Here is a 65,903-nt window from a genome sequence, read left to right as displayed (position 1 = left end):
CCTCTTTAAGTATGTATTAATGAATGTGGTAGATAAAAAGTGGGCCTCGCTCTTAGAGTGACATATTGATCAAATATGCAAACAAATAACAAAATAAATTAATAAAAAGTGATTAAAAAATAATTTTAGAAAGTAAAAATGTCCCAAACAGTGAAGCATGTGGCTTATGTAAAGTCCTCCAATAAACATTAAAAAACTTAAGGATTCCTCCAATGGAGAACGGAGCAGCAGCCAAAAGTTCAGTGAAAAAGTGAATCCACCACCAGACAGAGTGCACGCATACAAGCTGCACAAGTTTAGACACTTGTGGCTAATACCCAGCCAGGGCCTTTTCCTCCAAAGACTTCAGATGTCTGGTCTGGTCATAAGACGCAGTAAGTTGTTTGGTCGGGAAGGTGGTTGGAGGTACAGCTTGTGGACCCATACACGGTACAAGAGGCGATGAGGCGATGTCAACTCACAAAGAAAGGGCTGGGAAAATCGCTATAGGTAAAACCAGATCTTTGTTTATTCAAATATAAAAGCAGTATCGCTTGCAAAGTGTAAACAAAATTAAATAAAAAATTAGGCCGGCCGACAACAATACAAACGTCCGTCCAAACGGGACATAAACAGCGCAGTGACGTCAGCACGCTATTCACGTCCCGTTTGCACAAGTGTTTGTATTGTTGCCGGCCGGCTTAATTTTTTTATTGAATTTTGTGTGTATTTCACTTTGAGTTGCTGCTATAATTATTAGGTTTGTTTCCAGCGCAGTTTTCTTTTTTGTATTAATGAATGTGGAGCTGCATTTGTTTGTGTCTTTTATATTTGCCTGGAGTTCAGTTTTAATCTACAATTTTTCAAGTTTCAAACAAACTGAGATCATTTTTGCCAAAAAGCACAACGACTCTGTTTTCTCAGACCCATATTTAGCATAATGAGGTTTTGAAATCTGAAATAAAAGGTCATCTACATAAAACAATAATTTAATAGACCTTAATCTCAAAGCTTGAAACATATCCACAAAAACAAATAAGCCATCCCCACCCCCCCCCCATTTATATTTGAATACCTCTCATACATATTGTACCTTTTAATCCTGCAGTTTTCTGGCTGACATCAAGGGTCCTACACATTCTTGTCTGGCGTAGGTGGTAGGTGGTCCTTTCTTCACAGAAGGTAGGTTAACTGACCCCGGCCATATTTTAACCTGGAAAAGCAGTATCATCTAGTTGCAGAGCAGACTGCAAAGGTGAAAACTGCAGTAAAAACTTAAATAAGTTCAGAACAATTGATTTTTTTGAGTTCTTTATTGCCCTTAGAAGTCATTTTATGTTAAACATTAATGGCAAGAGTAGGCATTTTTGCCCTTTACTACATTTCACCTTAATACATTATGTAAGGGAGTTGTTCACTTAAAATACAGTACAATTTTGTTATGATACTGTACGTTTCAGGATACATTAACAAAGCACATTGTGATTTGTAAGGATATTGTTATTTGTTTGCCCCCCATAGACTGATACTATATATATATATATATATATATATATATATATATATATATATATATATATATAGCGCTTTTTTTCAGCAGGAACGCAGGGAAACGCAGTTCTGGCACCTCCAGCAATGAATGTATGTAATGGCAAGGAGTGCTGGGGTGTGCTGGAAGGTCTATTGATGCTTGCTGCTGGGGGATCTATTTTTGCTTGTAGGTCTATTGTTGCTGGGTAGATCTATTGTTGCTAGTGGGGGGGTCTTATGTTTCTGGGGGGATCTACTGTTGAGGAAGAGGTCTATTGTTGCTGCCTCCTGGAGGGTCTATTGATGCAGTCTGCTGGGACATCCTGTTGTTGCTGCCAGGGCTCTATTTTTGCTGAGGTAGGGTCGATTGTTGCTCACTGCAGGGGATCTATTTTACTGTCTTTCTTTGTTATCATTAACAAATTCCGTGCAAATCACTTAGTAGCAAAAATGATACTTCGCTCTGTATTCTCTAAAATGGGCAGCACTGGGAGGTCGGTAGGAGGTGAAACCAAGGAACGGTGCTCAGGGGTGGGTAGGGAGCAGAAACGAAGGGTGAAGTTCAGAGTTCCTGCACCTATTCTCTGAGAAAAAAAGCCCTGTGTATATATATATATATATATATACATATATATATATATATATATACTTGAGGATTGCCCAGAATAAAGCCAGTTTGGTCTTGGGGACCAGATACAGCAACATTTGAATATCCAGGGCTTTTTGCTGCTAAAATACAGTTCTGGCAACTAGCACTAAATGTATGTATTGGCAATGGTTGCTGGAGTGTGCTGGAGGGTTGATTGCTCCTGGGGGATCTATTTTTGCTGGGGGGTCAAATGTTGCTGGTAAGGATCTACTGTTGAGGAGGGGTCTATTGTTGCTGGCTGCTGAGAGAGCTATTGTTGCTGGTGGTTCTATGGTTGCTGAGGGGGTCTTTGTTTCTGGCTACAGGGAATCTATTTTACTGCTGCTGAGAGAGCTATTGTTGCAAGGGGGGGTCTATGGATGCTGGGGGTCTATTGTTGCTGGCTGCAGGGGATCTATTTTACTTATTTTCTTGTTATCATTAATAAATTCCATACAATTTGCTTAGCACCACAAAATGATACTTGGTTCTGCATTCTCTACTGGGAGGTGAGTAGGGGTGGTACCAAGGAGGGTGGTGGTGGGGGAGGGGGTGGAGACAAGGGGTTACTCAGAAGGGGATTGTACCTGCACTTATTCTCCAAGAAAAAAAGGCCTGTGCGAATCTGTGTGATAAAGTTTTGTGGTGGTTTGCGTTTTACAGCATGACACTAATATTCAGTACTGTGAATGAGTCCTTAAAGTTTATCCACAGCAAATGTTAATTTCAGATAGAGCAGGAGAGGTCTAGAACCTCTGCTACTGTTGTCTGTGTCTTTTATGGGGAGATTTACTCTCACTTTTTGCCCTGGTATTGACTGTCATCAACATAGAAAATGATAAAAAAAAATCCCAAATTTTACAGCTGTCAGGAGTAGAATGGGAGGTAAGGGAAACCTTTCATTGAGGTCACCTGTTCTGGTGACAACTGTCTAAGAGGGAATTTATTCTCACTTCCTGTTGTATCTCTGGGACAGGAAGTACAGGGACATCTCAATAAAATATAGACTGTATTCTTTGCCTCTTACCTGTGGTCTGGAATAAAAACAATTTCTGTGTTGTATACAACTGCTTTAGGTTACTATTTTTTCTGTATTATGCTGACATCTAGTGGCAGATTTTGGTCACTAAAACTTGTTTATTTATGTGATTAGGTATCTCCCTCAGTCCCCCCCCCCCGCTTAGTGCTAGTTAGATTAGTACTAGCTAGACCCCCCCCATCTCTTTCATGTTCTCTCAATTAGGGTTAGTACTTTACAGAGACGGGGCTTAGGAAAGCCATTATCTTTTACTTCCAAGACTGGAAAAACATCCTCTGTACTGCAATTAGCTGAAGTAATATTGTGTTGGATTCGACTGCTGTGTCTTACTGAAGAGTTAAGCTACCCGTCGATGTTGCCAAGTCAGCAAATGACCATACTGATTGCACAGACTAAGGTCTAAGGGGGTATGTCAGTGCATAGAGTGGCATTTAAAACAAAATATCATCTTTATCAAACCAGAAGCATAAGATATTTTTATACAGATATAGCTGATACTGAGTTCTTCTAGGGATCCACTGATACTTTCAGCCCAGGCATGGACAAGAAGGATCAATTCACGTTAGTCTAAAGAAATAGTTTTGCTCTTCTATTTACGTCTCTTAAAATTGAGTTACGTGACATCAAATCAGCTATTTTTTTACCCAAGGAAGTACAAAACGCAACAATGCAAATTGTAATGTGAAAACGCAGTAGCCATTGCACCAATCAGATTTTGTATACAATACAGATCAGTGAAGGATGTCTGTTGGTTGGTTATTATAGCATTAGCGTACCTTATATCTTCCTCTTAACCCCATTAAATGATGCCTGTTGTTATTTTGTTTCTTACACTGTATTGATAACATATTTGCAAAGTCATTCCTTAAAGAGGAACCCCACCCAAAAGGGAAGTTCCACTTCAAGGCCTCCTCCCCCGCTTCTCTTTGACATTTGTCATTTTTTTGGGTGGGGAGGAGCAGGTACCTAGTTTTGACAGGTACCCGCTCCCACATCCGCTCGGATTTTCTAGGCGGTCTGGGTAGACGTTCTCCTTCCCCCCTCCCTCCCTGTAGCTTCTGGGACAAGTCACAGGTCCAAGAAGACTGCAGGTCAACTAACAATGTACAGTGGGCACCCCGCTGTGAAGCTGCAAGCTGTCACGTCCCTGTGCCCACAGTTAAGATGCCAGCAACGGAGACAGTCCCCGCATCCGCTTGGGTGAGCCCATCGCTGGATCCTGGTGCAGGTAAGTGTCTGTTTATAAAAAGTCAGCAGCTACAGTTTTTGTAGCTGCTGACTTTTGATTTTCAAAAAAATGACTGGAGCGCCTCTTTAAAGTGTTTGTTACCCCAACATTTCATATTTTGTATATACACCTGTTGTGCCATGTACTTGTTTGAGAAAGTATCCTGTTCTCTTTATATTGCTTTCCTTTAAAATTCCTGGTGTTCCTGCTAGCCCCCTTGCATTCCTGTTAAAAACTGACCACACTAAGCAAGAGAGCACACCATTGTCAGTTCTCTAGCTATGCTGGGAACTCAGTGTACTCTCCTCCAACTATGAGACTTGTCCTGACACCCCCCCGCTGCACAACCATTCACTGGTGAAGCTCAGTGCACTGCTGTTTCCCCTTCCCCCTCAAGCTATTATGCAACTGAGAACAGAGCAAATGTGATCACTTTAAAAAAAAAAGGGAAAAAAGGTATGTTTTTTTATATCTGTACATAAATATTTTGCCTTTTGTTTCAATTTAAACTGAATGGGCTGGTTTACAAGGTGATTGTTTTCTATTTTTGGATAGAGTAAGGGGGGTTTATAACCCCTGTAAGGTTTATTTTTCCCATCTTTTTTCCCATTGGAGAGATTTACCTTCACTTCCTGTCCCATAGCCAAACAGGACGTGAGAGGAAATCCCAGTAAATTAAAGTGGATGTAAACCTGACAGACAGCAATAAAATCTAAAGCCGCGTACACACGAGCGGAATGTCCGACAAAAAAGTCAGACAGAAGCTTTTCATCGTCTAATCCGATTGTGTGTATGCCTCATCGGACTTTTCTTTTCGAAAATTCTGACGGACCTAGAAATGGAACATGTTCTAAATATTTCCAACGGAACCAATTCCTATCGGGAAAACCGCTCGTCTGTATGCTGTTCTGACGGACCAAAAACGACGCATGCTCTGAAGCAAGTACGAGACAGAAGCTATTGGCTACTGTCTATTGAACGTCCTTTTTCTTGTCCTGTCGTACGTGTTGTACGTCACCCCGTTCTGGAAGGTCGGACTTTGGTCGGACTTTGGTTTGACCGTGTGTAGGCAAGACCGCTTGAATGGAATTCTGTCGGAGTTCCGTCTGAGAAACCTTCGGAGTTTATTCCGACAGCAAAACCGGTCGTGTGTACAGGGCATTACAGGTGTTCTAATCCCACTGCACTCTATCCAAAACTTAAAAACTTAAAAAAATGTTTTGCCCTTAGTTATACTTTAAGGCTGAAAGCCAAAAAAACAAATGTGTGGTCACTGCTATGTTATGGAATACCTTTACTTTCACCCCCCATATATACTACAGTCAGCACCAAACGCCTGATGCTGAAATTTGCTGAAATGCAAGGCATTCTGTGATTAGAAGAGGTGCGGATGAACATCATGAGCTACCCTTTTCCAATCAGAGAATGCCTTGCATTCACTAAAGAGCAAGGCGAATGGGGAGTGCAAAGGGTATGCAAGACATTTTTCAGGATGGATGAACTGCAGAGCAAGCAACCTGTTGTGATCTGTGTACTCCAGCCAGAGCTGTAAGCTTCAGCCCTGACTGTATTAAACAGGGGGAATAAAAGTAAGAGTGACACACAGCAACGGATGCATGTTGCACACAACTAATTAGTGTTCATTTATTTTTACAGTGCAAATGGGCAAAAATTGTTTTTGGCCAGGGTTCAGCTCTAAATTTTGGCACATTGAAGACCCACTACATGTGCTGATGGGAAATGTATCATTCCATAAAGTGTTTCACAATCATCATTAAGCTGCCAAATTAACCACACATCACCTTGCCCTTTTTATCACGCTGGGCCTGCTAGGAATGAAACAGGTTTTCCAGACTACTACGTTAATGTGGGTGTGTCCCTCTGCACAATCATATTTTAAACTTACATCTTGCTATGCTTGGTGTTCACATAGCCAGGTGTAAAGAAGCAGCTGACATCTCTGTACAGAGCACATAGCTGTCAGAGGGAAAAATGGCAACCACAGGAATACAGGTGCCAGGCAACTATGATGTTGCGGACATTCCCCATGGATGTGGAGTTTTTAGAACATTTCCATATGCATTCATTCCTTTAGAACTGGTAAGTTAACCACCTTTTGAAGAGGCTTTGTGTGATAGATTGTTAGCACATAAAGTGTGGACTAAGGAATCCCATACATGTCCTAACAGATTAGCAGACTGCAGCTGTCAAATTTAAATGTTCTAAGCGTGCAGCTTGTATAGAGTGTATGTATACTGTGCCCAGAGAATATTCATACCTTTGAAAGTCAGTAGATTTCTATTGGTTTCAAAAAAAGGAAATTTGGTACTTGCTTCATTTTACATAATATGAAGATATGCGATGATTGCACATTTATGCTTTAATAGTTTGTAAGATTTTAATATAGGAATAATCCACATGCTTGCTGTTCAGAGGAGCATTACTATTTTTTGCATGATAGTCGTTAAAAAAAAAGTCAGTTGGAAACAGAGAAGGGGGACTAAGCTGGGAAGAGGATTAGAATATTCCTACTTTTATATCCTCTCACATTAGATGATCTCTTTCTTTTGTTAGGAATCTTCTTTTAAATGTTTTCTTTGAATGCTATTACAGTGCAACTTAAGACATAGAAAATAGGTACCAGTATTCTAAACAGAATTCCCATATTTGTAAAATAATTATAGCAATGGATAAAATAAAACTATATTTATGGCCTCATTCGCACAGGCATACCTATGCATACATATGCGCAAAGGGTCATCTCTTTGCACATTATTTTGGATAATTCTGTTTGATGATTCATTTTTGGGAAAGTTTTCATTGTGAATGATGGTTGGTCTGAGCACATACATGCACATTCATGCATTATAAAATTAAATTTCTTTGGAGGCAGATTAAGGAGTGATATAGACAACTCAGTATTTAACCAGCTTTTGTATTTTACAATTTTAATGCTGTCCTGATGAGGAGGGACTGCTGTAGGGAATAGAATAGAGAATGAAGGCTGCAGGATCATAGCCAATAGATGTTGGAGCCCATGTCCATTTTCTTCTAAACGGTTCTCCTTATGACTACAGGGCGTACTTAGTAGTTTTAGGAATTGTTCTAAAATTTAAAGGAGCAAATGCCTTTCACTAAGATTATAAGGTTGCACATTATTGAGTGATTGAAGTGAACACATCTCACCATTTTTACTTTCCAGAGTGAACAGCCTTAATACCTTTAGTAAAATCCTTTTGTATACAGGTCTAGGGTGATTTTCTCTATATAGTGGCAAGAATAAGTGTGTGAACCTCATGAAATTAACTGGTTTTCTGCAGTAATGTGCCATAAAATGTAATCTGATCCTCATCAAAGTCACAACAATAGTCTTTGAACAGGCTGGGTGTCCATAGCAGAACACCACCCTGCTCTCCAAAAAAACCCATTGTTAAGCACCTATGGCTTGCCGAAGAACACCTTGGCAAACCACAATGCTACTGGGAAAATGTTTTGTCGACTGACGAAGCAAAGGTTGAATTGTTCAGGAAGAATACTCAGTACTATGTATGGCACAAAAATTGCAGAGTTTACCAACATCAAACCATCATCCCAACCGTGAACTATGGTGGAGGGAACATCATGATTTTGGCTCGCTTCGCTGCCTTGGGGCCTGGACTGTTTGCCATCATCGAGGGGAAAATGAATTCCCAAGTTTACCAATATATCCTACAGGATATTGTCAGGGTGGCCGTCCGCTAGCAGAAGCTTAGTAGACATTGGGTGATGCAGCAGGACACTGACCCTAAGCATCAAAGTAGATCCACCACAAACTGGCTTCAGAAAAAGAAAATTCACTTTTTGGAGTGGTATAGTGATGCTGTAGAATGACCTCAAGAGAGCCGTTCACACCAGACATCCTACAAATGTGTGAGCTGAAGCAGTTTTGTGAAAAAGGAACACAGGTCTAATCCAAAGACACCAAACACACTAGCAGGTCTGATCCAGAGACACCAAATGCACTTTCTGGAAGTCATTGCCGCCAAAGAAAGTTCGACCAACTAATAACTCCAAGGGTTCGCTTACTTTTCCCCCAGCACTGTGAATGTTGCATAGTTACATAATAGGCGAAGTTGAAAAAAGACACAAGTCCATCAAGTTCAACCTATATATGTGATTTTATGTCAGTATTACATTTTATATCCCTGTATGTTGTGGTCGTTTAGGTGCCTATCTAATAGTTTTTTTAAATTATCAATGCTCCCTGTGGAAACCACTGCTGTGGAAGAGAATTTCACATTCTAACCGCTCCCACAGTAAAGCCTCTACGCAGTTTAAGGTTCTTCTAATTTCAGTGAATGGTCAAGTGTCTTATTAAATTCTCTTTAGCAGGAAAAATTTTATCCCTATTGTGGGGTCACCAGTATGATATTTGTACAGTGAAATCATATCCCCTCTCAAGCGTCTCTCCTCCAGAGAGAATAAGTTCAGTGCTCGCAACCTTTCCTCATAACTAATATCCTCCTGTCCCTTTTTTTGTTTTGTTGCCCTTCTCTGGACCATGTTTAATGTTTAATGGTTGTGTTCAATAAAGACACAAGAAATCTGAGATTTTTGCTTGCTATCAGCTTAAGCACATTGTGCTTTCTATTGTTGTGACTTAGATGAGAATCAGATCACCTAATATGGAAAATTGATGCAGAAAACCAGTTAATGCCAAGGGGTTCACATACATTTTTTTGCCACTGTAGCTGAGAAATTGGGGCTGAATTATCAAAGGCAGATAGGCTATTCACTGTGCAAGAGAATTTTTACTTAGCTTAGTGAGAGTGGTGAAAATGCAGTTTGCAAAGAATATCCATCCATGTACATGGAAATGAAAAAAAATTAGCATTTTTGCTTGCGCATGATTGGATGATGGAAGCCGGCAGAGCTTCTCCTCCTTTATTAAGGGAAATTTTGCTTACAAAGTGAGTTGCCTTTAGTAATGCAACCCTATAACCTTTGCAAAGAGACAGTGGATATTATATGACCTACACAACTTAGATACATACAAATGTTTCAGGTTAATATGACAATGGAGGTGCTGGATATCTGGCATGGACATACTATATTGTTCCACAACAACATACGCAAAGAGGCTCTGGGAACTTTCAAATGTGCACGTAAATCAATTTCAAACAAGCTCAATAGGTTTGGTGAGGCAATTTCCACACAGCAAGGCTTCCATCAGTTGGCACCCGTCAGTACTTCAAACCATAGAAATACAGAAAGAGCGACACACCAAAACTGGGTGAAAGTGTCCTACATAATATCAATTGTTGTTAAATAAGTCATATAAAAACAGCCAGCATGTTTTGGAAACAACAAGACTTCTCCTTCATCTGGGCTCAAGACAAGATAAAACTTGACTTCACAGACCTATATTAGAACCGATATTGAACTCTCCATATCGAGGAACAACTTGTCAGCATTTTCTGAACAGGAAAACTATATTGACTGTATTGCTCATCTTCACCATCAGTGCAGTAAAAGTAATAATCTTCATTCCTGTTCTTATTTTTTGAACATTTGCACACATGCTAGAGCTGCAGGATTCTGGCCAAAATGAGAATCATAATTTTTTTGCTTAGAATAAAAAGATCACAATTCTCTCACGATTCTCGCGACCTAAAATCTTTTACATTATATAAAATATATTGGGCTAACTTTACTGTTTTTTTTTTTTTTTTTAATTCATTAAAGTAATTTTTTCCAAAAAAATTGCATCTGAAAGACTGCTGCACAAATACAGTGTGACATAAAATATTGCAACAACCACCATTTTATTCTCTAGGGTCTCTACTAAAAAAATATATATAACGTTTGGGGATTCTAAGTAATTTTCTAGCAAAAAAAAAATCATTTTACCTTGAAACCAACAAATGTCAGAAAAAGGTTTAGTGTTTAAGTGGTTAAACTTTCCTCAGTTACACACAAAGTTTATTCCATTGACAAATTGTTACAATGTTTATACTTCGTTCCACTACTAAAGAATGTTGTGATTCTTGGCAGGCTACCTGTTTTTTTTTCTTCCTTTCTTTTGACAGCTGTGGCTTCAGAAGAGCAGAGAGAATTCTTTGCATAGCAAGAATCGTGAAACACTTTTGTCAAGATCGCAATGGGGAAAAAAATTGCGATAACGATTCTTGACGATTAATCGTGCAGCTCTAATACATGCATAATAGTGGCATGCATTTGTATAGGGATTTTGAATGAGAAAACTTCCTGTGGTTGCATTTCTCAATATCTGAAGTCTTTTCTATGCTTACTGTTGGAAGCCCTGCATCTAGTGGCTGTCTGTATAAAGAGTTCTTGGACAGTGGAATGTTAAACAAGCTTTAACGTCATATGGCATTGCTAATATAGGAGACAGGACAACCGAAGGCAATCATGAATTTTGGTTTATAGAAACAAATCTTTAGCTTGTAAATTCCTCTTGGACCTTACCCAGAGTAGGTTCAACTGGTAAAAAACTCATTCACAATTGTTATGTGTTGCCAGTTTGGGCATTTACTTATGTAAGCCTTTTATTGTGTTTTGGCATTGGGTGTGTATAGTGTATGTAGCTTTTCTCATTCTGTCTTGAGTATCTCACTAGATAAATAGACAAGGCTTACTTACATGTTAAGTCAGGCAGCAATACCACAGTTTGTAATTTTCATATTGTTTATTTATAATAAATTCAAGATTAATCACTGCACCAACACTAGTAAAGCAGCTGGCATAAATTGTATGGTGACAATAAAGGCATGAAAAATGAGTGTATGCAATGCTAAAAACGTAAAATTAACAGTCCATAGTGATTAAGACAAGTCTTTGTTCAGGGAAAAAACTGGAACCACCCACGGTGTAGACAGAGACACAATTAGGTGACTATGAAATTATCCTCCACCGAACATCAACACACCCGGCCTCTTACCAAAGAAAATGGACCACTGAATTACAGGTGGTCAAACAAGCATGATATGTCCACAGCGCCACAAAACCACTTCAATTGGATCATAGATGGCTGAGTCTTGTAGTCTCACCAAATGGGAATTCATGGGTACATGCATAGAATACAAGAAAGCAACTCCTCATGGTGTAGTATTTAAAACCAGGATAAATGTATTTATTAAAAAACAACCAGAGTACTCACATTTTGTTAAATAAAAACAGGCATGTCAGAAGCAGAAGTCTGTCATGGATAGTACTTGTTTCCAACCACAAAGATGGCCGTGATCGGCACGTTACAGCGTTGTGACATCAGAGCTCCAGCTTTGGTGGAGCTCTGACGTGCATTGTTATGCATAAAGTTTCTTCAAAGATCATATTTCTCCTGTATAGTAAGGGCTTGTGAACCTCCCCTAACTGCAGCAGTATCTAAACTCTTGTAAAAGCCTATGTGTACATGGGCACATAGGCTTTTATGGTGTTGAGTTTAGGAGCTTTGGCAAAAATAAGCCAAAAGCTCCTAAACTCAAGTTTACCTATTACAGTTTTGCTTATGACTTTGAATTTGTAAAATGCTATACATTTTTGATGCACCCAGCATAAAACAGCCCGTTTACAATGCACTAAACAGCTCCTTGAGAATACACAAAACTTCTGGAATATAGTAATTTGGACTGATCAGACCAAAACTGATTTTTATGGTCACAACCATAAACGCTATGTTTGCCGAGAAGTCAACAAGACCTATGAAGAACAGAACATTATCTCTACAGTGAAGCATGGAGGTGGATTTCTGCTATTTTGGTGGTGTGTGAGCTACAACAAAACAGAAAATATACTAAAAATGTATGAAAAGTTTTGTTTCCATAAAACCAATAAACATTTTGAAAGTAAAAATAGATGGCAAGATGAATGCACCATATTATCAGAAAATATTGGAGGAAAAATTTGTATTCATCAGTCCAGGAGCTGCACATGGGGCACATTTGGACTTTGCACCATGATCCAAAACATAGCACCAAGTGGACTTTCAGTGGCTGCAGCAGAACAATGTTTAGGTTCCAAAGGGGCCATCAAAATCTCTGGACCCTTAATATCACTGACCCACTTTCAGGGGATCTCAAACAGGCAGCTCATGCTGGCTACCAAAGAATTTACAAGACATGGAGGGTTTTTTGTTTTGTTTTTTACCACGAAGATTGGGCAGCTTTATGACAAGAGAACATAAATAGCTTAATTCACAACTATTACAAAACACTACAAGCCTTCATTGCTAAAGGGGCCAATACAAAAATATTAACAACTAGGGGTGTGCAAACTTTTTAACAGGACTATTTATTTTTTTCCTGTATTGCTATGGTTTGTTTAATGGCTGTATTATTCTGTGATACCTAATGGTTTAAATGATTGTGTTTGGTTTGATCACTTATGTTTTCTTAAAAAAAAAGGTCCACATCCTACAATTTCTACCATGGGTATATGAACTTATGAGCACAACTTTAGGATAGATTTAATTAGGTAGATGCATTATAAAATAAAAATGCTGAAGTGCAATGTCTCTTTTGAGACAATACTTTGGACATACTTATATAATGTGTTAGTGCTTTAACAGAGATGACATACCGTATGTCTTCTGCAGCTGTGGCAATATATTTGTGGCCAAGCAGTGATTCATGATAACTTTATCAGTGGTGTGGTTCACAGAAGTATTGTATCAGGTATTATGTACCTACCTAAATATCTGCTGTGTCATACAGTCTTCATAAGCATGAGGCAAGGGCCTGCTTAAATTATACTGTTTAACTAAAACATTTAACATTATTACCTTTAGGAGTAACTAATGAATTAGAAGAGTTAATAATAGTAAATTAGATGTAGCAGTTAATTATACATAATTGTGGACAGAAACTGATAGGTGATTAACATTTCTTATTTTTATTCTTTGATTGTATTACTATATAACTTTGCACATTCACACTATCCACACGTACACTTTAGGGTTTCTATATCAACATTCGCACAATAGTCATGAATAATACCCTTGTCAATATTTTTATTATGTGTGAATTTTATTTTCTGATATATAAGCCCAACTGCACTCAACTAAAAAATGATCCAATGATGTTGGGCTGTGCCCACACTGTGAAGGTTGATTACTTGTATAGGTCTAGGGCAGTGGTCTCCAAACTGCGGCCCGGGGGCCAGATGTGGCCCTTTGCTTGCTTTTATCTGACCCTCGAGGTACCATTTTATCCACAAATACAAATAACACAAATAATATACAAATAATGGAGCATAATTCCCCCGCAGACATCAATGATGGGGCACAATTCCTCCCAATGACACCAACGATGGGGTAAAATTTTTCTTCCAATGACACCAATGATGGGACACAATTCCTCCCAATGACACCAACGATGGGGCACAATTTCTCCCAATGACACCAACGATGGGGCACAATTTCTCCCAATGACACCAACAATAGAGCAAAATTTTTCTTAATGACACCAACAATGGGACACAATTCCTCCCAATTGCACCAATGATAGGGGCAAAATTTCTCCCAATGACACCAACAATGGGACACAATTTCTCCCAATGACACCAGTGATGCAACATAATTTCTCCCAATGACACCATTAATGGGACACAATTTTTTCCAATGGCATTTAACCACTTAAGCCCCGGACCATTTGGCTGGCAAAAGACCAGAGCGATTTTTGCGCTTCGGCACTGCGTCGCTTTAACTGACAATTGTGCGGTTGTGCGACGTGGCTCCCAAACAAAAAGCTTTCTTTTGGTGGTATTTGATCACCTCTGCGTTTTTTGTTTTTTGCGCTATAAACAAAACAATAGCGACAATTTTGATAAAAACGCATTATTTTCTACTTTTTGTTATAATAAATATCCCCAAAAAATATATAAATAACATTTTTTTTCCTCATTTTAGGCCGATATGTATTCTTTTACATATTTTTGGTAAAAAAAATCTCACTAAGCGTTTAGTGATTGGTTTGCGCAAAAGTTATAGCGTCTACAAAATAGGGGATAGTTTTATGGCATTTTTATTAATAATTTTTTTTTTTACTAGTAATGGCGGCGATCAGCGATTTTTATCGTGACTGCAACATTATGGCGGACACATCGGACACTTTTGGTGCTATTTTGGGACCATTCACATTCATACAGCGATCAGTGCGATTAAAAATGCATTGATTACTGTGTAAACGTGACTGGCAGTGGTTAACCACTAGGAGGCACTGTAGGAGTTAAGTGTGTCCTAGGGAGTGATTCTAACTGTGGAGGGGAGGGGCTATGTGTGACACGACACTGATCAACGCTCCCAATTACAGGGAGCTGTAATCAGTGTCCTGTAACTAGGCAGAACGGGAAAATGCTTGTTTACATCAGCATTTCCCCATTCTTCCCCTCCATGAGACGATCACGGGTATCCTGTTCGCGGGACCCGCGATCACACTCATGGAGGTCGTGGCGGGTGCCCGCATACCGCTTCTTAGAGGGCAACGTACAGGTACGTTAAAGCGGAGTTCCACACAAAAATGGAACTTCCGCTTTTCGGAACCCTCCCCCCCTCCGGTGTCACCTTTGGCACCTTTCAGGGGGGAGGGGGGTGCAGATACCTGTCTAAGACAGGTATTTGCACCCACTTCCGGCATAGACTCCATGGGAGTCTATGCCTCTTCCTGTCCCTCCGCGCTGTCTCCTGGGAAACACACAGCTCCCAGGAGATAGCGGGGACCAGTTACGATGCGCAGCGCGACTCGCGTATGCGAAGTAGGGATCCGGGAAGTGAAGCCACAACGCTTCACTTCCTGATAACCTCACCTAGGATGGCGGCGGCAGCTGCCGAGAACGGAGCGGGTTCTCGTCGTCGCCTGCCGACATCGCTGGACCCTGGGACAGGTAAGTGGCCATTTATTAAAAGTCAGCAGCTGCAGTATTTGTAGCTGCTGGCTTTTAATATTTTTTTTCTTTGGCGGTTTAGGTGGACCCCGCTTTAATCTGCCGTATGTGCCCTTCTGCCGACGTATATTGGTGTGATCTGGTCGGCAGGCGGTTAAGAAGGGGTGCAATTCCTCCCACTAACACCAATGATGAGGCATAACTCCTCCACTGAAACCAAGGAAGGGGCATTAATTTTTCCTACAGACACCAGGACCTTTTCTACTTTCAGTGGCCACAGTCCGGCCCTCCTAAAGTCTGAAGGACAGCAAACTGGCCCTTTGTTTAGAAGGTTTGGGGACCCCTGGTCTAGGAAAACAAAAACAAAAAGATTTACTTATCTGGTCCTCTATTTCTCCCCAATGCTAGACCGGTCCCCACAGCCTCCTCTCTCCCATGCTCTAGAGGTCTAGGATACTGATGTCACCAAGACCAAGGCAGGGTCCATAGCCAAAAAAAACAATTAACCCTTGCAGTGTAAGCAGAATTCTCCTGGAGTTGGGCTTCACTTTTACAGGAGGAATGTAACATTTATTTGGCAAATCCTATTTGTTCCATCGTTGTCAAATGGAATGTTATCAGAATGCATTACCTATTATACATCATGTTGTCTAGCTTTCTCTTTTAAATATAAGCAGAACTAGATGTGACATTCATTTAGAAAAAAAAGATACCTTAAGAACAACTGACTTTGCCCCATTCACACAAAAACTTTATATATAGAGGGAGATTTACTAAAATTGGTGTACACAGAATCTGGTACTACTGTGCATAGTAACCTTTCAGCTTCTAACTTCAACTTGTTCAATTAGGCTTTGACCAGATTCTGTGTGTAACAGTTTAAGTAAATCCCCCCCCCCCATTGTGTTAAAAACAAAAAATCCCTAACAAATGAGCGATTGCTGGTTATTTCACAAAATGAATTTACACTGGACAAATACCTAAACAATGTTTGTTCATAAATAGACACCTTTGTGTGTATGTGTGTGTGTTGGTGTATTGCTAATACTCCATATTCCCATCACGCACGTTCCTGGATTAAGCTCTAGAAGATTTGGGTGCTGCAACAACCACCAGATGGAAACTGATTCAAAAAGTCACAATGAGGATATTTGCCACACCATGGATCGCCAAGTAGTGTCCAAACTGATTTTTTAATTGAAACATGATCACATCACAGAGCAGGTAGTGCGATGTTTTGGAGTCACGCAGGACCCCTTCGTGACTTCACATGCCTGACAAAGGGGTCCTGCGTGACCCTGAAATGTTGCACTACCTGCTCTGTGATGTGATCATGCTTCAATAAAAAAATCAGTTTGGACACTACTTGGCGATCCATGGTGTGGCAAATATCCACATTGTGACTTTTTGGACAAATGTGATGGGATCATGCTTCAATAAAAAATCAGTTTGGACTCTACTTGTTGATCCATGGTGTGCTGGCAAATATCCTCATTGGTGTATTGCTTAACCTTTCTTTGTTTTCTAGTGGCAATTATTTGAGTACATAATAAATACAGTTAAACATTGATTATCATTTTAATTACATATAATTCTAATGTAAACTTATATAAATATTTGGATCAGACCTAATCTAATATATAAATGTTGTATTAGCTATTGTTTTACTTCAAGAAACAGAAAAGTTCATAACCTATGTACCTGATTTGTCAGGGTGACTGAAAAAAAATGGGTGTATTACACTGATGGATAGTGAAAAGTGGGAATATAGTTATTTTACAATTTTAATTATGTGTTAGGTGTCACCACTACCATTTTTAATTGTATTACTGCCATTGCTAATAATAGCCATATTACACTTTTTATAGTGAGTTTTACTCACCATACTTTTAAAAGATTGTAGGTATCATATCATGGCCATTTAAATGTAAGTTCTTAGTAGGCGTGGCATGTTTTGGACTCATTTTAATCCTTTGCTCTTTTTTTAAAATAGTTTTTTACAATGACGTCAGTTTGAAAGATGACGCAGATCTCTTTTGTTATATAAGGTTCATATAAGGTTCACTATATTATCAAACCCATTGACATCAGAAAAGTCTTTATTTTTCTTAATTGTTTTATGACCAGTTCCGCTGGCTTTCTACAGCTAGATCTGAATGGATGGGGAGAATCCATTGTGAGCTCATGCAACTTGCCAAGTGCTCCATAATACAAGAGGAAAGAAATGATGTTGAGGTCTTGTGCTTGAAACTTACATGCAAAAGGTTTGGCTTTTCACTGTGAAAAAATAGATAAATACTGCTGCTTCCACTGTCTGTTCACTTTAATAGTTACCACATTTGTTGTATAAACACAATTTATACTGCATATCAAAAAGAAAGTGCAACTGAAATCTCCGAGACCAGCCCAAGTGTGACCAGCCCAACTAAAAGATTAGATATTTGTATTTTTTTTTTAAGGTTCATGGGATATACTTCTATTTATTGCACATATATTTATTAATGTATTCACACAGGTTGTGCTTTTTTTCTGTACAAGCACACCTTACCTGGGATGTTTTGTGACACACCTTGTATCTCACACCCTAGGCTGTACGTAGTTATCCAAAAATAGCCTTTTGTAGATTTATGAAATGCTGCTAAGGAACACATCTTTAATTCAAACAAATAATATTAATATAATGAATGCTGAAAGAAGGACTGCCAGTTTCATTTGGTCCAAAGAAAATAATTAAAAAAGCAGACAGAAAGAAAAGAAAGAGAGATCCTATAATTAAGTCAAACGATTGAACAATCATTAAAAGCGTAATTATTTTTTTTCATTTAAAGATCATTCATTTAGACATTTTGTAGATAAGTGAAAGGAGACTATGCCCCTCAAAGGTCTCCAAAGCAAAAAAAAGCAAAAGGAAGATGGAATATCTCGGTACCCTGGATAGATTACACTTCAAGTAAAAGGTATTCATTTTATTGATACAAAAATTGAATTAAAAACAAAGTATCCAGATATGGATTACAACAAGGGTTTACAAAATTATAGATAAAGCCATATGATATGACAATACACGTGACACTGATGCTGAATATATTCCACAGTGGAGTAATATCCTATTACTTTACTTCTAGATTTTCTTCTAGATTTTACAAAAAAAAAATCTAGTAGTAAAGTAATAGGATATTACTCTTTATAGGATATAGCTCTTTATTTCCCCACCTACCCTTCCTATGTTTGTATTCTGTATTATATTTTTTCTTGCTATTATTCATATCCTATTACTTTGCCTCTAGATTTTATTTAGTACTGTTTCTCCTGAAGAAGTGGTAAAACGTTTGTGCAATGAGGACTGGATGTTTGTGCAATGAGGACTACTATCTCCTATGTACCACCGTGGAGTATATTCAGCATCAGTGTAATGTGTATTGTCAAATCATATGGCTAAAATGCATACCTTTTTACTTGATGTGTAATCTATCCAGGGATAGTCCATCTTCCATTTGCTTTTTTTGCTTTGGAGATCTTTGAGGGAAATAGTGTCCTTGCACTTATCTACTATTCTCTTTCCGATGATGGTACCCCCAACTTTTACTCTCTAGTAAGCTATTTGGAGGCTTTTCCATCATCATTTAGACATTTTATTAACATGGCATATGCAAAGTGCAATGATAGTGTATAAATGGCATTAACCCATAGCAATCATTATGATCTAACTTTTTGGCCGCCACAATTAAAATATTAATTCTGGTGTGTTCCTATCAGTTAGTGCACTTTGTATTTCTTTAATAAACTAGCCAACATATGTCTTATTGTGTGTGAGATTTTGTGTATAGTAAATTTACATTCTTTCTCAAAATGTTTAAATAGTTAAACAGCCCAGCTGTTTGTGGTTAAATTGTAAATTTATCTTGGCATTGACTAGAAGTGGAGCCAACACAAGAAAATAATTCAAAGTTCTTCTCTAAAGACCTAGAAGAATGACTTATTCATGTATATTTAGCCTCGTTGGGTTTGCAGGTAAAGGTTTTTAAGATACAATAAATTAATAACTCTGTAATGAAATACAGATGACTTGATATGGGACGTTCCTACCATTTTTAAAATTCCGAAATCTAAAAACCACCTTTAATTACATGCCATAAATGCATATTTTTTTAAATTGTGGCAATATCTGCAAACAACATTTCTGAAGGCAACTTCACAATAGACATTAGAGTATCTACTAGGCTGTAGAGCTTTCTGTAGAGCATTACGTTTCATTTCTGCGCTAATTTTTCGCAATAAATAAAGCAACTCTGTAGTCAAACTTGAATTCCTCATCCAATCTGTGCCTGAAAGAAAAGTAAATGTCCCTCCTGGCACCTGTGATGCTGAAGCCACTCCATTTGCTAATTTGAAACAAACATACAAGTATCAGATGTCCTAACACTTCACAGACTTAATGCTTGTTCCATGTTGGTGGTTTATTAAACTGTGAAGCAAGAATGCCAATGACAGATCCACAGTGTGCACCTTCAGAAATAAGTCATTTGTGGTATATTCCCATATTTTTATCCTAACAGGCCCTCTTTAGCCACAGTGCTGATTAAGTAAATGAGTGTTGCTTGATTCAGTGGAATGTTGCTGACTCACCGATTGGCTTATGAGTTGTGCTCATTATAGTTTAGAAAAACCAAAAGTTTTAATTTCTTCTAAATATTGGCAAAAATTAGGAAATCCTTGCAAAATTTCCCAATTTTGGTGAAATGCATTAGAGTTAATGGGGAAGATAAAAAAAAGGTGTTTACCTTTATAGACAGTTGAGATGCATAATGTTTTTTGGCACTGCATCTCAACTGTGCACAATAATGCAAAGACAATGCCAATGAGTATAGACAGTATAGAATAAAAAATATATACAGTAAAACCTTGGATTGCCAGCATAATTCGTTCCAGAAACATGTTTGTAATCCAAAGCATTTGTATATCAAAGAAAATGTCCCCATAAGAAATAATGGAAACTCAAATGATTTGTTCCACAACCATTTATTAATAAGTCCTTCAGTTTATAGTCCATATAAAAAGATTATAGCAATGTGATAGGTTGTGTAACCATAAAATGTCTGTCCACAAATGGCAGCCTCCACAAGAGGATTAGAAGCAAAATCTAGCTGGAGCTACAGAGTATAAAAAATGAAGAGAGGCGCCTCTAAGTGCCTCTATGTTGCTAAATGTTGTACCTTCATTAAATGTAAGCATATTGCTACACTTAGAGGCGCCTTTCTTCTCTTTTATACGCAGTTGTGACAAGACGCTACTTGTATATCAAGACATTGCTTGTTTATCAAGTCAAATGTAATAAAATATTTTGCTTGTCTTGTCACATGTGCAATAATATATATATATGTGAGTACACCCCTCACATTTTTGTAAATATTTTATTATACCTTTTCATGTGACAACACTGAAGAAATTACACTTTGCTACAATGTAAAGTAGTGTCCCCTCAAAATAACTCAACACACAGCCATTAATGTCTACACCATTGGCAACAAAAGTGAAAACACCCCTAAGTGAAAATTTCCAAATTGGGCCCAACGTCTCAATATTTTGTGTGGGCACCTTTATTTTCCAGCACTGCCTTAACACTCTTGGGCATGGAGTTCACCAGAGCTTCACAGGTTGCCACTGGAGTCCTCTTCCACTCCTCCATGATGACATCATGGAGCTGGTGGATGTTAGAGACCTTGTGATCCTCCACCTTCCGTTTGAGGATGCCCCACAGATGCTGTAGCTCCCCAGTGCCGGCAGCACTCATGCAGCCCCAGAACCCGGCACTCCCACCACCATGCTTGACTGTAGGCAAGACACACTTGTCTTTGTACTCCTCACCTGGTTGCCACCACACACGCTTGATACCATCTGAACCAAATAAGTTTATCTTGGTCTCATCAGACCACAGGACATGGTTCCAGTAATCCAGGTCCTTAGTCTGCTTGTCTTCAGCAAACTGTTTGCCGCCTTTCTTGTGCATCATCTTTAGAAGAGGCTTCCTTCTGGGATGACAGCCATGCAGACCAATTTGATGCAGTGTGCGGAGTATAGTCTGAAGCACTGACAGGCTGACCCCCAACCCCTTCAACCTCTGCCGCAATGCTGGCAGCACTCATATGTCTATTTCCCAAAGACAACCTCTGGATATAACGCTGAGCATGTGCACTCTACTTCTTAGGTCAACCATGACGAGGCCTGTTCTGAGTGGAACCTGTCCTGTTAAACTGCTATATGGTCTTGGCCGCCATGTTGCAGATCAGTTTCAGGGTCTTGGCAATCTTCTTATAGCCTAGGGCATCTTTATGTAGAGCAACAATTCTTTTTTTCAGATCCTCAGAGAGTTCTTTGCCATGAGGTGCCATGTTGAACTTCCAGTGACCAGTATGAGAGAGTGGGAGCGATAACACCAAATTTAACACACCTGCTCCCCATTCACACCTGAGACCTTGTAACACTGACACATGACATGAATTGGGCCCAATTTGGAAGTTTTCACTTAGGGGTGTACTCACTTTTGTTGTCAGCGGTTTAGACATTAATGGCTGTGTGTTGAGTTATTTTGAGGGGACAGCAAATTGACACTGTTATATAAGCTGTAAACTCACTACTTTACATTGTAGCAAAGTTTCATTTCTTCAGTGTTTTCACATGAAAAGATATAATAGAATATTTACAAAAATGTGAGGGGGTGTACTCACTTTTGTCAGATACTGTATATACATTTATATTTCCTCATTTTATGTGGGGAAAGAGGGGTTCATATATTTACATTTTCCTTCTAGTCCCTCTTATCACAACCTTTTTTATATGCATGAATATTAGTTTTTAAGATTTACATGCTTGTAATACAGCGTTGCTGTGGTAAAAGGGGAACAAAATCTCAATGCAATTCATAGCTTTGCTTCCTCAGGAGAATAGATCTATGGATTCACTAAACATATACTGTATACCACTCATATAAAACAGAAAAATGCTGAAATAATTAATCGTAGCCGTGCAAACAGTATTTTTTCTTACATGACAGTGTTCAACCCAAAAGACAAATCAGAGCAGCGTCCTAAATGTGTTCACAGAAAGAAAAAAAGAAAAAGAAAAAGAAAACCTTTACAGCAACAGTACATAGGTAACAATAAAAAAGTAGAAAAATAATACCAGAACACTAACAATCTAAACCACCCTACATGCACCCAAAAAACACTATATGAAAAAAAATACTGAATATTTTTTTCCAAGCAAAGTTTGACGAAGCATTAAACGAAATTAAGAGCATGCATTTTAGTGAAATTTCCCCAAGAACAAAACAGTTTTTTGCCATAATCCTAATCCGATTTTCTTATCCTGACAGGCTCTCTTTAGCAATGAGGAAGAATGAGTATTGATTTGATTCATTAGACTGAATGAAAGTTGACTGATTAATTTAAGAATGCTGCTCAGTCCATTGGGTAGGTGTGGTTTGTTTTTCCTTTTATCATGAGATTTGATGAAAGTGGCTCTACAGGTTTTTTTTACCTTAATGCATAATTACAGCCAGTGAAAAGGGAATGGGGACAGGGCCAAGCTGTGCTCTGTGTGTCAACGGACACACAGGACCAGCTCAGGAGCAAGCACATACCAGTGCCCCCATAACAGGTGGCTTGCTATGGGGGCACTAGACGGGGGGGAGGAACCAGCAGCGCCGGTGAGGGACTCCAGAAGAATATGATCCGGGCTGCTCTGTGCAAAACCATTGCACAGAACAGGAAAGTATAACATGTTTTTTTTATATATTTAAAAAATGAAATATAATTGTTTACAGTCACAGTCTGTAACCACAGAAGAGCAATTATAATTGTTGCTTGTAATGCTGTCTTGACAGAACAACTGACTGAGAGGTAACTAAGTACCACAGTGTTCCATAATCCTCCTGTATTGTGTATGAGCTTAGTTATAACCTTGGAGACCAAGGCAAACAGTGGATGATGCATGTTGAGAGATCCTGACATGCTAACGTGGAGTTGTAAAAAATCTTAATTTTAAATACATTTTAAACCCTGGGATAAAATAGCAGACACATTAAAGCTAAACAAAACACCCTATAATGCTTTAAAAAGCCTCATATATGCATTATAACAAATCCTGGAATTTGTGCCTCATCAGACACAAATCTTTCGGCATCCTTTAGGCAAACCGTCCTTAAATAACTTAAAAAAAATATAATCCACATATATCCATTTGTTTAATGATTTTAATGAACCCTTTGGAATTACCTGGATTTCTCCAGAGTGGCTGATAACACAAAACAATGCACTCTGTCATTAACAGTATCTCTGTGCTGGGTCTGTAAAACACACAGCACGAAACAGGGAGCAGATTGCTCATAATTGCTATCACCCAAGGGTTACCTTTCAGTTCCTTCTGCATTACAAACTGTACCCTTGCGATGGTCTAATCACTTCAATGGGAAGCCTTAATATCTGCCTGCCAGACTGTATACAGAATTCATTAAAATTTATGGGGACTGTGCAATGCAGTCAAAGGGGGAGATTTATTAAAATTGGTACACACAGAATCTGGTGCGGCTGTGCATAGAACCAATCAGCTTCTAGGTTTTATTGTCAAGGCTTAATTGAACAGAAGTTAGAAGCTGGTTGGTTACTACGCACAGCTGCACTAGATTGTATGTGCACCAATTTTAGAAAATCACCCCCAAAGTGTGTTTTGCTGTCCCCCACCCCATCACTTCCCTTTTTTAATCTGGATATTATATTGGAGATTTTTGACATGGTTGCTGACCTGGAAGTTGTCTCTGACAGAGAACCCTTCCACTTCTGCCTGAAAGTCAAAACATGCACACATAAAATGGTATGCTCCATTGTTGGATTACAGAATAGTACTGAAGTCCAGGCTAACCAATATTCTTACTTGAATATTGGTGTCTATTGTGTATTTGTTTCATATCAGTGCAGTAATTCAGCATTATACTTTGGCTCTGTGCAGGAGCTCCCTGTAATAAAGACCAGCCAGTGCTGTTCTCTAGTTGTGCAGGTTGACTGGTCTTGTATCCGCCCCCTCCTGTAGCTTTGTTTAGATGGGGCCTGCTGAGCTCCTCCCGCAGCTCTGCTCTCTGCACAGGTTATGCAAAGCACAGTGATGATGTGACTGATAATTATACAGTGTAATAACTGGGTTTGAAAAGGCATTTGATGCACACAAGCAGATTTACCATAGCTTCAAACTATTCCTTATTTGGAGGGATAGTCCCTCTTTTGAGACAAAATCTCTCCATCCCTTATGCAGGCTCAGTTGTCCCTATTTTTTGGTCTGATGGGTGTACATGACTTTATAAATATACTATTTTACTACTAAATTGGGATGCTGTACTAAACTTTTTATCCAATCTCTATACTGAGGCATTTGTTATTTTAAAATGCCAATATACGGTATATAAAAAAAGAGGTAAAAAAAAATAAAAAAATAATAATGTGTTGTTTAGTCAATCATTTTCTACATATTAGATAGTGGTCCATATAACCAGGGCCATGGCATGGACGTGTCCTTTGAGTACTGTGTACTGAAAGGTGATCCTTTTTATCATTTCAGAATGTTTGGAGTTATGAATTTATATCCTTTGTGGCCATTGAGGAATATAATTAAATTCCATTTTTTGTGCCTGGAGTTCAGCTTTAAACCTTGCTGCAGCATTTAGCAGTTCAAAGCGTATTTATTACTGTATATACAGCTGCATAATGAATCTATTATTGTAACAAATAAAGAGGGTTCAATTGGGCTCTGAAATAAAAAAAAATAGCAAAGGATATGCCAATATGGTGTGTTCTAGCCTCAATCCAAAACACCTAGTTTGTTTTTTTGTCTGCGCTCTTTTCTCTTAGCTATTTGCCTGAGTCATTTCTGACAGGTTATGCCAACACTATAGAGAATCCCAGGAGATGGCCCCGCCTCCTCCCCTGCACAGAGAAGGTGATTGACAGCCCACTGTATAGAGAGGGTGTGTCTTTTCCCTCCATTCATGTCTCAGATTACACTTGGCTCTGAGCTTAAAGGGGTTGTAAACCCTCAGCGTTTTTCACCTTACTGCATTCTATGCAGTAACGTGAAAAAACTCCTTTAGTGTAGCAACCCCCCAGCGCCCCTGTTTTACTTACCTGAACCCTGTCTTTACAGCGCCGGGAACGAGCACACCCGCTCTCGCCGGTATCTCAGGTCCTGATTGGATACATTTATAGCAGCGTAGCCATTGGCTCCCACTGCTGTCAATCAAATCCAATAATGCGGGAGCCAGGGGGCGGGACCGAGTCCTGCTGTCTGTGTCAATGGATGCAGCAGCAGGACTCGGGAGCACACCCGCACGGGTGTCCCTAGAGAATGGCTTCCCCAGGGGTGACACTCGATGTGAGGAGGAGCCAGGAGCACCGCTGAGGGACCCCAGAAGAGGAGGATCGGGGCCACTCTGTGCAAAACCCTTGCACAGAGGAGGTAAGTATGACTTGTTTGTTATTTATAAAAAAAAAAACTTTAGTGTCCCTTTAATGTTGTGCAGTGTGTGACATCAGATCCCAGCCCCTTGCTTGCTGAGAAAAAGCCTTTGATCTGAGTATTTTGAAGGGCTGTGGAGAAGAGATTGCTGCAGATAAACAGGTACAACTTCTGTGGGAGGATTTATCGCTGTGTATCACCTGAGGCTGGTCACTTCAGTAGGTATATGCAAAGAATTACAGTCACTTTATTACAACTTTACACATGAGCTCATGAAAAACAAGTTATCTGTCTGGTTCTTACAGTGCTGTGCATTATCTAAAATTGTTATTAAAAAAGGAAACGGGAAGTAAGATGACGTTTGTGTTTTCTCCCATGTTCATTATTGGTATTGTTGTTATAGTGCTGAAAATAGTACCAGGTTAGCATATATACTGTATATATGTTATTCTGCACAGGCACGCCTGCAGGGTTTAGCCAGCATATAGAACTTATAATCAAAGGGCAGAAGTATCCAGGGAATGGGAGCCACAAAGCACTGCACATGTGTGCGAACACCATACGACATAACAGCACACGCCTGCGGATTAGTGGTATTTGATTAGTTGAGGGGCACTCCTGAATTGGAAATGTGATATTTTTCATTGTGCATGCAAAGGCATCTTTATGGGTTTGGGAAGTGTATGTCTCCACTCCACCATCTGCTCATAACATTATGCAGCTTTCCTCACTTCTATGCAGAAGCCCTCTTGCTTTTAAAACTCTGCCCCCTACCACTACTCTGCCACATGCCCATCCACTTACCCCTGCTCTCACTATTCTTGCCTGTCTCCCTTACCACTCTGCAGTCATCCACACTCTTAATACTATGCCACCTCTTCTGCCCTCTGCCACCTCCACACACTCAGGGTCCCCCCATGCAACCCTGCCATATGCTCACCCCTGCTCTCACCACACTACCCTGCTCACCCCTCTCACCACTCTGCCACACAACCCCTGCTCTACAAACATTTCCCCCCACTTCTTCACCACTCTGCTATGTGCCATGCTCCATTCACCCTTAACACTAACCTCAGCCCCCCCACCCTTCCCTGCCCTTACTACTCTTCCCCACCCTTACTACTCTTCCCTGCCCTTACCACTCTTCTCTGTCCTCACCAATCTTTCCTGCCCTTACCACTATTCTCTTGCCTTCACTACTCTTAGCTCCCCTTCCTTGTCTTTACTATTTTCCCTGCACTTACCAATATTCCCGGTCCTCAACACTCTACCCTTGCCCTCACCACTCCACTTCAGTCTCAACTGCACCTATTCTGGTAGCTGCTCTCAAATTTTGGATTGTTCATCACTTTTTTGTATCAGTGACAATGGTCACCGGGACAGAGAGGATGAATCTACCCAGCAGGGACACAGATAACCACAAATACTTTACAAGGTTTTACACTATATCCAAAACTTACTAAAAAAGATATAGATTTACATATATTTTAGTTTCTACATTTTAGCTCCAATTTAGTTTTGGCACTTTTTAGCAATGTCTGTAAAATGAGTCAAACAGATGATATTTGAGCTCAGGGATGCGATGGTGCCTGGGACACCGACCTTTAACTAAACTAGTACTAAAAAATACCCCATGACAAGAAACGAACTAAAGCTGAAATACTAGTTCTGATTGGACCGATCATTTATAGAAATTTGACCAATTGGAGGTCAACCATCTTTTTGTCAGCATGCTGCTTATTTTATGTCAGTTGAACTTCAAATAGCAATTTGACTTCAGAATATAGCTCCATACCAACCAATCAACAATGCCAACTGAGTTTTATTTCATAATAATTTGATAAGGGATAAAATGGTGTTTAGGTGTACAGGTAATTTAGGGCAGTGCAACATGACAAATCCTTAATTAAATGGAAGTTACTTATGTACTGTACTACCTTAATTGATTAATCACAAGATAATTATCAAGAATGTTGTCACGTCTATTCACGTAAAACTGGTTGTACAGCCCTTGCTTCATGTTGGTTGCACCTCATAGATTTTCTCCACCCTGTTGAATATGTTGTCTCCTGATTTAATGCAAGTCAACTGGTAATAACATACTGTAAGTAGTAGGTACACGAGGTGGCTCAGAGGTATGCCCTGCAAGCCGGGGGTCCTGATTTATATATTCTCTGGTATGATTATTGATTTCAACTGCCTGGGTGCACAGCTCAAAAGCTGCTGGTCACTTACATGTTGGGTATTTTGGAGTGTATGTGACTGAATTGAATATTAGATATTAAACTTCCCTGTGCCAGGGACAGAAAATATTATTTCTATATAGAAGAAAATGTCAATTGGTTGAAAAATAGGGAGACAAGTATAGAAGAAAATTAGCAAATAAAAAACTAAATTCTAAACCATCTATTCCTGCTGTATTGAACTGTATTGTAATCATACTGCCCCCCCCCCCCTACATTGTAAAGCGCTGCGTAAACTGTCGGCACAAGATAAATCCTGTTTAATAATAATCAGAGGTAATAGCATATTTTAATTGGTTTTAATTACCTTTATTTGGCAGCACCTGAATATGATTGGCTGCTATAAGCGCCAGATTTACTTTTGCAGTGTATGTCATACCGCAATGTTCTTCACAATGTGAATCAGGAAAGTACCTTATTATGACCAGTTGTTGAAGCTGACAATCAGGAAAAAGTATTTATTTCATATGACTGCCAGCTCCATCTAGTGGCCATAATACAGTATTTTCCCGATGTCGCTGAAGAGAGACAACGTAGCCTAATAACATTTGGTTTTGCTCCCATTTTCATGGATTGAATGTACATGTAGTTTTACAAGATGAATAGCTCTGCACATTTTTTATACACATTCAAATGTTCAAAGCTTTCTCATTAAAATTTAAATGTGATAAACCAATGCTAAAAATAATGTATCTTAATGAAAAAAAGAAAACATGAACCAGCAGGTTGCTGCAGGGGTTAAAATATTTGATAGGTGCATTCAAAATGCATTTTCCATAAATAGAAACATTCCCTTATCTCCAAAAACTGGTCATACTAATAAGTGCCTCCCTCCCATACCAGACCATTTTTCTGTTTTACCCTGCATTCTCTGATAACATAAAGCACATCAGAAAGTGAGCACCCCAACCCCAAAACTCCACCTGCAGGTTTATGATTGTTATATTTTTGCCAGCATACATTATTTTTAGCTGTGTACGAAGAAAAGTTAGGTTTTAGAGCTTAGTGGGTTCTGTGCGCAGGGTGGTTGACGCACTGCTCTTGCGTCGATTTGCCAGTTGTGATTGCCACAAAGCAGCCAATGATTAATTTAATTCTAGATAGTCAGTCAGGTTTATAGTTAAAATTTAGATATAATATTTTTATATTATGTTAGAGACTGTTGTTTACTAACCATTATGTATCTTAGCTCATGTAGTATGTCCTTACAGCTAACACAAGGGAAAAGTTATTAATTTCAAATATATAAAATGTAATCTTTAGGGCGGCACTGAATAAAGCTGTTTGTTTTGCAGTGTTGGCTATGTTGCGTGTTTTGATATTTAATCCATCATCTGCCTTTGCATGCTATGTCTAATAAAATAACAATTGTAAGATCAAATGTGTAGTACCTAAAAAAATAGCATTTTTTTTATAAATTCTCCATAAAAGTTCAACATGGTCCGGACCCATTCAGGTATGATCACTCCTAGCAGAATTCATAAAAAAATATTTTTGTGAGATTCACATCAAATCTGTATAATCTGATCTGTATTTACACAATCAATTCCTTAGGGTCTATTTACATTTGTGCAGCGTGGTAATGCATGTGCGTTATACATGTTATGCCATGCAATAATTTGCGTTGCATTAATGCAAATCAACAGCCAACACCTAATTTTTGAACATGTCACAAATTTCTGCTGCAATACATTATAGTGTGTTGCCATCAGTTACAGAATGTTTCAAAACATGCATATTACCTTAGTATGTTGGGGTGCTATTCAAAATGAATGGCACTGAAAGTGTGTCAAGTAAGACATGTCAGAGCCGAGTAGGAACCTAGGGGAAGCTTTCTTCGGCCCGGACATTTACTGTTTAGGGCCAAGTTCAGATATGTGCGGCCTCGGTTTTCAGCCTGGGATCCAGTGCGTTTCTGTTCACCAGTTCAGGTTTGAATCAGCTCCAAATTTTTACCTAAATTCGCACCTGAACTGGAACCCAAAAACGCACAGGACCCTTTTGGAAACCGCACCACGGCCACCCCAGACAAGTGTGAAGCGGCTCCATTGAGAGCCAGTCACATTCACATGTCAGCTGCACACAGAAGGTTTTTTACCTTAATGCATAGAAAGTGTAAAAAAAATCCATATGCAGTGCATCTCTGCAAGACCCTGCAAGTACAGAGATATATCTGTTGATCCAGATAGATGCCCTCAGCTTCTAAATCCTGTTGTGGACTGAAAACACATGAATTTCCTCAGTTTCAATACGTCAGCAGACCTAAATGACAAAATAAAAGATGTTCATTGTTTGGATTTATGTAAAATTTAAGGGGGGGGGGGGGTGGCCTAAGCAACTTCACACGCAGATCTAATTACCTGCCTTATTTCTTGCTGAATTGTCCAAAATAATTCTGTGAGTGGCCCTGTCACAGAACGAATCGATTTTTTTTGGAGGAGCCAGATAAAAAATTGTGTGCCTACATCCAATTAGATACAGGCATGTTTTTGTATTCTGACAGCTGTTGGTTCCGGCTGTCAGAATACAATAAACTGCCATTCATCCATTTATGCTGTTAGGCATGAATGGGGGATTTGAGTGATTTCTCTTGTTCTGCCCATGAGACTAAACAAGAGAAATCTTAAAATGTATAGTCAACTTAACATGTACAATTTCATAATATATGGATAAAAGTCTGTAAAAATGTATCTGCGGCTATAACCATCAAAATATGTGATGGCCATTTGTAGGGGGCCTATCAGTGACGTACTTAGAGGGGTGTAGTCTGCACTAGGTGCTGACACTCAGGGGTTGCCAGGTGTGAGCTTCTCAATCTTTTCTGCTGAATGGCGTTGCAGTGTGTATGCTACTATGCTTAACAGTGGCAGTTCAGAGCCAAGGGGGGAGGCTCCTCCTCGGCTCCAGTCATATGACACAGCAAAGCTGAGGACAAAGCTGAGGACTTCCCCTCATCCTAAAATACCAGTGTTTTTGGAAAGTTGGTGGCGGAGATCTGTACTGAGAGGACAGGCGCAATATTCCCCAAACACAGGTTCCTGAAAATGGCTGTTTAGTAATGCTGGGTGCTGTAATGACCACAGGCTGGATACTGTAGACAATCAGAGTGAAGAAATATCATCAGCACACCAAGGATTCCTCAAAAGGGTCCAAAGCTTTATTCACATGGTCCACATACGGCAATGTTTCTGAGCCACCTCGTCACTTGTCTGATAATGGGGCACTGCGTGGCTCCAAAACATTGCCGTATGTGGACCATGTGAATGGGGCTTTGGACCCTTTTGAGGGATCCTTGGTGTGCTGATGACATTTCTTCACTCTGTACTGAATATGGGGGCTGTACTGAGAGGTTAGGTTGGGAGGGGAATTTAGGGCTATGGGAGGTTATCTGTACTGTGGGTGATTTGGTCTTGGGGGGATTTGTACTGGCAGGAGGAGTTCATTTTTGCTAGTATTCTGTACAGTAGCCTGTGCATTACCTACTCTTGACCCCTGTACTCTCTGTGTTATCCACTCCTGGCCCTTGCATTCATGGTCATATGGTCATACATACATACTCCTGACCCCTGTATTCTGTGTGGTATACACTTCTGACCTCTGCCCATTAACTATTTCTGACCTCCGCAATCTCTGCGTTACCCACTCCTGACCCCTGCACTCGGAGTTGTACACACTCCTGACCCCTGCACTCACAGTTTTACACACTCCTGACCCCTGCACTCTCTGCATTACGCACGATCTTGTACATTTCATACTCCTGACTACTGGAATCTGTATGTTGGGCTCTATATGACATATTCATGAACAACTCAGTCTTAGTACATTATGTAGTCCTGAAGTACTTCCTTAGGTTAGGGAGGTGTGTAGAAAATTATATGTAATGAAAGGGTTTCAGTTAAAAAAAATAGTTTTGTAGGTACCTTTTTAGACTCTTGCTTGTTTTACAGCAATAAAGTATTTTGTGTGGGTACAAGGACTGTGACATCTATGTGCTGTGCATACAGTGAGTAGGCTGTTTTTTTAACCGTGCTCCTTGTATCCCCTCCCACTGTTAGTGCAATTTAGCCACTCCCACAATTTTGGTTCAATTTTTGGGGGGTGGTTGTTAAATTATATTCTGCAAGATATGTCAGGCATGCGACAAGCTATCATAGTACTTTATATTGCTACGTGTATCTGTTACTTTGCTCATTACAGCAGCTGGATAGAAGTGTAAGGGCAAGAAGCCAATAATACAGACCTCAGGCGTTTTTTCTATCTTAGTTGTCTTCAAAAAGACATTGAGAGAAATCTCTTCATGTTTAAACAATTCTGGAAAAGTTAAAATGTGCTACTTCATTCTATGACATTTACACATGAATGATACACTATATTACCAAAAGTATTGGGATGCCTGCCTTTACACGCACATGAACTTTAATGACATCCCAGTCTTAGTCCTTAGGGTTCACTATTGAGTTGGCCCACCCTTTGCAGCTATAACAGCTTCAACTCTTCTGGGAAGGCTGTCCACAAGGTTTAGGAGTGTATCTATGGGAATGTTTGACCATTCTTCCAGAAGCAGATTTGTGAGGTCAGGCACTGATGTGGACAAGAAGATCTGGCTCCCAGTCTCCGCTCTAATTCATCTCAAAGGTGTTCAATCGGGTTAAGGTCAGGACTCTGTGCAGGCCAGTCAAGTTCCTCCACCCCAAACTCGCTCATCCATGTCTCTATGGACCTTGCTTTGTGCACTGGTCCAAATCATTTGGTGAAGGGGAGATTTAAGGTGTGGGGTTGTTTATCAGGGGCTGGGCTTGGCCCCTTAGTTTCAGTGAAGGGAACTCCTAAGGCATCAGCATACCAAGGCATTTTGGACAATTTCATGTTCCCAACTTTGTGGGAACAGTTTGGGGTTGGCCCTTCCTGTTTCAACATGACTGTGCACCAGTGCACAAAGCGAGGTCCATAAAGGCATGGGGTGAAGGAACTTGACTGGTCAGCACAGAGTCCTGACCTTAACCCGATAGAACACTTTTGGGATGAATTAGAGACTATGAGCCAGGCCTTCTCATCCACATCAGTGCCTGACCTCACAAATGCGCTTCTGAAAGAATGGTCAAACATTCCCATAGACACACTCCTAAACCTTGCGGACAGCCTTCCCAGAGTTGAAGCTGTTATAGCTGCAAAGGGTGGGCCAACTCAATATTGAACCCAATGGACTAAGACTTTGAGCCGTTAAAGTTCATGTGCGTGTAGGCAGGCATCCCAATACTTGGATAATATAGTGTACGTCTGTGTCAATATACAATATAAAACAAAAATCTATCAGCGCAAATATGTGAAAGAAATTGTGACCAACATCACCTCTTCAATAATAAATACCAGTGAGTGATATTGCATAAATATCACACAAATGACACACCAAAAATACCCCCCACCTGGCTGCTGCATACCCAGAAAATGCGTTCACTTCACATAAATAATATCAATAACAAAACAGTGTAGCGCTACCTAAATACCAAAATAACTGAAAATAAGTCCTCATAGGAATATATAATTAACTTGCAGAATAGCAAGATACTAAGTGCACAATCAAATATCAAATGTGTACCTTATTTGAGAATAATAAACACTGAAAAATAATCACAGTGAAAGTGACACCAGAAAAAATCAAAATTATCAATAAATCAAGAATTATGTGAAAAAAGTCTGAAAACCAGTCCTCCAAAATCTTCTGAATGAAAGTAGCTTTCACCCGACAAAACACCAATAGTGCAAAGATTTCAAAAGTGCAAGTGCTCTCCTCCACCTCAATATCCTAGCCCCTCACCTCAAAATCTGACCCCTGTTTCACCAGCAGGTCAGAAATAGCAGGTTCCTTCTCAGGGATACAAACGGGTCATGCGTTACGTCAAATGGGCGTGACTTCTTCAGTAAGGGGCCACTTACTGAACAAGTCACGCCCTTTTGACGTAACCTGTATAGGGGGTAGAGTCGCAGTGGTGACGTCACTCCATGAGCATCTTGCTGTTTCTTATGCTTCCTGAGCCCGCACTACCTATGTGCTGCGTTGTGAGTAATGTGCTATATGTTTTTATGATGAAATAAACCGCTTGTTATACAGAGAGCACTAGATTTGCCTTTTTAAACCCTATGTTCACCGGATCATTCTGAGGGAGTGTATACCGGCTGACATCCATACTATTAGCCTGTGGCAGTACGGATAATATAGAAGCTCCATGTTCAGCTGACCCGTTTGTATCCCTGAGAGGGAACCTGCTATTTCTGACCTGCTGGTGAAACAGGGGTGAGATTTTGAGGTGAGCGGCTAGGATATTGGGGTGGAGGAGAGCACTTGCACTATTTAAATCTTTGCACTATTGCTGTTTTGTCAGGTGAAAGCTACTTTCATTCAGAAGATTTTGGAGGACTGTTTTTCGGACTTTTTTCTTATAATTTTTGATTTATTGATTCTTTTAATTTTTCTGGTGTCACTTTCACTGTGATTATTTTTTAGTGTTTATTATTCTCAAATAAGGTACACGTATATTTGATTGTGCACTTAGTATCTTGCTATTCTGCAAGTCAAAATCATATATTCCTATGAGGATATATTTTCAGTTATTTTGGTATTTAGGTAGTGCTACACTGTTTTGTTATTGATATTGTCTGTGTCAATATGGCAGGGTCACACACAAAGATAAGATGAAAACAACAGGTAAATGTGTACATGAACCAAGGCTAGTGTATTGCATTTTCATTTTGTCCATCTGTATAGATGAGCTATTAACTTAGGAATACCAGACACACCTGTGCGCCACTGAAACGATTTAAAAATATAAAAGCTATGTACATACCATAAGATAATGGAAAACAACTCCTGAAACTGTGGCTAAAGGTTTTCTCTTGGGATGAGAATTACAATGAACCTATTACCTGAACATAAAAGAGGCTGAAATATTACAGCTCAATGAAAGGCAATCTGGTGCTTTAAGGTGCATCATAAATGCTTGAAAATGTATCCACAAAAATGGAAATAACAAAATAAACAAAAATTATAAGCTTGTTAAGCTGTGCACCATACATAGTTGTATGCTTAGCCTGCAGGTCTTTAACATTACAGTAGAATATTCCTTTAGACATTATTTTAAGATAAAAGGAAAAGTGTAACTGAATAAAAGATTCGCTCAAATCTCTGCTCTTCTAAGTCTTTTTTTTAAAAAAACATCCACTGTATAGCTGAAACCATGACATCTTCCCCAAAAACCACCACTTCCACCACAACGCGTTTCACCACAAATGGTTGATCACAAGGATCCTCGAATCACTCAGAGACCTAAAATAATGTATTATAAATTAGCTTATTCATGAACAAATGCAGATTTTCTGAGGATAGACCAGGAGGACCACAAAGTAGCCAATATTGTTTCGTATATTAAATATACAGCATACCGATATATTAGTATTATCATTATAGAAGTATTTTTATCTAATTGTTGAATGACTCTTTAGGCTTTAATTTGTTCATGTTTAACATATTACTGTGGTATTATAAAAACAAAAACTTGCAGGGATATTTTTGTCCTGCCAATCTGCAAGTAGATTTGTTCTGTGCGAATGCTGACAAAATGTATTGTTACTATACTATTTTCTTTTCAGGTCAGATGTTCTTAATTTCTAAGAATAGTGTGAATCTGTAAAATATCATATTATGTCCACTACATGGAGCTCTCGATCATAGTAAATAAGCATTTATTTCCTATGATAAACAGCTCCTTCTAGTGGCCATAATGGAATACTTACCTGATTCATGCTATGCTTATGAGTAAAGAAACTTAGCTGGCCTGGAGAAAAAATAGCCTAGTAACATTTGATTTTGCTGGCATTCACACAGAATGAATGTAGTTTTGCAGGATTGATAGCTCTGCAAGTTTTTTTATAAACACATTCCCAATGAAGCTGTAATAAAACAGCTAGGATTATCATTTCTGATTGACATTTTTTCGTTTTTAGAATGTCTACATTTATTTTAGGGTACCTTGATTAGATTGGTTTCTGATGTAACATGGATATTAGGTGTAACTGTTTGCAGGGAATGCTGTTTTCCCGCACTTAGGAGTCAGGTTGAGGTAATGGGCCCTTAATCCCTGGTGGGGAATCAAGAACCCATGGACCTAATTTCTTATGTAGTATGGGCTTATAATCAGGGTCGTCTTAATAGCATCATGGGCCCCTGGGCAAAGTAATGCACTGGGGCCCCTACCAGCCTGTCCCAATTTATGCACCTACTCTCAAGAATTAAAGTATAAACAGTTGATAGAATAAAACATAATAAAATTGATTTTAAACAATAAGAAAACATGCCATAAATCAAAGACCAATTAATACAAAGGGCACAATACAGGGGGAGTCAGGAGGGCAGAATACTGGGATCAGGAGGGCACAGTACAGTTTATGGGACACTGGCCGGGACATGGCCATCCTGGGACAGCTTAGTAGAAAGCATGACTGTCCTGGCAAATCCGGGACAGTTTGCAAGTATGATGTAATGCAAAATCATGGGGGCCCCATGCACCTGGGGCCCCTGGACAGTGCCCAGAGGTGCCCATGCATTAAGACAGCCCTGCTTCTAATGCCTCTTCCTGTAGGCAGAAGGTACAGGAAGCGTCAAAATATACATTAATCTGTGTTGATGATACAGTTATGCATGGCTGCCAAATGTCCCTTATATGGATGGGCTCTCTCTTTCTTATCCAACTAAATCCCTTTCCTCCCCAGGTTTACCTCTTATACCCCGTACACACGGTCGGATTTTCCGATGGAAAATGTCCGATCGGAGCATGTTGTCGGAAATTCCGACCGTGTGTGGGCTCCATCGGACATTTTCCATCGGATTTTCCGACACACAAAGTTTGAGAGCAGGATATAAAATTTTCCGACAACAAAATCCGTTGTCGGAAATTCCGATCGTGTGTACACAAATCCGACGGACAAAGTGCCACGCATGCTCAGAATAAATAAAGAGATAAAAGCTATTGGCCACTGCCCCGTTTATAGTCCCGATGTACGTGTTTTACGTCACGGCGTTCAGAATGATCAGATTTTCCGACAACTTTGTGTGACCGTGTGTATGCAATACAAGTTTGAGCCAACATCCGACATTGTCGGAATGTTCGAACAAAGTCCGACCGTGTGTACAGGGCATCATTCTTCTCATGTTTTGACCTTTATAAAAAGTGTTATTTAACTACTAAGGCTCGGTTCACACAGGGACGACTTGTCAGGCGACCTAGTCGCCTGACAAGTCGCCTCCCGTTCTATGCTATGGAACCGATCTAAGGGGAGCGACGCAAGTCGCTCCGACTTAGAAAAAGGTTCCTGTACGACTTTGGGGGCGACTTGGGGCGACTTGCATAGACTTCTATACAGAAGTCGTTTTGCAAGTCGCCCGGGCAGTCGTGTGCAGGTCGCCTCGGTGAGGCAACCTGCAAGTCGTGCCGCCTCTGGTGTGAACCGAGGCTTAATGTTTTATACAACACTATGACCTTCATACAACCTGTAAATTAATGCCTTTGTTGTTATGAAAAGCCAGGATAAAGTGAAAAGAAGTAGTTAAAATGAAAAATCACTTGTGGGTTTAACCAATCAATTTTTTATGCATACAAATTCTCAGGAGGTGGCAAGAGTTTGTCCCTTGTTTACATACTTTGGTCCTAAAGTTTTCCTCTTTTATCCCCCAGAAAGATGGGTAGCATGTTTTTCTGAGATCTTGAATGTAGATCCCAACTGACATCATATAATATCTAGGAATGATGGTGGAAATGCATTGTCTTGGCTTGGAGGTCATCTAAAATACACTATGACCACATCTGTCACAATGCTCACCTTTTTAGCTCTGTCTTTGTCTTTTGCTCCTTGATAAATATTTCAGTAAGTTCACACCCTAAACTGAGCAATTACAGGCACACCTTCTCACGCCCGAAGACACACATGAAATCAAAAATAGTTATAACAAAGTGATAAAATCTCATGCGCACGTCACAATTTTTTTTTCTTTTAGCTGATCATCAATGGAGGATTATATAAATACTAGAATATTGCATTGTAACAGTAATGAATTATATTTTGGATAATTTAAGGGGCAAATGGCCAAACGTGCATTTAACTTAATAGGTTCCTATTTTCACACTATTTTACAAAATTACTTACTGTGTTCCTCACCTTCCAGTCCACTTACCTTAACAGACATGCTGTAGGCAGCAATACTTTGTAGTACAATACGAGGGAAGAGAAGGAGAAAGCTGCAAAGGGTGTGTGGTTCTAAGGTTGAGCTACATGGAACCTGTTAATTCTTTGCTTATTAATTTTGTAGGAAAATACATTATATATTAGGTAAAAAAGCCAGTTTTAAAAAACGTGTTTCTGCCACTGTTAGGTTTTATTCCTGTTTCTGTCAATATTAAACTTTCCCCAAACTTTCTGTGTGGTCATCTGGAAAGCAAAGAAGTAGATTGTTCCAACAGGGATACAGAAGGCAACAAAAGCACCTCTTTATTAGAGTTGGGAAGAGTAAGAACTTTCAGGATTTTTTTTCTCTCACTTCCTTTGTAGTCATTGCTTCAGGAAGTGCAGACACAGAACTCAAAAAAAAAAAAAAAAAAAAAAAAAAACACCAACTGCTTTAACTCTTATCCAAAGACAGAAAAACAAGAAAATTGGCTCCCATTCTACTTTTATCCTAAATGTTTTTGGAATATTAAACGTTCAAGGAATACATAATAATCTTTTATCAGGAAAAGATTACCATTGTTTGTTAATATATAAATTAAGCCAGCTTGCTTTAGAGGTAAACCCATTCTTCTTTGGGTGTACCTGAATTCAACTGTATGCCGGTAAGCTTTCGATTTTGCACAGCATGCTTTCTCTTTATGGCACACTTACCTGTCAGTGTCCCTTCCTCTAGATGTGACAAGTCAGGTCAGCATTGGCCATTGAAAGGGTGGAACAAATACTGTACAACTTTTCAGATAAATTGAGCTTATCTCCTCATATATTTTGCTAGGAATGCCACGTACGAAACCTCAATAATAGTTTGGCACTTGCCTTCTGACCTAATGGTCCACTGATCATTTACTAATTTTGTAATCAGTAAATAAATAAATGATTGCAATTTTTATAATAAATAAATGGGCTGTTTTCAAATGAATCTTGTGCATTTTTTTAATTGTGCTTTTCTACAAGTGTTTTTCAATATTTAGCACTTTTAAGTTATTTTATCATAACTATCTCTTTCCTTCTTTTGCAGTTATTAGGAGCATGGGTTTGGATTTTGGTTGCTGCTACAAGAGTATTTTATCCAATTGTGCAAGGATGGGTCATGTATGTTGCAGTGTCCTCATTTTTCTTCTCATTGCTACTCCTGATGGTCTACCTATTTGGATTCCACAGAAACCATTGCAACACCTGGAGAATAATTGTAAGAGATTTCTTTTATTCTGTGTCATTTCACTTACTATGACTTTCTGAAGTATTCATTTGTAGCACTGTCCCTGTAGGGCTTGCTGGGTGTTGACTTTTTAGGCCTCTCTCTAGTTACCTGCAGCTGGTTGCTAATAGTTTCCACTTTGTTGTCACCCTTACTCCCGCTTGCTCGTTATTCAATGACCAGTCCAGGATGTTTGTGTTTTTGTATTTTATTTTGGAACTTGGATAGGAGAAGGGATTAGTGGGATACTCCAACTGGAACTATTCACAATAGATAAGGACCACTCTCACTTGGCCTCATCGGATTGGTGATAGAAGCAGTCACACTGCTTTGACCATGCAGCCACATGTATGGAAGGGTTGTCTTCCTGCTTGCACTAGCAGCAGACTTGATGCACTACATTATCTTCAGAACACTCTCTGGCATCCCCACTGACTCTTCTAGCTGAAGGGGGTGGCCCTCACACGACAGGGCACAAAGACACAGATCTGTACTCACAGTAGGCAGAATCAGATCCTTCCTGGTGTCTCCCTTACAGTCAGCTCCGCAGGACCTCTGGGTTCAGCTTCTCTCTAGGCCCCTGGGTCGACCACCCAGGGCCGCACGGCCTCCTCCAAGGAGGAAAGGGCAGCCGCCCCCTCCCTCCTGGACTCTGTTCCCGGCTCCACTAACTCTCGGCACATGTGCCCAAGCTTTAAATGCAGTATCTCAGCATGCAATGCAGCACATATTCTCTGCCAATTGCCAGGATTGTAACAAAGCTTGTGCACTCACTTGTTAGGTCCCCTCCCACTGTCCAATATGCCTCCCTATTGGACCAGTGAGGGACAGTCAAACAAGCTGAGCTGCACCTGAGCACAATGAGCAGACCTAACCAATAGATCCTGCTCCCTGGTAGGCAGAGAGCACTCTAAGTTTTACCTGACCATCTTCCTGGTAAGCAGAAAGACTAAAAACTATACTCTCTTCTAGCACCTACCTAGGAGGGTGCTACACATGTAAACCTATAAATCTAATAATACTTTCACCAGTAAGGAATTCTTGGGGTTAATTTACTAAAAGAAAACTAGCGTTTCAATTTTGCAAGGTAAGTTGCATTTTCGAAGGGAATTTGCCCTGGGCTTAATCTCCTCCCACCCGTGCTATAGCTGAATGACAGCTACAGCGCAGGCCTTAATTGCCAGGAGGCCATCATATGACATCCGTCCCTCAGACAGAGAGCCACGGCTGCCTCATCTGTGCCCATCAGTGCCACCTGGCAGTACCACCTACCAGCACCCACCAGTGCCACATACCAGTGCCTACAGTGCCACCTACCTTTGCCCAACAGTGCCACCTATCAATGCCCACTAGTGCTGCCAATCAATGCCCAACAGTGCCTCATCATCACCAGTGCCACCTATCAGTGATCATCAGTGCCACCTATCAGTGCCCTTCAGTGCCGCCCATTAATTCCAACCATCAGTGCTACCTCTCAGTGCCCATCAGTAACACCTATCAGTGCCCATCATTTGCACCTTGTCAGTGCCCACCAGTGCAGCCTATCAGTGCCCATCAGTGCAGCCTCATCAGCGCACATCAATGAAGGAGATAAATTACCTGTTTTGTTTTCAGAATTTTATAACAAACTATGAAACAGATTTTTTTTTCAACATTTTCTGTCTTTTTTTCATTTTTTTAGCAAAAAAATAAAAAACCCAACAGTGATTAAATACCTCTAAAAGAAAACTCTATTTGTGTGAAAAAAATGATAAAAATTTCATTTGGGTACAGTGTTGAATGACAGCACAATTGTCATTCAAAGTGTGAGAGCGCTGAAAATTGGTCTGGGCAGGAAGGGGGTTTAAATGCCCAGTAAGCAAGTGGTTAATGAATGTGGTGAAATTTCACTTTGCAAAAAATACCTAATCACAAGGAAAATAAAAAGCATTTTTGTTTGCACATGATTTGATGATGGAAGATAGCAGAACTTCAACTCATGCACTAAGGTTTTGGGAAAATTCCCTTGCAAATGGCAACTTCCCTTTGCAAAGTGAACAACCTGTTTGCCTTTTGTAAGTCAGCCCAATTGTCACACCATCAGTTTATTTTATTTTATTTTTTTTTAATTCTTTATTTAATTTTATATATAAAAATACAAAAAAAAAGAAAATACACTCTTCATAAAATACCTCATATCTCAGTAAGACAATGATAATCCCCAATACCCCCCCCGCAGGTGCTTTCCCTCCGAAACAAGCATAATGGCAAAAAGTATAGAATAGATGTGCATATATTAGTTCATGATGAGTTCAGTAAATCTCTCAGATTTTTTAAAGACTTCCCATCTGACCCATCTACCTCCACTGCCTTCTTGATCCCTTAACAGGGAATCAGCTATCTCAGTCTTCTCTAAGATATAAATTTTGTTTACCCTTGAAATCCAATCCCCAATCCTAGGCCCCTCCACTTCCTGCCATTTTTTTGGAATTACGCTCTTTGCTGAATTTAGAAACACAGGGATTAGGGAAGATTTATACCGTCTATTTAAGCCCTCAGAACCGTGAAACAGACAGACCCATGGGTCATACGGGATAGCTTTACCCGTAATCTCCTCGATAAGCTGGATCACCTCCCGCCAGAATGTTTTAATTTTTGGGCAACCCCCCCAAAGATGCCCCATCATTCCCGGGGCAATACATCCTCTCCAACAGTTAGGAGATTTGTCAGATTGGATTTTGCTGTTTTTAATAGGAGTCGCATACCACCTGACCAGGCACTTCTAATTTGTCTCAATCATTTTCATGTCAACTGCCGAACTATGTGTTGCCCCCAGGATGCTCCCCACCGAACTTTTATTGCATACTACTCCCAATTCATCTTCCCATTTTTTAATGAATGGCGGTACTTCCAGCCCCCCTCTACTTGACAAAATTTTATATAATGCAGAAACATTCCTCCTTGCTATTTCCCTACAAAATAACTTCTCTATCGGTCTGTAATCTTCTTCCTCTCTCAAAGGCCCAGGAATGCTTCTGACAAAATGCGAGAGCTGACCATACCGCCAACCATTTACCTTCATTAAATCCCTTTGTGTTAATAGTTCCTGAAATGTGCAAATTTTTCCTTTATTAGTGATATCTTTTAATTGTGCTTCACTATTCAAAATCCAATTTCCTCCCACTTCCACCATCCCTGGGGGAAAATACGTGTTATCTTTTAAAAAAATAAAGGGTGAATTATACTCCCATTTGCTATTAAGATGGATCTGGTCCCAAATTTTAAATGTGTGGTGAGTTATATCATGTGTATCTGGACCTAGATTCCTATGATGAGGAGGATTCCAAAACAAGTGATTTAACCGTGCATTACTTAAACCCATTTCCAAATCAACCCATCTTTTATTAGTACTTCCTTTTGCCCAATCTATCGCCCGTGATAAAACAATCGCTTTATAATATTTTTTAAAGTCTGGGATAGCCAACCCCCCCTGTGCTTTCTCTCTACTCAACACCGTGTACGCTATCCTAGGTTTCTTATTATTCTATACAAAGCTACTTATTAAACCTGTTAACGTTCTAAAGTATGTTTGAGGTAAGGGAATTGGGAGCATCTGCATCTTATAGAACACCTTTGGGGCCAGCACCATTTTAACTGTGTTAATTCGCCCGATCCATGAGATCGGGCGGTGCGATATTCTTTTTATTTCTGATCTAATTTTATCTAATAATGGGATACAATTCAGCAGGTAAATCCTCCTAAGAGATCCTGTTAACTTAACCCCCATGTAATTAATATTTTCCCTCCAAGGGGAATGAAGCACCTCTCTAAGTCCTGCTACTTCCTGCCTATCAACATTTATCTTTAGAGCTTCCGATTTATCAAAGTTGATTTTATAATTTGACAGCTTTCTGTACTTCTTCAGTGTAGACAGAAAATTGGGGATCGAGATCCTGGGTTTCGTGATGAAGAAAAGAACATCATCGGCAAAAGCAGCCAATTTGTGCTCCTCCTTTCCCACTATGCAGCCACTAATGTCCAGATTTTTTCGGATCGTGGCCAATAAGGGCTCTAAAGTCAAAACGAATAAAAGAGGGGACAGCGGACATCCTTGCCTAGTCCCGTTTTCCATTACGAACTGAGCTGAGGCTAAATTATTAGCCTTCACAAATGCTGTGGGATTGTTATATAAGACTTTAATCCATTTTAGCATTGTAGGTCCAACTCCCATGGCTTCAAGCGTTTTAAACATAAATCCCCAGTCTACTCTATCGAATGCCTTCTCGGCATCTATTGACAGAAATAGACATGGGGATCCGCTTGATTTGATAGCCTGAGATATGAGAATAGACCGCACCCCATTATCTCTTCCTTCTCTTTCTGGAATAAATCCCACTTGGTCCGGGTGGACCAAGTAGGACATTTTTTCCTTAAGCTGAAGCGCCAACACCTTGGCATATAGTTTGATGTCTGCGTTTAAAAGCGCAATCGGCCTATAACTAGAGCATAGGGTGCGGTCTTTGCCCTCTTTAAGGATTAGAGTCACTGATGCCGTTAACGCTCCCTTACACAATTCTCCTTGCCTCCCCAGCTCATTCCAAACCTGGCAGAGCCTTGGAACCAAGGAGTCTTTAAATCTTTTGTAAAAGCTAGTTGTGAAGCCATCCAGTCCAGGGCTTTTGCCCGGAGGAGATGATTTCAGAGCTAGGCATATCTCTTCTTCAGTTATAGGTCTCTCTAGTTCTATTATGTCGTTTTCAGACAAAGTAGGAAGCCCCGCCCCTTTCAGGAAATCTCTCACCCTCTCCTCCTTATTCCCGCCACTATTTTCCCTCTGCCTGACAGAGTAGAGGGATGAAAAATACTGCCTGAATTCTTCTCCTATCTCTTAGGATGTATGCCTCATTTCACCTTTTTTATTTTGAATCTAATCTATGAAATTCACATCCCTTTTTTTCCTCAAAATTGATGCCAAGTGTTTACCCACCTTGTTTCCCCCCCTATAGCTACCTCTTAGATGTTTATTCATAATCCTAGTTGACTCATTCTCCAATAAGTCTTTTAATTTTTCTCTTTTAATTAGCAATTGCTGTAGCAGGGGCCTGTCATATCCCTTAGAGGCTTTATGTAGTTGTTCTAGTTTATGAATTTCAACGATAAGGCCCCCTTTACTTCTAGTTCTCTCTTTCTTCTCACTCACTCCAATGGAAATTAAAACCCCCCTTATATATGCCTTGAAGGCCTCCCATAGGACTGCCCCCGAGATCTCTCCGGTGTCATTAATCAAGAAAAACGCATCTATTTCCTGTTGGATTTTTCCGGCTATCTTATCATCCCCAATTAATTTTTCATTCAGACGCCAAGTATACGGAAACCTTTGAAGCCCTTTTATTTTCACCTTCATCATGACAGGGGCATGATCTGACAGTGTCATGATCTCTATCTTCGACTCCCCTACAGAGTCCAATAAACTATGATCCACCATCAAGTAATCCAGCCTTGAATAGGTCCCGTGCACAGGAGAGAAGAATGTATAATCCCTCACCTTCGTATGCTGTACCCTCCATACATCTATCATTTGGCAGTCATGCAACTTACGCCCTATGCTCGTTAAAAGGTTTTTACTTACCTCCCGTGCACTAGATGACCTATCCAAGGCCAGATCTAGGCAAAAATTAAAATCTCCCACTAATATCACTTCCCCCTCCTTAAATTCCATCAATCTATTCAGGGTCTGGGAGAGGTATTTGATCGGGTCTCTATTCGGATAATAGACATTGGCAAGAGTGAATATCCTTTCCCCCAATTTAACCTTTAAAAATAGGAAACGGCCTTCCAGGTCCGCTCTCCTTTCTATCAATGCATATTTGATCTGTTTCGAGAAACCGATTACCACTCCCTTCGCCCGTTTAATGGGGGAATCGCAGTAGATCCAACTTGGGAAATTCCTTTAGTATAGCTTAATGCCCTCCTCCAACACCAAGTGGGTCTCCTGCAAAAAAACGATATCCGCTCCATAGTGCTGCAACTCTTTAAGCACTTTGAGCCTCTTACCGGGAGAATTTAGCCCTTTTACATTATATGTTAAGCAGTTAATTTCCATCAGACCCGATTTTTAAGACACACCTTATTTCAGACTCATGCACATCCTCCTGGCCCTCTGCTTGAAAAGAATCTGCGGAAACTCCCACCCCTCTCCTCCTCCTCTCCCTCCCCCTTCCACCTCCAGATCCCCCACTCGCCCCCCCCCCCTCCCCCTCTTGCCAATACCTGATCCCAGGGTCGCAGCATCGAGGTTGCCACCATCTCAACCTGCGTCCCCCCGTGCAGTGGGGTGAGGCTCCCACAATGGACAGCAGTGGCCCCCCCCCCTCCAGTAGGGTGGGGGGGGAAGAAGAACACGGAGGTCCCAATACCTTTCCCTCATCTCCCCCCCCACCCGTTTACTCCCCCCCCCTACAGCCTTTAAACTTTTTTTTTTTTATTATTTATCTATTCCCTCCACCCATTAATTATTCCCTAATTCTCCCACCCCACTTCCTAAGCATTCCCTTTGATTATAGGTTCACTGAAATATTTAAATTCCTACAGAAGTCCTGTAAGTCCTCCACATGATTCAATCTGAAGTTCCTACCCTCTTTCATCACATGCAAAGCTAATGAGAAACCCCAGCTATACTTTAAGTTAGCATAATTAAACAGAAATATCGCTCTGTGAGTAAAACTAAAAAACTAATTACATATAATAAAGAAATCAAAAAAATCTAAAAAGCTGCTGCTAGAATTGAGATACACACAACAATAAATAAATAAACCAGGAAGTAGCAGCGCTAGAACTACTGAGATTATATAGTACAAAACAATATAATTAAACAGTGTGCAATAAGTGAAAGGGTGATTATTGGTTAAATTAAAAGTCCATCTTCATGAATAAACAGTGCTCAAACAATTTAACCGAACTGTGAATGTAATTCAATAGGTTGATTTCATCCTCCACCGCACCACCAGTGCTGAACACACAAAATGCTCGCTTACCAGACGGCAAACCGTAAGAGCTTGCGACCTATACCCGGCCAGGGCCTTTATCCAATGAAGGGCCAAACGAATGGATACCAGGAAGAACCCTCAGGGTGGTCAGCATACAAGACAGGGACCGCCAAAACTCGTCAATCCCAGATCATAAGTATAGGCAGATAGTGATGGTATTCAGATGTATCCCTGGGTTAGAGAAGCTCCACTCGTGCCAGCGGTGGCTCACTCGCTGTGATTTTACACATCGGAAGCTAATCAGTGGGTTCCGCAGACCCGATGTCCACCAGCACCCGCTGATTGTTCTGTACACAGGCAGAATGGCGATCTGCCTATGTAAACAAGGCAGACTGTTGCTCTGTCAGCACAGAAGGCATGGATCCTGTGATACTTTAAATTACCCCCCTTAGTGAGTCCAATAATGGTCTTAATTGACGTCTCCTGGACAGGGTACTGGCCGAAAGATCGGAGAATATTTGAATTTCACAGGTTGGACTCCTCTCAATTTGCTCCAGATCTTTGCCTTGTGCTCATATTGATGAAACTTAACTATAATATCCCTGGGTACGTCCTCCCTCACACTTGGGGGTTTTCTTATCCTGTGGACTCGATCGATTTTTAATTCTTCATCTAAACTTCTTCCCAGGAGTGGGTTGAAAATTTCTTTCATCTTGAAGAACAAATCCTCTCCTCTCTGTTCTGGAATAGATCTAATCCTTAAGTTTTGCCGCCTATTTTGATTTTCCTGTTCCTCCAATTTGTAAAGCATCTCCCGCTGATCTGACTGTAGCTTTTTAACTTAATTTTTAAAAGCTGTAATCTCAAGCGCCTGTTGTTCTGATGCCTCCTCAACTACTTCTACTCGCTTCAAGAGGTGACCCAGATCTGACCTTACATTGAGAATCTCTGCTTTAATTGAGTTCTCTAGTTTGGAAAACATGGCCTGCATCTCCATTTTTGTTGGGAGTGCATCTGTATCTGTCTCCATGCTGAGGTCTAAATCCGCTTCTGGGGGAATCTCCCCTCTGGGGGTCCCCCCTCGGGCTCCTTTGTTCTTAGCTGGATCTTTCTTCTTATCTTTCACGCTCTGTTGCCTATTATCCATGACCGGGCTTTTTAGTTGCACTTCTTTTAAATATTTTTGAATGGAGCTTGAGTTCAAACTTTCTCTGGGCTTTTTAGATTCTGCCGCTTTTTGGGAGCGACCTTTCATGTTCTTCGCCACCCAGCTCTATTACACTTCCTTGCATCTAGCTTGCTCTTAATCTCTCCCTGTAACTCCTTCGCCCCACTTAGCCTCCTCACCATGTGCTCTTCCCCACTTCACAAAGCTGGCTACAGTCCAGGTATTTTAAGTGAGACTCAGTGCATGCCTTTGGAGATCCTGCGGTACATATATGCTTTGACCATTTCACTTCTCCGCAAACTGTCTAACTTAGGTAACGTGAGGTAAGAAAAAGGAAGAAAAAAAAAATCCTCAAATCCTTTAGACAAGCGCGCTACTCTCACCACAGAACCACAATACAATTCCGCAGTACCTCAGTACTTCTTCTTTTGCATGATGGATATAAAGAAACACAGAGAGAAATAAAAAGAGTCCAGCGCAATATGAATAGAACTCAGCATCAGCTGATCCTACCTGGAGCCAGCAGATTTCAAGAGGAGACCAAGCTGCGAACCCGGTCATGTCTCACAGTCACCGGGGGGTGCAGATACATTTTCAAGGGGTAGCCTGGAATACAGGGGTCCTCCGAGATCGATCGGATCACTTACTTTGTGGTGGGGGCTGCTATAAAAAGTGAACCTATGGGTCTTTTTCCATACACGGCTGTAGAGGGGAGATCCCGAGCAGAGAGCAGAGCCAGGGAGCTGGGTGCAGGGAGGACGTATCAGCGGGCTGTGTGCTCCTCTGGTCGAACCAGGAGCTTTCACATAGCCCCGCTCCGGTGATGTTTGTGGCCGGTTTCACAATCCCTGGCTTCCTCTTCTGGAGCGACTCCTCCCGCTGTACCGAGGCGGAAGATTTGCGGAACAAACATGGGCTCTCACCCCGCGCCGTCCCTGCCGCCATCGCCATTCAAACCTCTGCCCTCCTCCACCACGCCACCGTCAGGCCCCTCCCCCTGTTCTAGCATGTCACATCCCAGTCCCCTCCACTTCCTGTTTCCACACCAGCAGTTTCTAAACTAACACTAACACTCTGCAAGGATTCAATTTTAGGAGCTTAACATTTCTACCACCTAACCAATTTTTAAAATGTATGAGAAGGATATCCACACTAATGTGTGAAGTGCCCTTCATAAGCTGAAAGACCTGAAAGTGTCTCATCTGCCCAGCTGAGTTGTAAACAGCAGTCAACTTTTTGGCACTTTGACTCACTCCCTTTACCCCCTATGCCTCACACCTAGCTGCAGATTATGGTGGGTGGTCTAATTGACACTGAAGACAGGAGAAGGTGGGCCTAAAAGTCAGCCTATTAGTTGGAGGTCATTGCTGGCATAACTGGTAATTCTGAGTTTTGGGCACTCTGGGAGATGAAACAAATGCATGCTGGCTGGTGTAGGTAGGTACCACATGTCCAGGTGGTGGTTTGTACTATTCTGTCCCATTACACTTATACTATAAGTCTTTGTTTATATTCTGTTAATGTGTGACAAGTTATGAATTTCTGAAATCATGCATATGCATTCTTGTTTTAATTGTGTTAATCTAACTGCTGTTAACCCTAATATTTATGTTTTTCTCATTAGGATGTTATATACACTGGAATTACAGCAATATTTTACTTGAGTGCTGCTGTGCTGCAAGCTTATGCCACAATATTGTGTGATTACACTATAGCTGTAGCTCTCCCTAATATCTTCGGAATTAATCAGTGCTTTCGTGTATTATACCACTTGGATGCGGCAGCCACAGTAAGTAACACTGATTTGCTTCTATTTTAGTTTTGTCTATTTTTTTATTGGTGCTGTTACCAAATACACTACTGAAGTAATTGTGGGACATTAGGGAGTGTGCCTTCTATTTCAGGATGTATAGCCCTAAAAGAAGACAACTAGCAAGGTCAGAACTGGTCTATATTATACTGGTCAGCTTGACTACATCTGTATTCACACAGATGAACCACTATAATTCCCTGTACACACAGTCGGATTTTACGATGGAGAAAGTGAGATCGGATTGTGTTGTTTGAAATTTTGATCGTGTGTGGGCTCCATCGGACTTTTTCCGTCGGAATTTCCAACACACAAAGTTTGAGAGCAGGATATAAAATTTTCCGACAACAAAATCCGATCCTTTAACCGGTTCAATACAGGGCATTTTCACCTCCTTCCTTCCCAGACCAATTTTTAGTTTTCAGCGCTGTCGCACTTTAAATGACAATTGCGTGGTCGTGCGACGTTGTACCCAAACAAAATTGACGTCCTTTTTTCCCCACAAATAGAGCTTTCTTTTGGTGGTATTTGATCACCTCTGCGTTTTTTATTTTTTGCGCTATAAACAAAAGAAGAGCGACAATTTTGAAAAAAAACACAATATTTTTTACTTTTTGCTATAATAAATATCCCAATTTTTTTTTTAAAAACACATTTTTTCCTCAGTTTCGGCCGATATGTATTCTTCTACATATTTTTGGTAAAAAAAAAAATCGCAATAAGCGTATATTGATTGGTTTGCACAAAAATTATAGCGTCTACAAAATACGGGATAGATTTATGGCATTTAAAAAAAAAAAAAAAATTATTTATTTTTTTTACTAGTAATAGCAGCGATCGTGATTTTTTTTCGTGACTGCGACATTATGGCGGACACATCAGACACTTTTAAAACATTTTTGGGACCATTCACATTTATACAGCGATCAATGCTATAAAATTGCATTGACTACTGTATAAATGTCACAGGCAGGGAAGGGGTTAACCACTAGGGGGACACAAGGGGTTAATTATGTTTCCTAAGGGAGTGATTCTAACTGTAGGGGGCAGGGACGTACAAGGGGAGGAGACCGATCAATGTTCCTCTGTACTGGGAACACAGATCGGTCTCCTCTCAACTGACAGGACGTGGATCTGTGTGTTTACACACACAGATTCACGGTCCGGCCCGGTTAACGGGCAATCGCGGGTGCCCGGCGGACATCGCTGGGCACACGCACCGGGCCCTGAGGAACGCGGCGCGCGCGTGCGCCCCCTAGACGGCCGGGAAGCCCAGGCCATCATATGACGTCCACCCAGGATGGGAGATCCCATCTGTGGACTTCATTTGACAATGGCCGGGTAGTGAAGTGGTTAAATTCCGATCGTGTGTAGACAAATCAGACGCACAAAGTGCCATGCATGCTCAGAATAAATTAAGAGACGAAAGCTATTGGCTATTTCCCCTGTTTATAGTCCCGACGTATGTGTTTTACGTCACGGCGTTCAGAACGATCGGATTTTCCAACAACTTTGTGTGACCGTGTGTATGCAAGACAAGATTGAGCCAACATCCGTCGGAAAAAGTCTGATGGATTTTGTTGTCGGAATGTCCATTCAATGTCCGATCGTGTGTACAGGGCATATCAGTGAAGGCAATCTGCCCATTCACCAGAGATGTTACAGGAAAAATATTAACTTGCCCACTTGAGAATGTAGGTGGCTTGTGCAAACAATTTAAAATAAAAAAGTACTGTAATGCCCCGTACACACGATCGGATTTTACGACAACAAATGTTGGATGTGAGCTTGTTGTCGGAAAGTCCGACCGTGTGTATGCTCCATTGAACATTTGCTGTCGGAATTTCCGCCCACAAATGTTTGAGAGCGGGTTCTCAAATGTTCTGCTAACAAAACTTGTTGTCGGAATTTCCGATCGTGTGTACACAAGTCCTTCGCACAAAAGTTCATGCATGCTCGGAATCAAGCAGAAGGAGCCGCCATGGCTATTGAACTTCCTTTTTCTTAGCTCGTCGTACGTCTTGTACGTCACCACGTTCCAACGTTTGGAATTTTGGGCCAACATTTGTGTGACCGTGTGTATGCAAGACAAGTTTAAGCCAACATCCTTTGGAAAAAAAATCCACGGTTTTGTTGTTGGAAAATCCTATCGTGTGTATGGGGCATTAGCATATGAAACATGAGAGACATGACATGAGAGACATTTGCCCGTGACACTTTTACAACTACCCTGTTTCCCCGAAAATAAGACCTAGCGTGATTGTCGGTGATGGCTGCAATATAAGCCTTACCCCTCAAATAAGCCCTAGTTAAAGTCCTTGTAGGTCTTATTTTCATGGTAGGGCTTATTTTCGGGGAAACAGGGTAGGGCTTATTTGGGGGGTAGGGCTTATATTGCAGCCATCACCGACAATCACGCTAGGTCTTATTTTCGGGGAAACAGGGTAAGTAGGCAAAATATTTCCAAGTTTGAGTAAGGTAACGATAGAGTAGAAATGTTGGAAAGATACTGGGATGTGGTGAGATAATCAATAGTTCTGTGTACCTCTTATGAATAATTTACCCTAGACCTTGTGGAAATGATATGCATACTTATAATAAATCTGTATTTAAAATGTAATTTAATCTATGGTTGCTGGACTAGACCAAAGCTGCTGGCTCACATCATCCATGACAGTCTGATATTCTTTGAAAATTGCCCCTTTTCCAAGAAGAGGAAGAATACTGTAGGCACCGCTCTGCTAAATGCAGTGTTTGGTGCCTGAGACCTAGGATGTGATCACTGCCAATTGGGGGGCACATCTATGAAAATTTCAGATTGTTAGCTTACCTAGGATCTTTGGAGGCTCCATCATTGCATGGGAAAATTCAGCATGACTCAGTTAACAATTGTAACATCCCAGAATAATATGATGGATAGCTCTGCTATGGAGGCCATTGAGAAAGCAGTTTATGGACACATATACAGTATGTGAAATTTCATATCATAAATTTGACCTATCTTTGTTTCACAGTGTGCCTTCAGGTCTGGGTTATAATATCCATTACAGTCATACAGCTGCCTAGTTGAGTGGAATGCAGTGGTCTCCCCTTGCCAGACAAGCTGCTTATATTGTAAGGGTTTGACCAGTGTGCATATTGTATACATTAGAACATTGTTATTTGCCCACAGTTACTTATAATAATTAATTTAATAATTACAGGCTGGAAGGCGCAGCAACTGGGTATCTGATTTCCAGGATAGAAGGAGGGGGTGGAGGGAAATTCTTTCCAATAGGGAGGTGTTGATTGAAAAGCAAACACTGTGGGAGCTGGACCACCTTTACACTTCCTTCCCCCTAGACCAACTGTCTTCTGTCATCCCTTTTTCTACTTCACTCATCTAGCTGGCCTTGGGTCACACTAAAACAAGACTGGATGTTGCAGCCTCACAAGGCATGCCAAGGCAGGGGTAAAAGGGGTGACAAAGTATGCCCACTCCATATCAGTACACCAAGAACTGAAAAATCAAAAGAGCAAACTGTCATCCTTTTCCGCTAGCAATTTGGTTCTAGGTGCATTAGCCCAAAGTGAGTGAACTGTAACAACGCTTCTCTATCAACAAAAACACACAAACTTTCTTGAATGAGGACACAGTGACTGGTGCAGTTTGGAACCTTTTAAAATACACAATTATGTATTACTGATGGCAAGATGATGTATGGGTGGCTTTATTCCACTAAAACCTCGCCAGTCTAGGCCATGACCTATTTTGACTATGGAGGAATCCAGTCCTATAGGTAAAGAGAGGTAAAGTAAGTCTTCAATATCTGCAAAATGTCACTTCTTCTGAGTTATGAATGTTATGGTTAAATCCTTGCTTGGCTGGGGGGAGAAATAATACCTTATTCTTCATTCCCTGGCAGCTGTCTCTTTTCTCCACTGTCCTGTGCTCCAAAATGTTGTGAGGGCCCTCGCCTTCCACCTGTACAATGCAGGACCAGCAATTATGAAGTCAGAGAGCTGCAATGGGCCTGGCAGCAAAGTGATGCAGCTTCAGGAGATGAGGAAGCTTGAGGAATATGATAAATATTTCACCTTATATCTATACCTTCTAGCCAAGCAAGCATTTAACACATGCCTGGGGGGGGTGGGTAGGGGGGTTGGGGGGCAGTATCCTGCATGAGTACCAGCAGCTCGTGGTGGGACTTTTAGAGAAAATGCAACTGGATAGACAAATTTATCATAATTGTTGATTATACATTTGATGGTTTATTCCCATGTTTTCTTCTTTATTCTAGTTCTTTGCTTTCTTGACATCACTAATTTATATGCTGCACAGCTTCCAGTCTTACGTCCGCTGAAAGTCCTCGGAAAAGTGAAGCAGATCAGTCTGTGAATATAAAGATCATATGGGATGACAACCAGTTCTGCAAATGTGACAAAACTTCAATATCAGTCATAACAACTATAACAATATCCCCAACATTCTGGACATTTTTTTTTGTATATTTTTCTATTGTTTATTATAAATGAGATCTGTTCTTATTCTTAGTACATTTGAAAATGATTTTATTACTATTAGCAATGAATGGGGAGGTTTGTTTGTTAAGGCAAGCCAACCAAAGCAAATACCTCCCAATCCATGAGCTTGGATGATACATGTTTCAAACCGTACTATGACAGATCCATTACAATGCTACTACACATTTATAGCAGTAAGGATACACAAATAGTATTAATATAAATCATGCCTCTTTACTATGAGCACTTTTCACTGTATTATGCTTTCATTTTAATATATTTATTTTTACATACTTAAATAATCTTTCTATTTCTTTGGCTTATTGAGTAAAACTATGCCCAGAGTTTGCGAACCATTCCTACATTCGTTTTTAGTCAATTAGCTGGAAAGTGTTGCCTTAAAGAATTCAGATTTTTAGAGGCAATTCAACATCAGAAACAGACCACCCTACCATCAAAACTATTTGCAATTGTTTATCTTTTGTTATTTTTTTAAACAGTTATACCTAAACTCATACCTCTTTGCTCCAGTTCCTCTTTTGCTTAAAATCAGAGCTGCCAGAACTGTTTGGTTGAAATAATTCCAAAAAAGTACTTTAAAATATTAAGTGTTATTTTAAATTACTTTCATTTTTATAGTTGGAAATTTGACTTGTTGATGTAATAATTGTAAATAAGTAATGAAAAAAAGATCAGTTATTTTTCTTGTCAAAGGGGATTTTTTTTTTTTTTTTTTTAGTAGAATGCAATTTCATTGCACCCTGGGCTGGATATCTATCATTATAGCCTGTAGGCAATCAACCTTTAGTGCCCAAAGTAATACTCCTCTATTAGCATCACATCTTTTACACAAAACAATATCTTGATTTACTGGTCCTAGCCCGACATAGAATATTGTTACTGTGTATACATTATTTATATTAGATGACTGCATAGGAAAAAAAACTGCCTCTTTTCCTTTGTTGCCTAAAGGCCTACTGTGCCTAATGATAAACATGGCCTAGACTATAGAATTATCTTTTGATTGCTTTAAGCAACATGTTCTCATAGCTCAATTTTTCATGCATTAGCCCATTTATGTATAACAATATATGGTGCAGTGAAGGTATAGTATATCCCAAAAAGTACTGAACTCTGAGAGGTCATAGTTTTCAGGTCCTGCTGAAACCACTGAGAACATGGAGGCTATTACCATTTTAAGACTGAAGACATGTTTTATCATTGTTATGCCGCGTACACACGACCGGTTTTGCCGTCGGAATAAACTCTGAAGGTTTCTCCGACAGAACTCAGACGGAATTCCATTCAAGCGGTCTTGCCTACACACGGTCAAACCAAAGTCCGACCAAAGTCTGACCGTCCAGAACGAGGTGACGTACAGCACGTATGACGGGACTAGAAAAAGGAAGTTCAATAGCCAGTAGCCAATAGCTTCCGTCTCGTACTTGCTTCAGAGCATGCATCGTTTTTGGTCTGTCAGAACAGCATACAGACAAGTGGTTCTCCCGATAGGAATTGGTTCCGTCGGAAATATTTAGAACATGTTCTATTTCTAGGTCCGTCAGAATTTTCGGAAAAAAAAGTCTGATGAGGCACACACACACAATCGGAATAGACGATGAAAAACTTCCGTCGGACTTTTTCTGTCGGGCATTCTGCTCGTGTGTACGCGGCTTTAGAAATATATACATTTTAATATTAGTTAATTTTAATATTAATTTGTTGGGTGGTCTCAGGATTTGTTGGACAGGAATGCCAAAGCACCAAATGACATGGTCACCTCACCAGTATAGTTCATAACTGGGTATTTGTGTCAAGTGATTATTTTACACAGTCTTTGCATCTCAATGACAGTTTGGGAAAGAAAAAGCAGCCTTGGCATAATGATAAACAGCCAACCCTGTTTTAATAAGGTCAAAAGATAATAAGGCTGCAGTGAAATGTTATGCCTGGCTTCAGTAGAAAGACAGTCTCTGACCCAAGAAGGCCATTCACCAGCATTGCTTGAGTCTGCTTTTTTTTTCCAATACAAGTCAATAGGAATGCAGAAACAGCTCAAAGCAGCTCAGAAAGGTCACAAGCAGCTCTTGTATTGTTCTGTGCTCTTGCCTGAAAATGAAATATATCCAGTGATTAATGAATTCTGCCATGACACCTTTCAAACTAGTCAGTTATTTTTACTGATGTACATAAAAATTCTAAAAACTGTACCTGTATACTGTGAGCAAAACTGTTTGTATGACACAGAAATGCTATGTTTTGAATGGCTGTTTACAATAAAAAGAACACCGAAAGCTGACATTGGAGTGCCTTTATCAAACATGTCACAAAAAGATTCAGGCTTAAAGTGTATTGAAAGACTTCAGTTTATTACGCTTTCCTTGTCCATTTGATGTGATTCACCTTCTCTATATGCCTTGGTGACAGCCCTGTTAATTTTGACATCAAATTTTGATTTTGTTTTAGTCATAGTCTTTTGACTAAAATGCCATTTTAGTTTTATTCATAATTTAGTCATCTGAATTGTTTTAGATTTAGTCTTATTTTAGTTGACAAAAATCTCCAGTACAGACGCAGGCTCCCTCTATCTGCCCGCTGCCTGGGAGTTCTGGAACAATGCCCTGTAAACCCCAGAAGAGGAACTCCTTCATCAAATTTGTGTCTGCCTGGATGTGATGTGTTTCCCCTCCCAGCAAGGTAGCAGTTATTAGCACTGTGTAAAATAACAGCCTCCCAAGACCATCCAGTTCTCTGCCCTGTGCACTCCCTCACTCCCATTTACTTCCCCATCCACACTTGCAGGTCACCTCCCCATCCCCAAATTATAATGCACTCTGTCCTGTGCCCCTGCCTCACTCCCATTTACTTCCCCATCCCCACTTGCAGGTCACCTCCCCATCCCCAAAGGATAATGCACTCTGTCCTGCGCACTCCCTCACTCCCATTTACTTCCCCATCCCCACTTGCAGGTCACCTCCCCATCCCCAAAGTATAATGCACTCTGTCCTGTGCACCCCCTCACTCCCATTTACTTCCCCATCCCCACTTGCAGCCTGGCATTACAGCCAATAGAGTCTACAGTTTTTTTTTTATATTTTAAAGTTGCACTTCTGTTTGTCAAAAAGCAATATTTTTGTTTGTTTATGAAACTTGGATTAATTTATAAAGACGTTATATATCACAACGGCTAAATCTGTGTCTGTTGTGCATGTTAAAACCTTAAAATTGTAAATAATAACATGTTATTAGATTTTTACTCCAGGAGTATATAATGAGTTTGGAAATTCTAGAGAAATGCTTAAATATCAATTATTTTTATTATTATTATACAGGATATATATAGAGCCAACAGTTTGCGCAGCGCTTAAAAAAATGAAGGCAGACATTGCAATTTGGTACAAGAGGATCAGAGGGCCCTGCTCGCTAGAGCTTACAATCTAAAAGGGAGGGTCAATTGATACAAAAGGTAATAGCTGTGGGGGATGAGCTGATAGAGAAAGTAAAACAGTGAATTAGTTAGAAGCAGGATAAGCTTCTTTAAAGAGAAGGGTTTTCAGGGATCGTCTAAAGATGGATAGATTAGCGGACAGTCGGACAGATTGGGGTAGGGAGTGCCAAAGGATGGGAGAAGCTCTGGAGAAATCCTGTAGGCGAGCATGGGAGGAGGTGACAAGGGAGCTAGAGAGCAGGAGGTCTTGGGAGGACCGAAGTGAGCAGCTTGGTTGGTATTTTGAGACTAGGTTAGTGATGTAGCTGGGGCAGAGTGGTGGACGGCTTTGTAAATTATGGTTAGTACTTTGAATTTTATTCATTGGGTGAGTGGAAGCCAGTGCAGGGATTGGCAGAGAGGGGTGAACGGTTAGTAAGGTGGATGAGTCTTGCAGTAGCATTCATTATAATGCATTACATCTTAATTAACCCCATCAGATTTTAGTTGACTAAAATGTACTGGAGATTTTAGTCAACTAAATGAAAATTGAAATTGTTTTTCATCAATTTACTTAATTCTATTTTTTTTTTTGTTTAGTTTTCATCACTAAAAAAATGCAGCTGAGGAAAACTATGATGAAAATATTTTCGTCTCTGAAATTAACACTGGGTGACAAGCTGAACTTGGAGGTGAGGGAAAATTTCCAATGGAGACACATCCAGTGACCTGTCTAAAATGGGATTTTCCCTGTATTGTGCCTTCAGGACAGGAAGTTAAGGGAACTCTCCCCCAAGAATTGAAATGAATTATTTCACTCCAGTTTTAAGTACGGTTTTTAGGAAAACTTAAACAAAAGAAAAAAAGAATTTAGAAAAACTTTAGACATATGAATTTCAAAGAGTAGAAAGGGTTGTTTTCACGCCTTCTCTGTTGATAATTAGCTTAGTATGGTTCACTCATGACATTTGTGATAGACAGATATCGGTTTGGATATCAAATAGCTGTGATGAAGGGCACAGTTGCATTAAAGAATATGTTACCCCAGCACTTCATGTTCCTGATATTTTTCTGTGTACCAAGTACTTCTCTTAAAAAAGGATCCTGTTCTCTTTGTATTTCTTCTTTTGATCCTGCCAGTCCCCCTGCTTTCCTATTTCAAACTGCCCATGCTAGGCATGAGAGTACATCCATCCCAGCATGGTCAGTTGTCTGGCTGTGCAGGGAGCACAGCCTACCTATCCCTAAAATGATCAGAGTCCTGCTGACACACCACCGCCCCTTGCACAGCCATTTTCTGGGAGGATCAGTGTACTGCTTTTTCTCCACCTCCACCTCTTCAAGCCCCATATACAGCTGAGAACAGAGATTATGTGGTCACTTCTACAAAATATTATATATATATATATATATATATATATATATATATATATATATATATATATATATAAATAAAAACATCTTGCCCTTCATTTCCATATTAAACCGAATGGGTTGTTTTACAAGGTAAGGATTCACTTATACTTTAAGTCCATATCGCATAGATGCACAGCATTCACATTAGTCATATTTCATTAATATTAACATGGATGGCATAATCTGCTGCACATCAAGTATTCTATTGAGATTTAGAAACTTCTCCAGATGATCAGATCTACACATATATTGTTAACTAAACGAATGACAATTTTTGACTGAACCGAATTGTATATGCCCACCGACTTATTCCAGTTAAACTTCATAGACGATAACATACCAAATGTTACCTACAGATGATCAATATATCAGTCCAATGTATCCTTGAAGTCTCATTTTCAGCCAACAGGTGGATGCATAGGCCTACCTTATTACCTATCTATCCTGTCTTAATCTCTGGATTTATTCAGCAAAGCACACACACAAGTAACTTACAGCAGTGATGCAATTCCCTTCTGGATTTGTATGGATTTCCAATTAGACAGAAAAAGTGTAAAACGGAACAGCTTCTGCTGTGTTCTCTCTTTAAAAAATACTTGTAATGTGCTGTGAATGCTGTGTCATACTGTATGTGCATCCTGTGCATAGGCGTGTGCAGGGGGTGTGCCAGGTGTGCCTGGGCACACCCTAATCACTGCATGTGGTGCCGATTCCCCCTATTGCCTTGGCTTCCCCCCTGTGTTTCAGGATGGAGAGTGATGGAAGGGGCTGGTAAATATGTAATTTACCGACCCCTTCCTTTTCTAAATGAACACAGTGAACACACTCACTCACCGTGTTCATCAGTTTGTGAATGAAGAGGAAGCCGCTCAGCACAGAGCGCTTCCCATTCATTCACTGTCCAGTGCAGCTGAGGCTGCAGAGAAAGACATGTGTTATTAAGCTTTGGGGTGCACACCCTAATGCAATAGGCTGCGCACACCTATGATCCTGTGTTAAATGCATATTTGTATGGGAGTGCTGAGTTTCAACATGAAAACTACATTCGCTCCACAGGCTCTGCTGTTTCTTTGAAGCTGATCCAAATGATTGTTGCTTGCAAGTGAGGGGCTGTTTATCTTGAGACTTTCATTCAAGGATTCAATTGAAAATAGTGAATAACTTTTTCTCTTTGAATAGAGCAATACATCTGATGTTGCAGATTATGCACATTTGGGTGATACATATTTATCTGATCAAAGTTGACCAATTGAATAATGGTGACAATGAATTTCATCTAATTAAATTACAATGTATAAAGACAACGTACATTGTATAAAGGCAATGTACAATGTATAAAGATACAGATCCCTAAAAACCATGCTACTGCCAGACTCTCTTCAAGGCAAAAGTGCTGCCGTATGGGAGATCACAGATCCAATAAGTGAAATTATTATTGCTTACTGATATACATTGAATGTGAACCCCACTGCGTAGCATCAGGGGTCGCAGAGGTCATAATGGCGACCCCACCCAAGCTCCAGGAGGCCTGTGTGGTCTCCCTGTCACATTTTGTTTAACACCTGGATAGGGGAGGCAGTGGGGGCAGCATATACAGGAACGGATTTTCTCCATTTCCCTCCTGCAGCTGTTGAAAACCTGCTCCTCCCCCTCTCCTGCTACCTGAGCCCCCTTGGTGCCCCCCCAGCGCTGCTGGCTTCCACACTTTCTTATCTTCCGCTGGCTGCTACAGGGATGTTTCGGGATGGAAAGAAAAGGAGGGGCCAGTAAATATGTAATTTAGCAGCCCCTTCCTTTCCTGAACAAACACAGTGAGTGATTGGTACAGATCACTCACTGTGTTCATTCGTAACTAAAGCATAGTAAACTGTGTTTAGTCTGCTTTGGTTTGTGAATGAACTGGAAGCTTTGTGCAGAGCTATTCTTGTTAATTCATTCTGTGCAGCTGAGGCTGCAGAGATAGGGATTGAGACTGTGTCCTTAATCTCCTTTCTCTGTCTCAAAAGTGAGACATAAGGGGTCTGTTTAAACCCCCAATATTTTTCCAAAGCCCCTCGACAGGGCTGCTAAAAAAATGGTAAAAAATAATGAAAAAATAAAAAAACTACTGACACCGTTCACTGCCCTACTGACACCATCCACTGCTCAACTGACCCGGTCCTCTGCCCTGCTGACAAAGTCCACTGCCATTCTAACTCTGTCCACTGCCCTACTGACTGACACCGTCCACTGCCCTACACACAGCAATTTCTGCCTACTGACAAGTCCACTGCTTTACTGATTGACACTGTCCACTTTTAAGGTAGGCTAAGTTTAAGTGACATTTCTTTTATTATATTTTCTGAGTTTTCTTTACTGTTTAGTTAGGCTTTGCTAGTTAATTACTTCTTTTTAAAAAAGAAGTCGGCAAACCCCGGTGATCTTTGATTTCTTTCATTTTGTTCAGGTAGATGTCCACCTTCCAATAACTGCCTACCCCTGCTTCAGGGTATTCAAAAGAATTAGAGAGGTATGTCAAAATGTGGACAGTTTCTCTAAAATCCTTTGAATTACCCTCTCAACATGTAAATAAAGATCTGAAATCTTGGAGTATCCTTGGCATGCAATGGAAGAGGTGGGTGGTGGTGGGGGGCCCCAGGTCAACTTCTGCATCAAAGTCAACAAGCTTCAAGCTACGCCTCTAGTGAACTCATTGATTTATGACATTCAGCTGTAAAATCTTTGGTATCTGAAACTTTACGGTGATATATATCAGTCCTATTATTGGCCAACAATATCTTATAATGTATGAGCATATTCCTAATATGGATATCTGGGGGGAAAAAAACAAAAACAAATGCAGCCACCACATTTAATGATTGGTAAGCTACAACATATTACATTTTTGATTTTAGTTTTAATACCACTTTAAGTGTTTGCGGGGTACTGTATCTTAGTGAAATATAAATACACTACATCCACAGGCTTCCTCTATCCAAATGACAACTTATCTCCTCATAGAATGTTAAAAGATTGGTCTGGAAAGTACAGTTCTTCATCAAACTATGTCAGTTGCTACCAGTGATACTATTTTCATCAGAAAATTTTTTGGTACCTTATCATTCCTTAAAATACGTTTACATTCTATTGATGTTAGGCAGACAGGTCTGTCGTTTCCAGATATACAAATCTCGGTCCTTTTTTTATATTTCCAGAATTTCTTTCCATTTTTTGACTTGTAAATCTGCACACCTCTGTTGTAATCTTTATTGTGGTTCAATAAACTTGATAGAAAATAGGATACAAAATGATACTTCAGTAGTCCAAGTACAATAAATCCTTGTATTCTCATTTTCAGCCAGCAGGTGGAAGTTTAGGCCAACCTTATTAACTGTCCTTATAAGGATAACTACCCTTAACTGCTTACCTGCCTGACTTTTTATACATTTCCAATTGAACAGAGAGTGCCTAAAGGGGAACAACTTCAGCTGTACGCTCATCTTTTACAAAAAAAAACTCATAACGCTCAGTGAATCCTGTATCATGTGTGCATCCTATATTAAAGTGGTTTTAAACCTTAGACATGAAATATGAACAGAGCATATCCCTTTATAGTGTGTACTTTTCTCAATTAGGACCACTAAGTGTCAATTCCGTCTGCTGCTTTGTTCCTCTGCTATCAGCATCATGAATCACCCCGGACAAGTTTTCCTGACACCCAAAGAAAAAAATGTGACAGGACACAGCCTGTGATTGACAGCCTCAGCTCTGTTCCTGTGTGCTGAGTGAAGCGAGATGGGGGGGGGGGCCTTCCCTTCCCTCAGATCAGCTGAGCTCTGCAGTGTGAAGTTTCAGCTCTTTCCCCCCTGTTTTCTGAAAGCTTATAAATTCTGGTCTTTGAACAGCTATTGTGAAGAGAAGACTGCAGATAAACAGGTACAACCTATGTGGGATGATTTGTTTCATCTCTGTGTATCACCTGAGGCCAGCCACTTCACTGGAAGCATGTAAGTGTTTACAACCACTTTAAATGCAATTGCCTTTAACAACAGTTGCAATAGGTTATCCATCACAGAAGGAGTCTCTTGTTTTCAGTGAGTCAGGTGACTCAAAGGGCTCATACACACACGTTTTAAAAACGCCAGCGCTACAGCAGCACTAAAAACGCCTGTTTCTTCGCGTTTAGCCGCGTTTTTACATTAGCTTTTCAACATTTTTAAATTAGTGTTATTGCATGTTTTCCCGCGTTTTGGCACATTTTCCCACGTTTTTTGGTGTTAGCGTTTTTTGGAAGTTTTTTCATTAAAAACACTCCCTATAATGTAAAAACACCTAAAAATGTTAAATGTAGCTTGGCGCGTTTTTTGGGCGTTTTTCATTTTTACAGCTTGTTTATACTGCTCCTGGAATCACAGGCTGTCGTTTTTTTCTACTGCCCCTACACGTTTATGCCTCCAAACGCTTCTGACAGTTTATGTGTGCATGGACACATAGGCTAACATGGAGGGGCTTTTAGAGGCAGTTAAAAAAAAAAAACATAAAACACCCCTAACAGCAGCTGTAAAATGTCCTGTGTGCATGAGCTCAAAGTCTTACATCATGGGAAGGAGCAGAAAAGCACAATTGTCATGTAGCAGAGCAACACAGGAAGAAAAGCTTGGGTACATACTGAACAAAGATGGCTGCTCTATGTACATGTATAAATATACATTATACAGAGCAGCAACATTTTTTTTAAAACTTAAATGGACTTTGATAAATTACACCACCCCTATCTTTTTGCATGTACATAGATCTAAAAGAATGATTTTTTAAAAGACTATGTTACCCCAACATTTCATATTCCTAATATGTGTCTGCTGTACCATGTACTTGTATGAAAAAGTATCCTGTTCTTTATGCATTGTTTCCTTTGTGTGAAATACCTGGTGATCCTGCCAGTCCTCTTGCTTTCCTGTTTAAAACTGAGAACACCAGGCATGGTAACACATTGATCTCAATGTGGTCAGTTTTTGGGCTGTGCTGGGAACACAGCCTGCCTAGCCTAAAATTGTCAGACTTGTACTGACACACTCCCTGCACAGCTAATCACCAAGAAGATCATTGTTCTGCTGTTTCTCTGCCTCCTGCTGACACGCCCCTTGAAGTCTCCACCCCCAGCTCTCTAAACTTCTGAGGCAGCTAAGAACAGAGGTTATGTGATCACCAAAAAAAAAAAAAATAATATATCTATCTACACAGTGTGTGTATGTATATGTATATGTATATCTATCTATCTATCTATCTATCTATCTATCTATCTATCTATCTATCTATCTATCTATCTATCTATCTATCTATCTATCTATCTATATCTCAGTGCGATGCCAGACACAGTGCACTTATGGGAAGTGCCACGTCTATGCAATCACAAGATTGCAGACGTGGCGCTGCATTTGCGGGCGTTTAGCCCGCCTTGTGGCATTTTCTAAAGCACGGAGTAGCTTCCGCCCGGCCATAGTAATAGATACTACAGGCGCCGGGCGGAAGCTACTCGGCGCTTCAGATTTGATTGACATCTGCCCTGAGTTAGATGTCACTTCCTGTTTCTATCTCTCATTGCGCCCGAGAGAGGAAACAGGAAGAATGCTGCTGCCAGTGTGAAGGAGACACCGCAGGAGAGCCAAGGTAAGTACCGCTGTGCGGAGAAGGGGGGTTTGAAGTGACAGAGGCTACATTTGGGGGGGACAGAAGCTACATTTGGGGGGGGGGGGGGGGAGGACAGAGGCTGCATTTGGGGGTTGAACAGAGGCTGCATTTGGGGGTTGGACAGAGGCTGCATTTGGGGGTTGGACAGAGGCTGCATTTTGGGGGGGGGGAACAGAGGCTGCATTTTGGGGGGGGGGGACAGAGGCTGCATTTTGGGGGGGGGGCAGAGGCTGCATTTTGGGGGGGGGGGCAGAGGCTGCATTTGGGGAGGGGGGCAGAGGCTGCATTTGGGGGGAGGGACACAGGCATGCTGCATTTGGGGGGGGGGGACAGAGGCTGCATTTGGGAGAACAGATGCTGCATTTAATGGGATACAGACATGCTGCATTTAATGGGACACGGGCATGCTGCATTTAATGGGAGACAGAGGCTGCATTTGTGGGGGACAAAGGCTGCATTTGGGAGAACAGAGGCTGCATTTAATGGGACACAGGCATGCTGCATTTAATGGGACACTGGCATGCTGCATTTGGGGAGACAGAGGCTGCATTTGGGGAGACAGAGGCTGCATTTGATGTGACACAGGCTGCATTTAAGGAGGGACTCCGCTGGGGACGCCTGATGTAAGGACAGACTGCTGGGGACGCCTGATGGCATCTGGTTGTAGGCGACGTGGCAGGTGACACGCTCAGGGCTCCCACTGATTCTGCATTATGGTGAGTTGAATGATTTAATTTTATATTACAATGTAATAATAGAAATAATGCGCTTCAATCATACTGACACCATAACAACCATGGTGACGGGATGATTGAAGTGCTAACACCAGGTGTTTGGAGTATCTTTATCTGCTGATTGTTAAACTTTCTAGAATACACATATTTCTATTGTTGTGTAGGATCTGGGCCTGCTGTCCCTCTCTCCCTCCATCCCTCGTTTATCTCAGACGCTAACCACACCACCTTAGAGCCACGCCCACTATTCCGCTGAAACCACACCCGTTTTCACCAAGTGGGAGGGGTCAAAAAGGAAGGGCGGGGTCTGGCGCCCCCCCATCCTAAAACTTCACCAGCTGCCGAGATAGAGATAGAGATAGAGATATACACTGTATGTGTGTGTGTTTTTTGGGTTCACATATACTTTACAGTGGAATTAAAGTAACTGCATAGCAAACATGGTGCAGACAAACGTGATGCTTAGCTTAACTATGATAAAGAGGAAAGCTGTCCATGGACTGGTCAGATAGCTGAATAAAAAAAGAAAATGATCAGTAACTTCAATTCTACCATTGTAGAAGAAGACTCGTATAAGGAATGTGTGTTGCTGTCCTGTGACAGAATTGAAAAATCAAATCACTAATCCTAAAAAATAGGGCCATGTCACACTAGATTTTGTAGCTAATAGTTTTATGTACAAAGTGTACATAATAATCAGTCTACATAGGTTTTTTTT

The 65,903-nt window shown here is 40.4% G+C and overlaps 1 protein-coding gene across 1 annotated transcript; it reads left to right on the top strand.

Annotated features, from left to right (window-relative positions):
- Positions 1–6,298: 6,298 nt before the first annotated feature.
- On the top strand, positions 6,299–57,133 carry LOC141140662 (MAL-like protein). Its single transcript, XM_073628062.1, has 4 exons — positions 6,299–6,504; positions 39,316–39,486; positions 49,253–49,417; positions 53,719–57,133. Exons 1-4 carry the CDS (start codon positions 6,397–6,399, stop codon positions 53,779–53,781), a joined length of 507 nt encoding a protein of 168 aa, XP_073484163.1. The 5' UTR covers positions 6,299–6,396; the 3' UTR covers positions 53,782–57,133.
- Positions 57,134–65,903: the final 8,770 nt, after the last annotated feature.

This window comes from Aquarana catesbeiana, linkage group LG04, assembly GCF_042186555.1.
Source record: "Aquarana catesbeiana isolate 2022-GZ linkage group LG04, ASM4218655v1, whole genome shotgun sequence".
NCBI lineage: Eukaryota > Metazoa > Chordata > Amphibia > Anura > Ranidae > Aquarana > Aquarana catesbeiana.
This window is presented reverse-complemented; position numbering and strand designations above follow the sequence as displayed.

What these genes read in the sequence shown, in the direction of transcription:
- LOC141140662 (XM_073628062.1), top strand. Translation starts at nt 6,397, where the DNA reads ATGGCAACCACAGGAATACAGGTGCCAGGCAACTATGATGTTGCGGAC. An exon ending in CATTCATTCCTTTAGAACTG is followed by an intron (nt 6,505 to 39,315) that starts GTAAGTTAACCA and finishes CTTCTTTTGCAG; the next exon opens with TTATTAGGAGCATGGGTTTG. An exon ending in ACTTGGATGCGGCAGCCACA is followed by an intron (nt 49,418 to 53,718) that starts GTAAGTAACACT and finishes TCTTTATTCTAG; the next exon opens with TTCTTTGCTTTCTTGACATC.